The sequence below is a fragment of the Notechis scutatus genome, chromosome 11 (assembly GCF_049901735.1).
Source record: "Notechis scutatus isolate UNSWTSFEM ecotype Mainland chromosome 11, rNotScu1.2, whole genome shotgun sequence".
Lineage (NCBI taxonomy): Eukaryota > Metazoa > Chordata > Lepidosauria > Squamata > Elapidae > Notechis > Notechis scutatus.
Window position 1 is genome coordinate 5041005 of NC_142019.1, and position 58199 is coordinate 5099203.

Genomic DNA, 58199 nt, shown 5'->3' on the forward strand with positions numbered 1-58199 from the left:
GACTGGGGGAGGAATCTGTGGCGCTTCTCGCGATTTTCTCCACCGATGGAGAGGGGGGGAAAAGGAGCATTTTTGGTCGACCATGACGCAAACGCGAGCCCAGAAGACGTGTTTAACCGCGGCGGTCTCCTCTTCCATTATTACCTCTGCGAGCCTGGAGGAGAGGCGCGCGCAGCCGCGCTCGGCTAGCCGCCGGGGTGGGTGGTTGTGGGAAGACGCAGACAGACTCAGGTCGCACGTTGGCGTTCCGTGAGCGACGTCGCGCCTGCGCAGACACCTCCCGGGAGGCGCCGGGCGGATTGTGAGGCGAAAGAGAGAGAAGGGACGAGAGCGCCTGCGCGGGCCGGAGGAGGAGGAGGAGGAGGGCTGGCAATGGCGGCCGCGGGCGGCCTTGAGGCGGGTTTGGCAACCGCCGCGGGCAACGAAGGCCCGGCCGGCGTGGCGGGGGTGCCGGCGCCCGCGCCCCCGGTGATGGTGCAGCGCGAGCCGGCCTACAACTGGCAGGCCACGAAGCGGTCGCTGAGGGAGCGCTTCGCCTTCCTCTTCGCCAACGAGCTGCTGAGCGACGTGCGCTTCGTGGTGGGCAAAGGCGGCTCTCGGGCCGGCGGCGGAGGGGCGCCCGGGCCGGGACAGCAGCGCATCCCCGCGCACCGCTTCGTGCTGGCGGCGGGCAGCGCCGTCTTCGACGCCATGTTCAACGGCGGCATGGCCACCACCTCGGCCGAGATCGAGCTGCCCGACGTGGAGCCCGCCGCCTTCCTGGCCCTGCTCAGGTCCGAGGCGGAGGCCTGGGGGTGGGGTGGGCGCCTGCCTTCCACACGCCGGGGGGCGGGGGCGGGGGTGTTATCCCCAAGGGGTGGGGGTCTTTAGGGCATCACTGGGGGATAGAGAGGCAATTCCTGAGTTTGGGGGTGTCCAGGATCCAGTTTGGAGCTGCTGGTGAGGATAAAAAACCCAGCCCTGCTTTTTTTTGGGGGGCGTGGGGAGGAAGCAATGACAGGAAGGAGAGATTTGGGTCGGTGGGCTAAATATAAGATTTGATTTGGTGGTGATGATGGCATGCATGGTTTATATAAAGATATATGCTGGTCTAGGACTAGTGAAGATTCGATTTGGCTTTGTTGGGGGAGGGATAATGGCATGTTTTATTTAGAGATATATGCTGGTCTATGGCCTTAATAAAGAATTGATTTTTTTGGGGGGAAGGGAGAATAACGGCGTGGGTTATAACAAAGTACATGCTGATCTGTGACTACAAAGATTTCATTTGGCTTTGTTTGGGAGGGGGGATAATGGCATTGTTTTTATATAAAAGATATATGCTGGTCTATGTCCTTAATAAATATTTGATTTGGCTTTTTTGGGGGGGTGGGAATAATGGCATGGGTTATAACAAGATACATGCTGGTCTGTGACATAAAAGACTTGGTTTGGCTTGGGGGCCAATAATGGCATGCTTTATATAGAGATATATACTGGTCTATAGCTTTAATAAAGTTGCTAAGTGAGACATTTGTTTTTCCCCATTTTTCGACTTTCCTTGCCACATTTGCTAAGTGAATCATGGCAGTTAAATTAGTTACACAGGTTAAGTGAATTTGGTTTCCCGTTGACTTTGCTGGTCAGAAGTTCGCAAAAGTGGATTGTGTGACCCCAGGACAGTGCAATTGTCATAAATATGAGCCAATTGTCAAGCATCTGCATGTAGATCATGTGACCACGGGATGTTGCAATGGTCATAAGCGTGAAAAAATGTCATTTTTTCCCAGTGCTGTTGTAACCGAACAGTTACTAAGCGAACTGTTGTAAGTCAAGGTCTACCTGTGTGCTGGTCCTTAAATATTTGATTTGTTGGTAAGGAGAGTAATGGCATGGTTTATATAAAGGTATATGCTGGTCTAGGGTTAGTAAAGATTTGATTTGGCTTTTTTTGGCTAATAGTGCAGGAATGAATGACATGATTTAAATAGATATGCTTGTCTGTAGCTGTAATAAAGGTTTGCTTTTGCTTTTTTAGTTGTAGTGGGGGGGTGTGAATATTTAAATTGATTATGCTGGTCTATGACTTATAAAGATTTGATTTGGCTGTTTTATCTAAGGGGTAATGACATAGTTTACATAGAGAAATGTGCTGGTTTATGACCATAATAAATATTTGAAGGGTCCTTGGTACTCTCTGAGCTTGCTTGTTTTCTTGCAGATGTTTTTTAACAGTTTATATATTTTCCTTACATTTTCTTGCAGATGTTTCATTACCATAACAAGCAAGCTCAGAGAGCATCAAGGATAGCTCATGTCAAGCCTCAGCTACAAATATTCTTTATTAGTAATAAATATTTTACTTGGCTCTTTTGTCTGTTGTGGTGGGAAGGTAATGACATGAGTTGTAGAGAGAGATATGCTGGCCAATGGCTCTAATAAGCTAGAGATATGGAGACATAAAAACTGGTGAAGATGCTGGCCTAGAAACCAGGGACAGGGAGTTTTAATACTGCCTTAAGTATGGAAACTTCGTGGATGACTTTGGGATACTTAGTCTCCCTTAGCCCAACCCACGTCACAGGATTGTGGTGGTGGAGAAAATAGGAGGCAAGTGAACTAAGTTGTTTGCTGCTTTGAGTTATGTATAAAAATAATTTGTGGCCAGGAAAAGCAGTAATTTCAATAGAAGAGAATATATGTAACTAAGAATTGAATTGTGATGATCTTGGCATTCTCTGATTGGATGTCTGTTGCAGATGTTTTATTACCTAGCTAGGTAACATCATCAGTGCTGATTGCCTATATGGGATAATGAAACGTATGAAGCAGTCAATCAGAGAGCACCAAGGACTCAAAAGGGGTAATTGGATGAAATAATTAGAAACCACTGCTAAGCCATCCATAGTGGTGGTTAAATCAGGATGGCTGCATTAGCACAAAGAGATGAATCCTGGTTGTTAAGTCAGGATGGTACAGTGAATTTGGCCATCACCTTTCTATTTTTTAAAAAAAAACACCTTTGCTTATACTTTAAAAGGTATTTGCCATGATGATGTGGATTATGCCTATTGTCAAGATGAGTTCAAAAGGTCTTCTTAAAGGTATAATAAAAAAGATATTTCCATTGTGCAAAATGCTGTCATATTGCATATTGTGGAAACAAGGTTGTGTTCCTTGGGGAAATTGTGGGCTCCCAGAAAATAGGTTTGGCTGCTCATTCATTGCCGAATCGTGGATTATTGGAGATTTTGACATAGAGACTTGGAAGTGAGAGGTGCAAGTATTTGAACTTGATAAGGTAGATAAGGGAATTTTGAATTGGACTTCTAGGAATGCAGCATCTCTTGTTGTGTTAGGCCAGAGGCAATCTCTTATTTTTTGAGTTTGGAAGGTGATTGACTTTTTGCAGATATTAGTGGAAGGTTTGGTTATATGACTATTGTAAAATCAGCTTTAGGTCATCAAATGAAGAGTGTAAAGAAGCTACTAAGACAAAGTGGCATGAGTTTAAAATGTATCAAGTAGTTTTCTTAAATTTATCCTCTTTGATTTTTTTTTAGATTTTTATATTCAGATGAAGTTCAGATTGGTCCTGAAACTGTTATGACCACTCTCTATACTGCTAAGAAGTATGCTGTCCCTGCCCTGGAAGCTCATTGTGTAGAATTTCTCACTAAGCACCTTCGGGCAGATAATGCTTTTATGCTGCTTACTCAGGTAAATCCAACTGTTTTGTTGGAGTTGTTTGTTTCAAAACTTTTTTATTGAATTCAAGCCTCCAGGGCTAGACTTTAAAGGGGGCTTGGAGACTATCAAATATTTTCTGAAACAAAATTGAAAGAAGATTGCAACTTGTGTCCATTAGACTTGTATAGTGCAGAGTTGTCTTTAAATGTAGTTAAATATTATAGAATAAGTTACATTGTTGGTCTTTTATTTCTTACTATGCAATTCTTTCTTGTAGTAAGAACTAAATCTGAGAAAGTTTGGGAAAGGAACATTAAATTAAAGGTTCCTTAAAAGCAGCAAACTTTGCTTGAGTTTCCTTCAATTAAAATAACCATGACTTTTATTATTGAATGTTCAAATGTCACTTGCTGAGAGTGAGATAGGTGGTTTCTAAATTTGATAAGTAAAAAAGTAAATGTTAAAACTATTCCTGTTAGTTGTAAGCTAAAATTAACATAATTCTGGACAAATATTTTTGGACAGGCTCGTTTATTTGATGAACCCCAACTGGCCAGTCTCTGTCTTGACACAATAGACAAAAGTACAATGGATGCAATAAGTGCAGAAGGCTTTACGGATATTGATATAGGTAAGTAGCTCCTAAACATGAATGTGTTTACATTGCATTGGCAATCTGCGGCCATCCAGATGATGTTGGTGTTCAGTTCCCATCAGTCCTAATCACTGATTGGAATCGGAATCCCACAACATCCAAAGAGCACTAGATTCCCTGTTCCTTAAAAAAGCAGTTTTCATATATACCTCCCATTAATAAGAGATTTGCTATGGGTTTTTTTTTTGTTATGTTTTGTTTGCTCATTAGGCTTTGAAGCATTATCCTATGCTGATTTTAACAGCATAATTATTTGTCTTTTATGCTTAAAGATTCTGGATGAATTACTACTTTGGATGAATTTTTCATTAAGGTGTGAATAGAATTACGGCAGCATCAAACTATTTTGGTGCAGGGCGATTACTTTGATAGCTAGAAGTCATTTTATGCAACGGCAGTTCTTGATTCATTCTTCAGTACGCAGAAGTGGTTTACCATTAGAAGAATGATTCGTGTCTTGTTTCCATCAGGGAAGGGACATCTGTCCAAAACCAGCTTAGCTGGAATTGTGCCTGAAGGTCAGACTTGCATGTATCGCAATCTTATTTGATCTATGCAAAAGTGTGCAATAAACTCCAATCTTCTTCTTCAGACACATTGTGTGCAGTCCTGGAAAGAGATACCCTCAGTATTCGAGAGAGCCGGCTCTTTGGAGCCGTTGTGCGTTGGGCCGAAGCAGAATGTCAGAGGCAGCAGTTACCAGTCACCTCTGCAAATAAGCAGAAAGTACTTGGCAAAGCTCTCTCTTTAATCCGTTTTCCACTTATGACAATTGAAGAGTTTGCAGCAGGTAACTTTTCTGATTGGCTTTGTCGTTGTAAAAGTTACACCAAAGTTAAATAGAAAAACCTGTTAACGCTTCTATCTTATGACATAGGACCTATTTTATCTCTTTTTTGCCTCGGGCACTGTATTCACCAATGTGTTTAAAAAGCAAGGTGAAAGTGCACCATGTTTTCACTTCTTAAACTGTTCAGCAGCCTAGCAATTTTGTGATAACCCTGCAGTGAAATCCCAGATAGTTGCTTGCTTCAAAATAAGCATGGGACCTATATTCACAGATGAATATATTCAGGATCCTTTCAGTAGGATTTCACTTGGAGCATTTAGTGATGCCACATGGGAAATGTTGGCCACATGCTGAAAATAAACCAAATTATTTCACCTAAAATGTTACATTTATTTGAAATTTTTGCACCTCTAAGAACAAGGATTTGGGTATATGAGCATGTATGCTTATTTGATCATGTGAAGTTTTATAAAACCAACATTTTATTGTGCCTCTGTTAAACTTTGGGGCCGCATAAAACTCTGCTTTGCATTTTACATTCTAACTTGATATATATTTTTTTTTAAATCATACACATCTAAATTTCTATATTTGGGCCCATTTAATTTCCTTGATCGCCCACAGAATGGTGCTTGCTGTACATGTTGAAAAAGACTGCATCATACAATGCAGCTAGGCCGTTAAAAAAAAAAATCTTCTAATTCAGTTGCTGGTGGAAAGCTTGGCAATATGTACTTTTAATTAATGGACAATGGAAAAGAATTGTTGATTAATTGTTGCTTTTACCCTTGTGTATGAATTTTGTTAGGTTAGCTTTTTGAGGTTACCCAGCCTATTATTTAGGCAAGGCCCTGCTTTACATATATGTAAATATTCCTTACAGTTTTAGAAAACTTCAGAGCTTATGTTGACAGCCAGCGTAAACCACAAACTCTGTCTGAATACCAACTTCTTTTTTTCTTGTCAGATTTCTTAGAAAGATTGTATTCATGTTTTTTTCCTCTTGCAGGGTCAAATATTGCTGTTAATAGCTATAATCTAGGAGTGGAATAAATATATAAATAGACGTATCTCTATATAAGATTTTTTTCCCCCAGTTGTTTTTCTGGTACAGAATATGTTCAGCTCAGTTGCATTCCTTCCATTTTTTTCCCCCCAGGTCCTGCTCAGTCTGGCATTTTGTCAGATCGGGAAGTAGTCAATCTTTTCCTACATTTTACTGTCAACCCTAAACCCAGAGTTGACTATATTGACCGACCAAGATGCTGTCTTAGAGGGAAGGAGTGCAGCATAAACAGATTCCAACAAGTGGAGAGTCGGTGGGGTTACAGTGGAACAAGTGACCGGATCAGGTATGGGTCCCATTTTTTCCCCAGTAATAAGACAATCATAGTGGTTTGAGTTGAGATGTTTCCAAAACACCACACAACAAGAAATGTAGTGACTAGTTGGAAAGAAAATATATTAATTTTCTCCTCTTACCACTGATGAATCCTGTGGTGGCCCATTATAAATACACAATAATAAAAGCAATAAAATATCATTCGGTGTAACACTTAAAAGGCTACATGCCTATCAAACAGCAGAGGACCATTAAAATGAGGTGAGTGTGGAGACTGGTGAAGCTTTGAATTTAGCAGAAAAGCTTAGATGCATCCATGATGCATCAAAGAAGGAAGCATGTCAGAAAGGTTTTTTTTTTTTTTTGTTTTTTTTGCAGGGATCAAAAGTCTTAAGAATGAAGGGTAGACCAGTTTATCTAAAGAACTGGCATCAGATTAGTTTTTAGCTGCCATATGTTGAGCTGTGGAATAGAGGGATTTTCTTATGACTCATAATAAGATTGGCAAAACTTCCCCTGGAAAATCGTTATCTGGTTAAGTTGATAAATGGGTCCATACATTTGCAACTGAAATGAGCTATTGGCAAAAACATTTTAAAAAGCTTCTAGTTTGGTGAAATAGCAGATTCAGTTAATAGTCTGTTTCCCTCTCTCTCTTTTTAAGGTTCACAGTTAATAGAAGAATTTCAATTGTAGGATTTGGATTATATGGTTCTATTCATGGTCCCACAGATTATCAAGTTAATATACAGGTACAATTGTTTTTCAAGGTTATAATGAGTGACGTTTGTTGAACTGAATTCAGGGATATTCTACTATTGGGAAACACTGAGCTTGGTTGTTTGCTTGCAGACATTTCATTACCTAACTAGGTAGCATGATCAGTGCATTAATATTCTATCAATGTATCACTTAGGATGGCTCACGTTAGGTTAAGAGGAAACTGGGAAACAATATCTGTTTCAAATGTTGTTACACAATTATTTTAACAGGAGGTAAATATTTAAGTAATGGCAATATTAATTATTACTATTAACAAGTAGGTGAGCATTCTAAAGAGAAAAAAGTATTTTGTAAGCATGAAGGTATACAAATGCTTCATTATCAATTTTCTATCTCTGAATGAGCCAGTCAGCATTCAGTAATGGAAAGATCTGACTTTGAAACAAATTCATTTGGACCTTTGCTATGCTTTAATTAAAGAATTCATGAACAATGCTTTACAAGCTAATTGAATACATTTCATTTCATAGGTGATTTAAAGTACAACTGTCAATCTGGAAATGAACTTCTTTCAAAACCATAGCTTCTTTAAATATAAATAATCGGCTTGTAGGTGCTTTTCAGCCAAGGAATAAGGGTTGAATATTTTGGTGATAGTTTAGGTCTGTGATGGAAATAAAGTTATTTGCTTGAATTAATTAGAAATGCATTATGCCCATAATTATGGAGAAGTTAACAGGTTTTTAAACCTCTTCTTAGAAGCAATATGCCATTCTGTTTTAATTAAATCACACCTCACCTTCACCCGAGAACATGTCTCACAGGATGATGCAAATAACATGATACACATTTGAATTGTTTTAATCTATCACCAGTCTATAAAACAACATGCAAAGGATTGAATCAGCAGCTACCATTAAAAACAATCAGACAGCATGTCAGTGATCAGAATAAAGGGAAGTATTGTGTTCCTTTGTGTATATCGTGTCTCCTTGGTTGCTGTTTGGGAATGAAGATAGCTAGAGAATTTCTAAAATGATTAGTAAACATTATGAGCTGTGCCCAGAAATAGTAAATAACTGGCATAAAGGCAGGAGTGGGAGGTTAATATTCCTTCATTTTGAACTGTATATCTGCTTTTTTCTTTTGGCAACAGTACAAAACTGGTGTGCTATTGAGACCAGCCAAGGTGTTACCATAGCAAGAGCTGATATCGTTCTACCAATATTGGTTAGGAGCAGATGTCTCCACCAATTTATTCCTTGATGCTGGCTTAGCTCCCTGCCTTTATTAAATGTTGTTGGTAAAAGTGAAGTTTATATGTTACGAAGTATTATCTTCGAGTGATAATATTTACTTCCTAGGATGTTACTGGGAATCTACAAGGCCCCAGAGGCAGTTCAGGTGTGCCCATTGGTTCTCAAGAATTAGGGGCGCCTGCTTTGTAAGCAAGGACACATTAATCACACTTTCCAATTGAAGGTCTAATTTCACCACGATTTCTGAAAGTTTTGTTTGTTAGAGACTCAGGCTAACATTTGGGTGTGGAACTGGATAAGATAAACAGGCTTCAATAGTTCTGGCTATGCTCTGCTCAAGCTTAGAAAATATGTTCCTACAAGAATAAAAAAAAATTTCCATCACTTTTTTCCTACAGATAATTGAATATGAGAAAAACCAGACTCTAGGACAAAATGACACTGGATTTAGCTGCGATGGAACAGCCAGTACCTTCAGAGTTATGTTCAAAGAACCAATAGAGATTTTGCCAACCGTGTGTTACACTGCTTGTGCAACCTTAAAAGTAAGGCCCTTTTTGAAATTGTGGGAAATAGTAAGTATAAAGCAATGAACAAACGATGTGAAGACCAAGGTAGTCTTTGACTTACAACAGTTCATTTAATGACCGTTTGAAGTTACAATGGCACTGAAATGGCATTTGGGTCGTTGACCATTTTTCACACTTTTTTTTTTTTGAAACAAATTTTATTAGTTTTAAAGACAAACAAACCATCATTAGCCATTGAGTACATAAAACCTCTTTCCATTATAAATTTTTACAAGTCGGATAAAAGATTATTTTATAAAACATAATTCTATTTTACCCCATTTCCATATGGACATATAAATATCTTTTAGCAAATTTCTCATTATTTCTCTTTACTCTTATTCAATTTCATTATTATTATTATTATTTCCTATATTTATCCATTTTATAGTCATCATCTTCATTTCTCTCTGACTTGTTTACCGTTATTCCCATCCAACATTCCTCCAAGGTTTTATCAATTCTCAAACAAACATAAACACACAAAACACAAAAACATAAAACTTCTTTTTAGAAAGTAGCTTGGCCCCAGATTACCTCTCTTTATATGGACTTCAATTAAATTCATGTTCATCTTATATGCCATTACCTATCTTATTTACCATTCTATATCTTCTATATAGCTTCTCCCCGCTTTTCACTCTTCTTAATTCTATTTTATTTATTTCATTTTAATTTAAATAATTATACTTGTATCTTTTGCCCATTCTTCCCAAATTATCCATTTATCTCATTCCCTATAGTAAAAAAAAGGATTTCTCCTGGAATCACTAATCAAAGTATGATGCCTTTCTATCATCCCCCTAAATTAACATTTAAAATAATACCTAGTTCCCAATCTGATTCTGCTTAGTACATTCTACCTACTAACTTTGTAAAAAAAAGAAAAAATAGTAAATCCAAAATGATTAAATACATAATTAAATAATAAATCTAAATATTAAATCTTGTAACATTCCAATTATCTATTTCAAAAACAAATGCTACTGTAATAAATTTATAATAACATCAACACAATAGTCAATTAAACTCTGTAATTAAACTCAATGTTTTAAACATTCCCTTTAATATTTTGTTAAATTTTGAAGTCTATCATTACTAAACATTTCAATATTTTAATCTTTTATTAATTCTTATAACATTCTAATTTTCTATTTCTAATACAAATACTACAATACCATCTTATGTACCTTGCAGAATCTTCTTTTTAAAAAGATTATACATTACCCTTTATCCCTAAAAAAAATTCCCTTTTTCCCATCTTGTTTCATACCTTTGTGGCTTTTCCCCCCCTTTTCCCTTCCTTTCTTTTCCCACCTGGCCTTTTTACCCCCCCCCCCCCCTTCTAACCTCCGCCTTTTTAGCTTCCCCTCTCTGTTGTATTCTTTTTTTCTTTTGTTTTCTAACATTGTGTTGATTTTGCATCTTATTTTTCTCTTTCTTGGGTATTTTTTTAAGTCTTAAGTCCTTCATTTTCCTTCCTCTCTTTCTCCTTTCTTTCTTAATTAAACTTTTGGATTCATTAAAGATGGCATCTTCTTCTTCTGCTTCCTCCATCTGTTGTTGTGTTTGCTGACAAATAGCAAGCGCCATTTCTAAAAAATGAAAGGCTTCTTCCACAGCGTCCTTGCCTTCTTTCTTTATTTTTCCATATTCCTTTCTAAGTTCATCAACAGGTAAAGCCATTATAAACCTTTACTTTCTTCTCTTTTTTTCCCCCCTCTTCTTCTTAAAACAACCAAGATGTTTCAAAAGTTGAAACAATTCCCCAAAGTCCCAGAGTCATCAATCAGTCCAAACAAAGCACAAAGTTCTCACTTTCTCTTCCTGGGGTAATATCAGTAAAAAGAAAAAAAAGAAAAAGCCCAGTCTGTATTTTAAAGCCTTGCTACAATTAATTTAGTCTCAAAATCTTCAAGGCATCTCCTCCAACAAGATCTTAATATATATATATATTTTTGTCCTCTCCCTTCCCACTTATAACAAAGAGCCAAGTTTTTACCTTCTATAAAAAGACAGGTTTCTCAATGTCCATTTGTTAATTCCGTAGGGAAGGAGAGTAAACTTTCCCTTTCAGCACCTCAAATTCGCCGCTTGAAAATCTCCTCTGGGAACAAAGTATCGTTCAAAAAGTCATGGTTTTCAGGATGTTAGGTATATCTTAAAGTCCTGGTTCAGCCAAAAAAAACCTTTCTCTTCAAAACTTTCTCCCTCTTCCTCCTGCACAGTCTTACCCAGCTGCCGGCTTCTTCGTGGCGGCCATTACAGACCGCCGCTCCACCACCTTGAGAGAAGGGGGTTTTGCCAGCTGGGGAGGGGGTCTGCGACGGCCCCAAACCCCTCTCTGGATCCCCCCTATCTTCGGCTGCCTCTACGGGGCAGCCTTAGCCTCCAGACCCGTCGGGATCGGAGGCACCAAGACGGCTAGCGCTACAGGGATCGCACAGGATCGCGAATCCCTGCCGCCGCCGAAGCCTGGCAAACCAGAAGTCCGACCATTTTTCACACTTATGACTGTTGCGGCATCCCTGTGGTCACATGATCAAAATTCAGATTCTTGGCAGCTGACTCCTATATTATAACGGTTGCAGTGTCTTTTGTGACCTTCTGACAATGGGGAAGCCAGATTCATTTAACAACTATGTTCCTAACTTAACAACTGCAGTGATTCACTTAACAATGGTGGCCAGAAAGGTCATCAAATGGGGGCAAAGCTCACTTAACTGTCTCGCTTAGCAACAGAAATGTTGGGCTCAAATGTGGTCGTAAGTCAAGAATTCCCTGTATACTTCTAAAAATAATAATAATAATCTAGGAAATGCTTTTTTAAAACTAAGTTCTGTTTGCTATAGGATGTCTCCTGTAAAATCATAATGCTTTGCTTAGAATTTCTCATAGCCTAGGGTGCATTTCAAGTTTACTTATCCCAATTGTGAAGAGTGCTACAATAATGAATTTCTGCTTTTGTTTAGGGCCCTGATTCGCATTACGGCACGAAGGGTTTGAAGAAAGTGATCCATGAATCTCCAACTTCAAGCAAAACATGCTTTTTCTTTTTTAGCTCACCGGGTAACAACAATGGAACATCAATAGAAGACGGACAAATACCTGAAATTATATTTTATACGTAACTTCAGAAAACGGAGATGGAAAAATTGCTTTGAACACGAACAGAAGGGAAACATAAAATACTGTGAATTTTTGTAAATACATAATCTCAGATGTGTTATAAAACTGAAGTGTTGTACACGGAGGGTAGCAAGCACTAGTATTCTCTACCTACAACGCCAAACTTTCCTGAACTAAAATATACTTATCTGTACATAAGTACTTAAACGGTCATTTAAAATGTGCTAACCATAATCTGGAAGCTGGGAAAGAGCACTTTTTCCCCTGAAATACATTTGCGGCAGATTACATATCTGTGGATATTGTGATTGTGCTCCTGTACAGTGCAACACGTTAAACTGAGTTGTCATTCTTAAAACTAACCATGAATTAGAATTAAGGGTGATACAAATTTCATCCGTAATAGTATTGAATGCCTGTATATAAACTTAACTAGTTTTGTTGTGTATTGGAAAAGAAATGTTATCCAGAAGTCAGTTGTATGAAGCTATTCTTTAATTATAAAGTGAAGTGTGGATGAAATGAAGTATCTTTTTGAATACTTGCAGAGATCTTGAATATTTTCAGTTTGTAAGGAAACAGTTCTTAGTGCAGTAAATACGCAGTTTTTAAGGAAATTGGGCATTTTTCAAAGAACTATTAATCAAGTCCTGGTTTTCTCAAATGGTAAATTGTTGGAGGAGATGGGTGATAATGCAATTATACATGCCTACTCAGAAGAAAATCTCAAGACCTCTTTTGGGGTACTGGAGGATTATTTCCTGATGATTGGGATAATTATGGCTCAGATTTTGCTTTAAAACTACTTACCAGTTCATGCAGTCTTAAACCCTTAAGTCTCAGTTTCTGCTTATAAAGTTAACTTTGCTGAGGGTTTTCTGCTAGGATATTCTAGCTGGCATGTAAAGTTACTTGAAAATACTGGATATATTTGAAGAGGTGAAACTGAAAAGCACATTTGCTATAGATGATGCTTGGGAGTCAAAATTATTCAATTGCAAACCCTCAACCCTAATACTAATTATCAATTTGGATTCTTTTTTTTTTTTTAAACAAGTTTTATTAATTTCAAAAACAAACAAATCATCATCAACCATTACATATTTGAACCTTTTTCCATTATAAATTTTACAAGTCAAATAAAACCTTATCTTATACAATACAATTCTATTTTAAACCATTTCTAAATGAACATAAAAACATCTCTTGTCTATTTCTTTCTGACTTGATTATCGTCATTTTCTTTCTATACTTCTAAAAGGTTTCACCAATACTTCTCAAAAACATAAACAGACACAAACAAACATATAAAAAATCTTTTAGTAAAGTAACTTGGCCCCCGGTACCTCTCTTTATATGGGCTTTAATTATATTCATGCTCATCTTACAGATCATTACCTATTTTATTTACCATTCTGTATCTTCTATATATACTTCTCCACACATTTCACTCTTCATAATTCTATCTTATTCAATCCATCTTAATTTAAATCATTATATTTGTATCTTTTGCCCATCCTTTATTATCACTCTATCTCATTCCTTATACTGAAAAAAAAGAATTTCTCCTGAAATCTCTAATCAGAGTATGATGCTTTTCTATCCTCTCCCTAAATATTAGATTAACATTTAAAATGACACCTAATATCCAATCTGATTCTGCTTGGTACATTCTATCAATTAATTTTTACTTTTAATAACAATAAAAACAGAGTAATAAATCAGAAATGTTTAAATACATAGGATCCTCCTAAATACATAGTTAAATAATAAATCTAAATAGTAAATCTTATAACATTCTAATTGCCTTTCCCTTCAATATTTTATTACATTTTAAAAATCAATCATTATTAAACATTTCAACATTTTAACTTCTTATTAACTCTTAAACCATTCTAATTTTCTATTTCTAATACAAATATTACAATACCGTCTTATGTACCTTGCAAAATCTTTTTTAAGAAAATTTATACTTTACCCTTTATCCCTGAAAAAGATTCCTCTTTTCCCATCCAATTTTAAAACTTTGTGGCTTTTCTCCGCCTTTCCCCTTTCTTTCCTCCCCACCCGATCTTCCTACCCCCTTCTTCTTTTTTTTTTTTAAAACAAGTTTTATTAATTTTTAAAACACACAAATTATCATTATTCATTACATGTTTAAACCTTTTTCCCTTGTAAATTTAACAAGTCAGATAAATTATGATTCTGTTTTAAACCATTTCCATATAATATACCAAAACCTCTTATTCAATTTCTCTTACTTCTCTTTACTCTTATTCAATATCATTATTATTATTTCATCTGTTTCTTTCTGACTTAGTTACCATTATTCTCATTCTATATTTCTACAAGTTTTTACCAATTCTCCCCCAAAAAGACATATACACACAACACACAAAACAAAAAATATCTTTTGGAAAGTAACTGGACCCAGGTGTCTCTCTCTTCATGGACTTCAATTATATTCATGCTCATCTTACATATCATTACTTATTTTATTTACCATTCTAAGCCTTCTATATTAATCTCTACATATTTCACACTCTTAATTCTACCTTAATTAATCATCTTAGTTTAAATCATTATATTTGTATCTTTTGTCCATTTTTATAGGAACTACCTTCACCTTCAAGCACCTTCCTCTTCGGACAAAAGCACTGAATTTATGTCTTGGTAGCCAACTTCTCACCTCTGTCTTGGTAGGGCGGAGCCACCCTCGCCGGCGACAACCGAAGCTCCTACCCCCTTCTTCTAACCTCTGTCTTGCTGGCATCCCTTCTCTGTTGTATTCCCTTTTTCTCTTGTTTGCTATCATTATATTTATTTTGCATCATATTTTTCTCTTTCTTAAATGTTTTTTTAGATCTTAAGTCCTTCATTTTCCTCGCTTTCTTCCTTCCTTCTTCCTTAGGTAAATTTTGGGATTCATTAAAGATGGTGTCTTCATCTTCTTGTTGTAATTCCATCTGTCGCATTGTCTGTTCATAGTTAACCAGCGCCATTTCTAAAAATAGAAAAGCTTTTTCCATACCATCTTTACAGGCTGCTTTTGTTTGCTCATATTCATCCCTCAGTTCCTCAAGGGAGAAAGCCATTATAAATCTTTTCTTTTTTCCCTCTTTCTTCTTACTCCAACCAAAATATTCCAAAAGAAAAGTAAGACAATCCCAAAGTCCACAATCCTCAATCAAGCCAAGCCAAAATTCCCACTTTCTCTTCCAGGGGTAGTATCAGACAAAGGAAAAAAGAAAATCCAAATCTGTGTTTTGAAGCCTTATTAAAAAAAAAAATTTCTGTCTCCAAATCCTTAAGGCATCTCCTCCAACAAAATCCAGCCAAATAGATATATTTTTTGTCCTCTCCCTTCCGACTTATCCCATAAAGCTAGTTTTACCTGAAAAAAAAAACAGGTTTCTCAATATCCGTTTGTTAATTCCGTCGGGAGGGAGAGTAAACTTTCCTTTCAGCACCTCAGAATTGCCGCTTACTTTCTCTTATGGAAAGAATCATCCAAAAAGCCATCACTTCCAGGAATTAAATTAAATATATCTCAGAGTCCTGGATCAACCAAGAAGACTTTCACTTTTAAAAACTTTCTCCTCTTCCTCCAGCGCATACTTGCCCAGCTGCCGGCTTCTTTGTGGCGGCCATTACAGACCGCCGCTACGCCGTCTTGGTAAAGGGAGGTTCTGCCGGCCAGGGAGGGGGTCTGCAATACCCCCAAACCCTTTTCCGGATCCCCCCTACGTTCGCTGCCCCTGCAGGCCAGCCTTGCTCCGCACCCTTTCGGATCGGAGCCCCAAAAACGGCTAGCGCGGCAGGGATCGCGCAGCTTCGCGAATCCCTACCGCTCGCAAAGCCGACAAACCGGAAACTCCGCTAATTATCAATTTGGATTCTAACTATCCTATAGAAGCTTTTGGCTATGATTACAATGATCTTAATCCCGCCTGCAGTAATATAACTTTGGTTTCTGATTCTAGATCTGCTTACGTAGATCTGCTTACGTGGCAGGTCATAAATATTGAAATTGTAACTAGATTCAGAAGCACAAAAATACATGACTGAAGAAACAATAAAAAGAAGTTATAATCAAAATACACAGGCCCCAGGATACCTAGGGATGTATTGGAATTCTAGGTGCAGACTTAGTGAAATTCAAAGCACGTAAGGCAGCAATGGCCCTTTATACAGTGTGCATTAAATTAAATCTTCCATTGTCCAATGATGGGCATTGTGGTCTTAACACGAAGGACATTCTTGTGGAAGGCTACTTAAACACTCTGGATAGTTGAGTAGGCAAATCTTCAAACTCAGCTATTATTTAAGGACTCCCTCTGAATGTGAGAATTAATGGCTACAGGAATACATTTTCTCTTTTGGCAGGTTAGTGTAGCCTCACCCAACGCACTTGAGACTAAATCCTTTTTCAGTTTGTACAACACATTGAGCCATCAACTAATCCAGTGTTTGTCCTACTTGATAACTTTTTAAGATGTGTGAACTTCAACTTCCAAAATTCCCCAGCCAGGCGGAATTGAAGTTTACGCATCTTTTAAAACGTTTTCAAGTTTGAGAAAAATTGAACTAAGGCCAATGGGCACTGCCAATACATCATCCTAAACCAATCCCCCACCTCCAGCCTTTAATTCTAAGTTCACACTGCTGAACTAGCTCTGTGAATTTTCTGTTAGATTTTGAAATGACCCTATTAGACATGCGGTGTGAAGATGCCCAAACGCTGAAAATCTGGACCTGCTTTATAAATGTAATTTAGAACAATAGAATTAGAATTCTTTATTGGCCAAGTGTGTTTAGACCCACGAGGAATTTGTCTCCAGTGCATAAGCTCTCCGTGTACATACAATAGTGATCATTGTAGAATAACAACATTGTCACTTTAAATTTACATTAATCGGGATCCATGAAAATGAAATTCGTTGCACTCAGCTCTCAAAAGACTATTTAAATTTAATTAATTTACAAATTTAATTAATTTAATTCACCTAGTCGTAGGAATCTTTTTTTTTTAATGGCTAAACTTGGATACCCATCCGAGCTTGGTGCTCTTAAAAACCGCTCGCTTCCTCCGCAGCTTTTGCTAAAAGCTATCCCGCAGCCGAAAGCATTCGGGATGCGCCTCTACTCTTTTTTCTATCTCAAGAGCAGGGCCGACCGGAAAGAGCAGGCGGAAGTGACGCAACCCCCCCCCCCGCGATGCTGGGTTGGGCTTTTCCGGCTTTCTGTCGCTGTTCGGGGCCTCCGGTTTGGGCTGCCGCGGGACGGGGATATGCGATGCCCCGGAAGGTCAGGCCCAGAGTGGGGACGCCGCTGAAAAGGCTGCAGGCCTCGTACGGGCGCTTGAACTACAAGCCCCTTCGTCTCCTACCTTGCTTCCCCCTTGGAGGGATGATGGGAGTTGTAGTCTGGCAGTCCTGGAGACGCTGCTCTTCCGGGTTTGGAGTGACCCATAGCCAAGATGAGCGCAAAGGGGCAGAACCCGTCCCTTTGGGGAGGACGGTCCCTTGAGATAATTGAGGGCCCCAATGCAATGGGGGGAGGCAGCCTTTGCTCCTGCTCAGGGTTTGGTGGGGGGGTCTGCAGAGGCACCCCGTTTTCCATGGGAGCTTGAAAAAAATGACTTCGTGTTTCCTTTGCTCAATAGCAATAGCATTTAGACTTATATGCTGCTTTACAGCCCTCTCTGAGCGGTTACAGAGTCAGGATATTGACCCCCCCCCCCCAACAATCTGGGCCCTCCTTTTACCTACCTGGGAAGGCTGAGTCAACCTTGAGCCATTTAGGATCGAACTCCTGACAGTGGACAGAGTTAGATTGCAATATGACACTAAGTACTGTGCCACCAGGAAGGAGAATGAGAAAGGGAATAAAAGAGCGAGGGAAAAAGGAAGGAAGGAATAGCAATAGCACTTACATACAGCTTCACAGTGCTTTTACAACAGTCTCTAAGCAGTTTACAGAGTCAACCTATTCCCCCCAACAATCTGGGTCCTCATTTTACCCACCTCGAATGGATGGAACACTGAGTGCCCTCAAACAACGATTATTATATGTACAGTGACCATACACCCTTTATTATAAAGGGCAGCCCTTTATTGTCCTTTAGATATATTTAATTTAATGACTTTCTGGGTTTTGCTCTTGAATTTTCTTTTGTAAAGCCAAGCAGGGTTTTTTAAAAATCTTTGGGAACCTCTTTCAGATTTGCTTCTCTTTCAGGTTTGCCCAAATGCCCCCTTTCAAAAAAATAAGGTCACCATAGGTATGTGCCATCACATCATTTTCAACTCCAAGCCACCCCATATGTTGACTTTCTCCATGATCAAACAGCCGTGGCAGCAAATAAATGAGAGGGAGGGAGGGATGTTGGGTGAGAAAGATGGTTGTTTATTAATTAAACTTATATGCCCATCTCACTGTCAAGGACTCATTTTGTGTTTTGATTTAAGGGGAAAGCACAGACCAAGGACTTTGTAAAGCCTTCTGTTCTCCCAGTTCCAGTGACAACGGATAAAAATGGTTCTGTTGTTATCTCTGTTCATGCCAAACCAGGATCTAAACAAAATGCTGTAACAGGTAAGTTAGAGCATAAGTACATAACACAACATCAACAGGGTTTGGGGTAGGGGTCTTGCCCTGTGGCCCAGCAAGATTTCCTCAAAGAAATGATTTGAGAATGGGGATTGTCTGAATGAATCCAAACAGTTTGTAAGAGTATCAAGGCCTTTGCTTATTGCAATAAATAGCTACAGAAGAGTTTTTTTTCCCACTCTACTTTAGATAATAGAAACACTTGAAATGGTGATGTTGGTCTTTATGTATGGGAGGCATTTAAGAGCGTGGGTTAAGAGAAGCTTCAGCTAAACTACTCCACAGCTATGTCTATAAATATCTATGCTAATGTTGATGTTACATAGAGGTGAGAGATTCCAAAGAGGCATTTTAGGGCAGCAGTTTAACAGAAGTGATGGCTTACATCCTAAAATACTTGTTGCAGATCTGACCACTGATGCAGTTAGCGTGGCCATCGCAGCCCCTCCATCCGAAGGGGAGGCCAATGCAGAGCTCTGTCGCTACCTCTCTAAAGTCCTCGAAGTCAAGAAGAGTGATGTGGTGTTGGAGAAGGTACACTATTCAGCTTGGGTTCTTGAACCTTCCTCTGCACGTCAATGGGGAAAGAATCCATTTCAGAATCCTTAATCCCTGCTTGTGTTTTTGAAACAGGGGAGTAAATCTCGAGAAAAAATTGTGAAAATTTTGGCCCCGCTGACTCCAGAGGATGTTTTAGACAAGCTGAGGAAAGAGAGTTCCAGCTGAAGCTATGCCTAACCAAAGCCTTAACAAGTTGTTTCTCCAGGCGCAAAGAATGACTTCATTTAGGTGCATGAGAGCTCACAAGTACAAGTGGTGGAGAACCCAACAAGAAATGTGTACACGGCTATAGAGCTTAATTTAAGATGCAAAAAAGGGTTTGGTTATTTTAGCCTCATATTAACAAGGTGCAGAGTTATTTGAAAGAACCCCACTGGACCCTGAAGATAACCTTCCTCAGTCCATCTTGACATTCTTTTCAAGTAACTTAGTTTGTTTAACTGGTCAGGAAGGCAATAGTCATTTTCACTGCATCAAAGGTGATACAAGAAAGGCATCATGTAGCTGTGATAGATATCTCATCTATTTGAACCTTTGGTAAACAGGCTTGGTGGGTTATTGCTCACTTCTATAACCAGAGATCATTATGAGTTAATAAAAAAAATGCAGGGCACCATTTTCATGTTCAGATACTTTTGTCAGTAAAGTGCTTAGACAATACTTGAAAAATCTGTTTTGACTTTGTTAGGTACAGTGTGGTTTTTTCCCTACAGTTGCTCCTGTAGCAAAATCTGAGCTTTGTATTGTTGGATGCAGAAAATGTGTCTTCAGTTTTATATTTGCATTTGTTAAACCATTGGTCCCTTAATTTGTTTCCAACACAGGGAAGAAGCAATAATGTGCCTCCCCCTTGAATTAGAGAAAGGTTTTTAAGGCAGTCTGAATTCTGGTTTTGCAACAGCCTGCCCTTGTATCTCCCCCTCATTTCACAGGAGGAATGTTGACTTAAACATTTAGAAATAAAGAAGTTCCTGCAGATTTTACTCTGCTAGTCCAGCATGACAATATATAGGAAGGAGGGAGGGAGGGAGAGAGGGAGAGAGAGAGAGAGAGAGAGAGAGAGAGAGAGAGAGCAGTTCAAATCCCACCAGATTCAAGGTTGACACAGCCTTCCATCCTTCTGCTGTGGGTAAAATGGGGACCCAAATTGTTGGGGGCAATATGCTAACTCTGTAAACTGCTTAGAGGGCTGTAAATCAGTATAAAGTGGTATATAAGTCTAAATGCTATTGCTATGACATCACAGCACTGTTATCTTCCCACTAAAGTGGTACCTCTTTATCTACTCGCATTTGCATGCTTTCGAACTGCTAGGTTGGTAGGAGCTGGGGCGAAGACGGGAGGTCATCTCGGAACATGGAGCTCAGGTCTCGAAAAGGAGACATTTGGAGTCCTTTAAATCTCTCCTTCTCACCGTGTTATTGTTGTTTTTTGTCCCCATGCTTGACAAAATGCCTCGCTCCTTTTAAAATAAACCTGGCTGATATTTTGTCCATTGGATTTTATGGTTTTTATTTCAATTATTTTATTCCATTGATATCGCTGCCTGTCTGGCAAAGCGACTGTTGACCTGTGGTTGCAAGACTCCCGTTCATATCACTGGAAGCCCGTTGGTTTCATTGCCAGTTGTGGTATTAGGGGCAGGGAGAGAAATCATTCTGTTTTTAAACCCAGGGAATGTTCAATGTTGTTGTTTTGACTTAAACTCTGTTCGTTCCTCCTCGTTGTGCTTCTTCTCTTCTTCCTGTGTAATTTATCTTAAGGCCCTAGATTTGCATTTCAGTCCTTGGCAAATTAAAAGAAATTGTTCATTTCCCCCCTCCCACTCTTCCTCTCGGTCTTGCTTCTCCATTCTCAGGACGCACCCATGAGCCCTCCGTGCTCAGTGCCATAAATTCAAATCATTCCAAGGGATAAAAGCCTTTTCAGGAATGCAGCCATAATTTCCCCAGGCGCCAGCAGCAGCAGCAGCACAACAACAAAAAGCTTTGCCTTTGGTTCTTCCTTCCCCCTCATTAGTCTCACTTTGTGTCCATGAGCTCTGTCTTGTTCCGGTTTCTTGTTCTCATGGGTTCATGTTTCCCCCCACCCTCTACATAAGATGATGCATTGCTCAATCAACAGGCTGTTCTTCTAACCCAGGGGTGCCAAACTCAATTTCATTGAGGGCCGCATCAGGGTTGTGTTTGACCTTGGAGGGGCCAGGGGGCTTGGCCAGCTCGACGTCACTCGTGTTGGGGGTGCCTGTGGTGGCCCAAGTGCTCTGCCAGCGAAAACGGGTTCCCGAGCTCTGTTTTCAGCTGCGACGGCCTTCTGCAACCCCCTGCCAGCGAAAACGGAGCTTGGGAGGGCCTCCTGCTGGCGTCTCCCAAGCTCCATATTCACTGGCAAGGACACTGCAGGCCGGTCCTTTGCTGTTCCCAGGGCAGCCCTGCAGGCCAATGTAAGCACCTTGCAGGCTGGATCCGGGCCCCGGGCCTTGAGTTGGACACCCCTGATCTAGCGGTATACTCTTATTTAAGAGCAAGAGGCCTTCCAAATTAGGTTTGAAACCTAGGTAGGCTACAGTCTTGAAGGACCAGACTGGATCTAGCTAATTTCTGCTTCAACAGATTGCTCCATTTTAGCCCATTTACCTTGCTTCAGAAATTAGGTTACAACTCCCGCAAAGCTATTTCCAGTCTAAGGGCATCTAAAAGTCTGACTCCACTTTCTAACGAAGACATTATCCGAGGTGGAAAGCAGCCAGATGGCCTGGAAACAGCATTCAGCTTTCTGAAGGAAATCCTATCCGACCTGCACCCAGATGTTAAGGAAAAGGAAAAATACATTTTTTTTCCCAATCAAATATGGCTGTTGAGGATGGTTCCATGCCTATTGCTCATCGTCACTCTTTGAGAAGACGACAGAGGCTGGGTTTACAAAATATGTTAACCCATCAATCCATCAGAATAGAGCTGGAAGGGACCTTGGAGGTCTTCTAGTCCAACCCTATACAATTTGAGACAAGTGGCTGGCTGTCCAGTTTCTTCTTAAAACCCTCCAGTAATGGAGCACCCACAACTTTTGAAGGCAAGCCATACTACTGTTCAATTGTTCTCACTGTTAGGAAATTTCTCCTTAATTCCAGTTTGGGATATCAAATCAATCAGAATAGAGCTGGAAGGAACCTTGGAGGTCTTCTAGTCCAACCCCCTGCCCAAGAAGGAGATCCTATGTACCATTTCAGATAGATGGCTGTCCAGTCTTTTCTTAAAAGCCTCCCGTGATGAAGCTCCCACAACTTCTGAAGGCAAAACAGTTCCACTGGGTAATTGTCTCCTTAATTCCAGGTTGCTTCTCTCCTTGATCAGTTTCCAACCATTGTTTCTTCTCTTGCTTTTTCTGGTGCTTTGGAACCAATCAATTTTCTAGAACCACTTTAGGGGGCAGTAAGAATACAGGTAACCCTCAACCTATGACCATAATTGAGCCCAAAAGCTTAACGTGTGTGGTCTTGATTCTTCACACCTGATACAGATTGAGCAAGGAATCTAGCAAGAGCTTACAGAGCTTATTCTACTGTATAGTGCAGTGTTGGTGCGGTGTTGGGGGTTTTCAGTTCAATGTGTGGAGTGTGAAAGATGTGTGTTTGTGTTTATTTTCATGGCCATGATGTGCCCTGAAGAGGGTGTTTGATTTCGTTGTACGAGGTGCAATGAATAAAGTAAAGTAAACAGAGGAGCCACTGATGGCATTATCTGGCAGGATTGACAGCTGGATCTCTTTCCCAGGCAAAGGATTCCTCCTATTTTCCTTGAAGAACATATCATAACAGCCATCTGAAGGTGTCAGGGCCTGCTCGGAATGGGTGGCACAGCAAAGTCAGGATCACGGGGAACATTTCTTTTCCCCAGCCTGCTTGATCTTGCCTCCCGAATAGCAACACCTTTCCGCGCTAATCTTTGCAGATCATCGGTCTCCTTAGAGGCCTCTTGTCAGGCAGGGAGGGTAGATGCTTGGGCATCCTCATGAATGAAGACAGGAGGAGATATCTGATTCAATAAAAGTTGCCCGTGAGTCTCTGTGGGTAGATGTTGCAATAAGTACTGAATTACTCTTTCAACAGGATCCAACAGGTTGAGGAGGGAAGTGGGCTGAGGCTGAGCAGTAACTCAGCTTTCCAGATACTTAACCCCGTATTAAAGCATTTGGCTTATATTAAGAATACACACACACACACACACACACACACATATATATATTCAGCTTGTAAGATATTTTCCATCATTGTAGTTGTGCTTTTAAAGTTGTATATATGGCAGAATCTCATCTGCCATCATCAGGCTTCTGTAAAGCATATACAATATATATATATATATATATATATATAATACCCGTGAAAACTTAAGAATATATATATATATTTACCGAAGCTTAAGCTGCACTAAAGACCTCCATTAAAGTAACACAATGCTGCCATGCCAATCAAGATACAAAAAGAGCCAAAAACAGACAGAAGATATCAGAAACACCCATCAAGCAGAACACAGCAAACTCCGAGACCAATAAACACAGACCAAGACTCCCAACCAATCAGGATGAAGAAAAACCATTCTGGCACAGCAATAGGCTGCCCCAAATTTAAATCTGAAACCACTGTAAAAGTCTGACCACAGACGGACACAATACAGAAGCCTGATGATGGCAGATGAGATTCTGCTGAAACGTTGCTACAACTTTAAAGAACTACAATGACGTGGAAAATACCCAACCAAGCCGAACATATACATGTAAGTACCATTAAAACTTAAGATAAACATATATATATATATATATATATATATATATATATATATATATATATATATATATATATATATATATATATATATACATACACACACACACACACACACACACACACACACACATACATATATATATACACAACATATATATATATATATATATATATATATATATATATTTTGTATGTTATATCTCACCTTTACAAGGAGGTGAGAAGTCCAAATTCCAGCTGAATACACACAAGCAAGCAAAAGTAATTATAGAGTTAACGTTTGAGCGATGAAGTTCTTGGCATTCATCATCTTCACGCTGTCTGTCTTCAGCTCTGTGCTTCTCAGAGCTAACCAACACAGAATAATCCGAGAATCCTCAGAAAAGTCAAATTACGTTATATATATATATATATATATATATATATATATATATATCCTGTGGGGTGTGTCAGTCCCTCAGCTCAGTCTCTGATTATCCCTTTCTCCGTCATTGCAGTTCTCACACTTTGCCTGCACACTGCCTCGCATCAGAGCCAGCATTCATCTGCCATTCTCAGTCAGGACTCTGATAAAGCACTCCTCCTTTTCCTGGGATTAGCCCAGGTTTTCCCTCTCGGTTATCTGAACACCATACAATCAGGAGGAAGCATTACCAAAGAGGAAGGTCCTGGGGAGGAAGGCATATCCAATTCCTCCTCTTCCCCATTGTATGTCCTCTAACAATGCAGGCTCAAACCTCAGAGCCACAACATACATCCATCCATGTACATCCTTTACATACATACATACATACATACATACATACATATACACACACACACACACATATATACATATATTATACATTTATATTATATTATATTATATTATATTTATTATATTTATTATATTATATTATATTATATTACGCTATATTATATTATTATATTATATTATATTATATTATATTATATTATATTACATAGCTATACAATACAGATTATAATATTATATCCTCTGAATTAAGTCACACGTTGTATTATATTAATTAACTCTTAGATTATATTATATACCCATTATATTTATTCCATATATATATGTTTGTAGATTTTCTCAGGTACAAATATCTAGATCTAGGTCCCTTTCTCCTTCCTGTGCAGCTTAGTATCGACTTTTGCCTGAGGTCCCTGCCTCGCCATCCTCAGGCGTGCTTCCTCTGCTTGATTCTAGTATGGTATGTATGGTATTCAGCTTTGTTCGGGTATTTTCCCACATCATTATAGTTGTGCTTTTAAAGTTATAGCGACGTTTCGACAGAATCTCATCTGCCATCATCAAGCTTGTGTATTGTGTTCATCTGTGAGTCAGTCTTTCACAGCCATTTCTGTTTTAAATTTGGTGCTAGCCTACTGCTGTGCCAGAATGGTTTTTCCTTCATCCTAATTGGTTTGGGAGTCTTGGTCTGTGTTTATTGGTCTTGGAGTTTGCTGTGTTCTGCTGTGTTCTTCCTACAGGGCAGTGCCAGTATGTCACCTCTAATGAATCCTTTGAAGTTTTTTGAAGTTTGGCTCCGGAATCATGATTTAATTAGAGCGAATATTTTTAGGAAATAATCAAAATGTTTACAACAATATTAATTACATTGGTTTTATAGCAACAACAATAATAGTAATACTAATAATACTAATAGTAATAATAATACTAATAGTAGTAGTAATAGTAATAATACTACCGTGTTAAGGCCGGGTCTTATTTTTTTTTGAGCCCCGAAAAAATGGCTAGGCCGTCTTTTCGGGGGTGACTTAATTTCCCCCCCTTGCATCTTCGGGCAGGCGGGCAACGATGGCTTGGATGTTGACCTCGGCGTTGGTGGGGCACTTCATATTGGAGTCAATGCAGGCAGCACCATATCCGGGTGTGCAACAAAAGTACTTCCTAACGGCAAGCCCTCCCACCATTCCCCTCCCATTTCGCATGTTTTAATATAGGCCTTAATTTGGGGGGAGGGGCTTAATTTCATTTCATGCCTATAAAACATGCTGGGACTTCCTATTGTGGGAGGCCGTATTGTTGGAGAAACAGGGTAATAGTAGTAATAGTAATACTAATAGTACTACTACTAATAATAATAATAATAATAGTAAAATAATAATAATAAAAATAATACTAATAATACTAATAATACTAATAATAATAATAACAACAACAACAACAACAACAACAACAACAACAACTATCACGATTGTGGAGAGGAAAAAAGTGTGGATTGTCGACATTGCCATACCTGGTGACAGCAGAATCGATGAAAAACAACTTGAAAAAATCACCAGATATCAAGACTTGAGATTCGAACTGCAGAGACTCTGGCATAAACCAGTGCAGGTGGTTCCAGTGGTACTTGGCACACTGGGTGCTGTGCCCGAAGACCTAGGCAAGCACTTAAAAACAATTGGTGCTGACAAGATCACCATTGGTCAGCTGCAGAAGGCCACCTTACTGGGATCTGCTCGCATAATCCGCCAGTACATCATGCAATCCTAAATGCTTGGGAAGTGTTTGACTAGTGATTTGTGATACGAAACCCAGCATGGTTATCTCGTTTGCTGTGTTTGCTGTCATAATAATAATAATTGTTATCCATTTTAACAAACTCCCTTATATCATTAGTCCTTTTTTTCATCTACATATTTCTAACTTCTGTTTTTATTAGCTAGTCATTGATAAAATAAGTGCCATGTCAAAAAGTATACAGTTTCTTCCTTTTCTTTAATTGTAAGTGTTAGTGTGATTAAAAGAATATTAGAATGTGCAGACATGGATAGACTAACACTTACAATTAAGGCTGAGTCAACCTTGAGCTGGTCAGAATCGAACTGCTGGCAGTTGGCAGAATTAGCCTGCAATGCTGCATTCTAACCACTGCACCACCGTGGCTCCTTTAAGTGTGGAAAACGTTCGTAAGTCCCCTTTCTCAGTGCCATTTTAAACGAATGATTGTTAAGTCAAGGACTACTTGCATCACCCAAGTTATTAAATGATGATGTAACGTATGTCTTTCCAGGATAAAAAGTTCTTAAGCTCAATGAGAGACTGTGAAGTTGATGTCACTGCTTTGGCTTCCCTGCCGTGAGAGAAAGAGATCTGGAACAGCAAATAAGTAGATTTATCTACACCCTGAGAAGCAAAGAGATAAAAACCCTGCTGTGCTTAAATTAAACTGTACAAAACCTTCTACAGCTCTCGGTTCATTGAGCCCTTTTGCAATTACGGTTAGCACTTTTGAGAGAAATTTCACAGACTTTATGGCATCTCACTCTGTCTAGTTCACAACCCCTGGTCCATGGACAGGCAGCAAAACATTTTCCATGGCTTCCCTACTTTATAATACCACTTTATAATGCCTTGGAAAGGCCACTCTTGGAATACTACATCCAGTTTTGGTCGCCACGATGTAAAAAAGAGGTTGAGATTCTAGAAAGAGTGCAAATAAGAGCAACAAAGATGGTGAGGGGACTGGAGGCTAAAACATATGAAGAATGGTTGCAGGAACTGGATAGATCTAGTTTGATGAAAAGAAGGACTAAGGGTGACATGACGGCAGTGTTCCAATATTTGAGAGGCTGCCCCAAAGAAGAGGGAGTCAGGCTATTCTCCAAAGCACCTGAGGGCAGGACAAGAAGCAATGGGTGGAAACTAATGAAGGAGAGAACCAACCTAGAACTAAGGAGATATTTCCTGACAGTTAGAACAATTAACCAGTGGAACAATTTGCCTCCAAAAGTTGCAAATGCTCCAACACTGGAAGTTTTTAAGAAGAGATTGGACAACCATTTGTCTGAAGTGGTGTAGGGTTTCCTGCCTGAGCAGAGTGGGTTGGACTAGAAGATCTCCAAGGTCCCTTCCAACTCTTCTCTTCTCTTCTTTTCTCTTCTCTTCTCTTCTCTACTCTACTCTACTCTACTCCTCTCTTCTCTTCTCTTCTCTTCTTCTATTCTATTCTATTCTATTCTATTCTATTCTATTCTATTCTATCCAAATGATATTAAATACTTGTGTAAAGTAAATTATAATCTACTCTAGATTATAGAATCTAGGGCAGAAGAAGAGGGCATAGGTTACTCCGTCAAAGGAGGCCCTTTCTCCAGAATTCCACCCTTCTGTCATTCCCACCCACCCCCGCCCCTACATCTAGCACTATCTTACTTGATTCATCCAATGCTCTTGGTGTTTGCAAGCCCTAATCATGTTCCCCGATGTGTGGGGGAATTGTTATCTTCTGCAGTGAGGCAAAACTAACACCCTGTAATTACTGTGAGAAGCTGGCAGAGTCCCTTTGCTCTTCCAGCCAGGCAAGCCGAGGAGAGCGCGAAGGGGGAGGGAGAAGACAGGCTCTTGGCAAAGGCGGGTGCCAAGCGTTGGGAAACTTCCCGCGATTCCCATGGTGCTAAATTGCTCACTCCGGTTCGGAGAGAGCATGAAGCCTTTCGCTCTGGGAACACAATTCAGCCAGGGATACCTGAACCGCATCCGGGGTTGGTTTCTAGGCAGTGCCATGAAGTGGAATCATTCCTAATTACTGGAGCTTGTAACGGGCGTGGTCGCATCTGCCGGGCCTTTCTCAAGTAGAGTTTTGGAGCAGTGGTGGAATTCAAATTTTTTTTTACTAGCGGTTCTGTGGGCATGGCTTGGTGGGCGTGGCAGGGGAAGGATGCTGCAAAATCCCCATTCCCTCCCCACTCCACTAACCTGCTTTCCAGCTCCATTCTCCTGTGCAGGGCAACAAAAGTATTTCACGAGAAGAGTACTACACTCCTCTGCTCGCATCAAAATACCCTACATCACCAGGCTTGAGGTTTTGGGCTTGGACAACCTTGCACTATGCCCCCTACGGTTGGACTTAAGTGTAGCACACAAAATTATCTGCTACAATGTCCTACCGGTCAATGACTACTCCAGCTTCAACTGCAACAACACAAGAGCACCCAATAGATACAAACTCAATGTAAACTGCTCCAAACTTGATTGCAGAAAGTAGGACTTTAGCAACAGAGTGGTCAATGCCTGGAATGCACTACCTGACTCTGTTGTTACATTCTCTAACCGCCACTCCTTTAACCTGAAATTATCCACTATTGACCTCACCCCATTCCTAAGAGGTCTGTAAGAGGCGTGCATAAGTGCACAATCGTGCCTACTGTCCCTGTCCTATTGTCCCCATTTATTTGTACCTATTTTGCGTATTCTTACTCATGTTTATACTTATACCTATTATCTTGCAAGCAATTGACAAATCATATCAATAAATAATAAAAGAAGACCCAGCCGATCAACTGGGACTCAATGGGAGGCAGAGAATAGATGGGGGTGGAATCAGTCAGAGGCGGTATTTGCCGGTTCTCCGAACTACTCAAAATTTCTGCTACCGGTTCTCCAGAACTGGTCAGAACCTGCTGAATTCACCACCTCTGATCCCTGGGGTCACATGATCCCCTTTTGTGACCATCTGACAAGCAAAGTCAATGGGGGAATCCAGATTCACTTAACTGTGTTACTAACTTAGCAACTGCTGCGATTCAACTTAGTTGAATCAAAACAAGAAAGGTCATGAAATGGGTCAAACCTCACTGAACAACTGCCACGCTTAAGCAATGGAAATTTTGGACCCAATTGTGATCGCAAATCAATCCGTGTTCCCAGATGAGAGCTTAAGGAGTGAGGAAGCAATTTGGGAACCTATATAACAGATTGGCTATCCTGAGGTATGATTATTTAAATAGGGAACTTCATAGGAGGGATGCGGTGGCTCAGTGGCTAAGACGCTGAGCTTGTTGATCAGAAAGTTTGGCAGTTCGGCGTTTCGAATCCCTAGCGCCACATAACGGAGTGAGCTCCCATTACTTGTCCCAGCTTCTGCCAACCTAGCAGTTCGAAAGCATGTAAAAAATGAAAGTAAAAAAATAGGGACCACCTCAGTGGGAAGGTAACGGCCAGTGGTCGGATTCAAATTTTTTTTTACAACTGGTTCTCTGGGCGTGGCTTGGTGGGCGTGGCAGGGGAATTCCCATTCCCTTCCCACTCCTGGGGGAAAGTCCCACTAACCTGCTTTCCAGCTCCATTCTCCTGTGTAGGGCAACCAAAGAAGACCCAGCCAATCAGCTGGGACTCGGGAGGCAGAGACTAGATGGGGGCGGGGCCAGTTAGAGGGGGTATTTGCCGGTTCTCCGAACTACTCAAAATTTCCACTACCGGTTCTCCAGAACTGGTCAGAACCTGCTGAATACCAACTCTGGTAACAGCGTTCCGTGCACCTTCAGCATTTAATCATGCTGGCCACATGACCACGGAGACATCTTTGGACAGCGCTGGCTCTTTGGCTTTGTAACGGAGATGAGCACCACCCCCTAGAGCCAGAAATGACTAGCACGTAGGTGAGAAGGGAAACTTTACCTTTAGGAACTTCATAATGCAAGAAGAATAGTTGAAGGACAGTTTTGTGCCTGGTAATTTTGCTTTAGCAAGAGTTGAGTTCCACATTGGGGACTTGTAAGCAGAAAGTGGCTGAGATTTTCTCCATTTGGTCTGGAAAAAGCACCAGGGATTTCTCTGGAGAAGCGTGTTACATCAGATTGTTTACTAGAGATTTTTCTTTGGGAAAGGAGAGTTTATTTTAAGCATTTCTTCCCTTCCCCCTTCAAGAGTCGTCTTGTTAGCAACAAAAGAGCCACATTTGCATCATCAGAGCAAATCCCATGGATGAAGTAATGGAAAGGCAGACGGAAGGTGTAGAGTGGAGAGAAGGGTTTGGTGGCAGGGAACCAACAGAAGCCAAAGAGGTTCTTGGTTCAAACTTCAACGTGGCCAAAAACCTAACCAGGAAATTAGAGAACCTGAAAATGTTCCATTAGCCTTAGACTGTGCAAAGCTCTTAAAAGAAGAATTCACAAGGACGCACATAAAGGCCTCTTTCTGAATCATGAAAGCAACCACATTTTGGAAACATCTTGGGTGGAAACTCAAGAAATCAAGTAATCAAAAAGGGAACCAACTAGAACTAAGGAGAAATTTCCTGACAGAACAATTAATCAGTGGAATGACTTGCCTCCAAAAATCGTGGGTGCTCTAATATTGTAGGTTTTTAAGAAGAAATTGGACAATCACATGTCTGGAATGATATAGGGTTTCCTGCCTGAGGGGGGGGTTTGAACTAGATGATCTCCAAGATCCCTTGCAGCGCTATTATTCTATCACTATTGTTGTATGTACCCTGAGAGCTTATGCATCGGAGACAAATTTCTTGTGTGTCTAATCACACTTGGCCAATAAGGGCTTCTAATATTAATTAATCAGTGGAACGACTTGCCTCCAGAAACTCTGGATGCTCCAACACTGGAAGTTTTTAAGAAGAGATTGGACAACCATTTGTCTGAAGTGGTGCAGGGTTTCCTGGCTGAGCAGGGGGTTGGACTAGAAGACCTCCAAGGTCCCTTCCAACTCTGTTATTCTGTTAATTCTGTTATTCTTTTTCCAAGCATGTGTAGTTGCTTCAGAAGATGCTTCTGGATGTCTCCATTTCCAGGAGAAATTCCAACAGATTCCCCCCCCGCCCCCCCGTAGATTTACACAGCCACGCTCCAGATCTGTTTTAACATTTGTAATTGTCTTGGCTTCTGAGACTAAGAGCCTGGGGTTATGTACAGATGTACTGGCTGAGATGTTTTGGAGAATAAGGGGCTCTGCAGGTAAAAAGAAAAGGCTGTCCAATGGGAAAAAAACCCACAATATAATGAGGATGACGATGATTATCCCTGATATGTATACTAAGAAGAGTGATGCTGCGAAGCAGCTTCTTGTGACAAACGCAGGCAATCTGTGCTGTGTTTTCTTGCCAAGGGAAAATTGACTCCCGCCTTTTTATTTTAAGCTCTCATCCACTGTTTTGGCTTTGAAATAGGATTTCATTCTCTTCCCACCCTCCCTTTTATTTCCCTTATTGTTCGTGCTACTTCCTTGGTGTAAAGGAGAGACTCATTAAAAAAAAACCTGCTGGTCGTTCTGAGCAAAAGATTTTCATTTAAAAAAAAAAGCCCTCTCCAAAATCCCTTTTTTATATAAAATGATAAAATGTAGTTTTTTCATTAGGAATGTTGATTACATCAACAAAAACCAATACAATCTGAGCTTAGAGAAGAGGCTAGGAAAAAAGAAAAGGGATATAATAAAGAAAAAGAAAACAAATATTTGAAGAAGTGACTTCCCACCTTCTATATCACAAGTACAGGCAGTCCTCGACTTATGACCACAGTTGAGCCCAAGATTTATGTTGTTGTGAGAATTTGTTAAAGTGAGATTTACGACCTTTCTTGCCACCATTGTTAAGTGAATCCCTGCAGCTGATAAGTTAGTAACCCGGTTGTTAAATGAATCTGGCTTGTCCATGGACTTTGCTCGTCAGAAGGTCGCAAAAGGGGATCACATGACCCCAGGACACTGAAACCATCATAAGTATGGGTCAACTGCCAAGCATCTGAATTCTGATCCCATGATCACGGGGATGCTGCAAAAGGTCGTAACCATGAAAAACGTCCACAAGTCACTTTTTTCAGTGCCATTGTAACTTTGAATGGTCACTGAATGAAGTGTTGTAAGTCGAGGACTATCTGTATAAACAAATTTAGTAGCTCTGTACCCTTTGTCAGGTTACAGACAGATATCTCTTGATCCTATATCTCATCCTTTGTCTCTACGCAAACGCATAAAACATCCATTTTTCAACCCAGGTGTCAGCAAAAAAAAGTCCATAAAGCCGTGATGGCGAACCTATGGCAGGTGGCACGCAGAGGCATTTGTGCGGGCACGTGAGCCCCAGGCAAACGTACCTCACTGTGCATGTGTGCACCTCCCAGCTGATTTTCAGGCCTTTTCCGGCCTGCCAGAGTCTTGAGGGAAGCCTCTGCAGGCTTTGCAGGCTGAAAAATAGGCCCGTTTCATCACTTCCTGTATTTCGGGAAATACCAGAAGTGACGAAATGGGCCCATTTTTCCAGCCTGCAAAGAGGCTTTCCTCAAGACTCTGGCAGGCTGTAATAGGCCTCAAACAGCCCGAAAAATCACCTGGGAGGCGCAGTGCAGGTAAGGGGGTGGCGTGGAGGGGGGGGATTGTGCGTGCACAAGGAGTATGGGGTGGCTGCGCGCATTGCCTTCTGAGTGCTGGCATGCGAGCACTCATGCACAATTTTTGGCACAGGAGCCCAAAAAGGTTAGCCACCACTGCCATAAAGGATTGGCAGAACTTTGCAAAAAAAAATTCTTCTTTTAATCGTGATCAAATAAACCAACTTTATATTTGTTCCTTTTCCTTCTAAAAGTCTTAATCTTTTAACTCAATCAAATATTGTCACAGGGTTGAATTTCCCTTCGGTTCTTCTTTGTCTCCAAACATTTAACAAGCCTCTTGTAGTTTCAATAAGGAAACATTTTCCAGTCCCATTCTCCTGGTTTGTCATTTGTATTTCTCTTTTGATTTTTAAAGTTTCAGTTAGTTTCTTTTATACGTCCAATCGAGTATCTTTTTCCAAATCATTCTCTTGCCCTGTCATTTGTGGTACCTCTGAAATTCTTGATGTTATTCCCCCAGGCTGATTTCTTCTTGTTTGCTCCTAATTTAAGAATCGCTTCCCTGCTACAAATGGCAGCAACTACACATAGATGACCCCTTTATATTGCTATGCCCCAAAGGCGGATTGTGCTTTTATTACATAGCGCACCATTTTTCTCACTAGCTGCTCTTTCTGGAGGTTTTTATTAGGAAAAAAATCAACTTAACGTTGGCAGGTGATTGCATCAACAGATTTGGAGTTTTCCACCTGCATCTTCCTAAATTCTTCTTTTCTTAGATCTTTATAAATAGGAAGTCTGCTTCTTTGAAATTTTAAATTTCTTGCTGCAAAGCCCTTTTGGGGCGGGGGCACTTTTGGGAAATACAGGTAGTCCTCGGTTTATAAGAGTTCATATAGTGAGCGTTCAAAGTTACAACGGTACTGAAAAATGTGACTTATGACTGTTTTTCACAGTTATGATCTTTGCAGTATCCCCATGGTCACGTGATCAAAATTCAGAGACTGGATCCTATTTATAACGGTTGCTATGTCCCAAGGTCACGTGATACCCTTTTGCGACCTTCTGACAAGCAAAATCCACGGGGAAGCCAGATTCATTGAACAACCATGTTGTTCACTTATCCACTGTGTCAAAAAATGTTGTAAAATGGGGCAAAACTCACTTGTTTCACTTAACAAGAGAAATTTTGGGCTCAATTGTGATTGTAAGTCGAGGACTACCTGTAAAAAGAAAATAAGTTCTTTAAAGATTGAATTGGGATACAGTGGGTGAGACTCGGGGGTGGGATTCAACCGATAACTGGTTTGGTGAGCATAACGCTTTGCACAGCATGCGCAGTGTTTGAAAATCATCTCCTGCAATGAGCTGTGCCGTACAAAGCAGCTGAGGTTGAAAAAGCAGGAAATAAAGGACAGGTGAGAGCCCGGGCAGCTGGGCGGCTGGTCCAAACAAAAGAACAGAAGATCGTTGGAACGAACCGGTTCCCTCTCAGCTGATCTTTGAAGCTACCGGTTCGGCTAAACCAGGCTGAGCCAGTAGAATCCCACCTCTGGTGAGAGTAGAAGAGCAAACAATGGACAACCGACACACAACTTGGCAGCCTGACAATTTCAGGCTTTTCTTTCTTTGTTACAAGTGTCTAATCTTCGTTTACTTTATTCTCTGCACTGACATGCTGACGGTGGTTGTTGTTTTTTTAAACGGTTATTTAAAAGCCGCAGTTGTTTTACAACTCCCCCTACATGTTGTTCTGCCCACCCTTGCTGTAATTTTTCTTGCCTCGTGGCCTGTGCTTTTGAAGGTGACCTTCTCTTGCTCACCTATTCAGAAGGTAGAAGAGGTTTAACAACACTGTGTACATTGTGCTAATGAAATATTTATAAGCCGCCTTTCGGCAGCAAATCTATCCAAGGAGCGAAGCAAACAAAGGATACGGATAAAAATAAAACAGTGCATTAATTATTTATTCTAGTACCCATTTAAAATGCCAAATGTGCTAGGCCTCCTGTCCTTGTCCTTCCCTGGGGTCCTTCTCTGCTGGTTCCACGTCAGCTCAGCTGACAGAAGTAAATCATCCCGAATTTTCCTTCTTTTGATGGCTAAAATCTCAGAAATCGGAGGAAAAACCAGCAATTCAGGATCCAAACTGGGAGGAATGTTGCAAAAACCTTTGATTGTCTCTTTTTAGCTTTTGAGTGATGTCTGATAGCTTGTTGTTTTGTGTAATAGTTGATGGTGCAGGATACACAGCCATGGCAAGAGGATTACATATGATTTGATTTGATAATGTGCCATTAGTTTCTGGCCCACTTTGTTCCTTCTGGCTGTTCCAAAGATCCATTCGTCATTATTTAAACTCTGCTGCTGGTCATCTTCTATTCCAGGGGTGGGCAAACTTTTTTGGCTCGGGGGCCGCATTGACTTTTAAAATTTGACAAACGGGCCGGGTCAGGACAAGATACGATACATATACATCAGCAGGGCTGACCCTCCCTCTTGAACCAACATCTAATTGGGGGGAGCAGACCGGCCTTCAGTCTCTTGCGAGAAACTGCTGGCTAACCCTGCAAACCGCTTGCCGAGATGTGTGTGTGTGGGGGCTTTCGCCTGCCTTTCCCCCCGCTCCGGCCGCCAGTTGCTCCTTGGGGCGCAGCTCTTAAAAGCCTGCTCCCAGCACCCGAGCAACTTCCCAGCAACTTTCAGCTTCCTTTTAACTCGCGGGCGCTCACGACTGGCCCCGAGCTGCGCGGCGCAGGGGAAACCCGGAGCGCTGCCGGGTCGCCTCCTCCAAGCAGCCCGCCCACCCACCGGGCAGAACCCTTCCCGCTCCTCGGCAGGAAGACGCTCCCGCCTGCAAACTTTGCCTGTGCAAACTTTAAGCCTGGAAGCCCCGGAAATCCAAGCAACTTCCCAGCAACTTTCGGCTTCCTTTTGACTCGCAGGTACTCGCGCCTGGCCCTGAGCCGCGCGGCGGAGCGGAAGCCCGGAGCGCCGCCGGGTCGCCGCCTCCAAGCAGCCTGCCCACCCGCCGGGCGGAACCCTTCCTGCTCCTCGGCGGGAAGACGCTCCCGCCTGCAAACTTTGCCTGTGCAAAGTTTAAGCCTGAAGCCCTGGAAACCCGAGCAACTTTCCAGCAACTTTCGGCTTCCTTTTAACTCGCAGGCGCTCGCACCTGGCCCCGAGCGCGCGGCGGAGGGGAAGCCCGGAGCGCCGCTGGGTCGCCTCCTCCAAGCAGCCCGCCCGCCCGCCGGGTTTCCCCTCCGCCGCGCGGCTCAGGGCCAGGCGCGGCGCCCGCGAGTTAAAAGGAAGCCAAAAGTTGCTGGGAAGTTGCTCGGGTGCTGGAGCAGGCTTTTAAAGTGCCGCCCGAGCAGGACCGCCGAGCCGGAAGCGGGGCACCAAGGCAGGGCAAGGCTCCACCAGCAGCGGCCTAGCTTTAGGTGGCTCCAAGCAGCCCGCTCCAAGCAGCCCGCCCGCCCGCTGGGCGGAACCCTTCCCGCTCCTCAGCAGGAAGACGCTCCAGCCTGCAAACTTTGCCTTTGCAAAGTTTAAGCCTGGAAGCCCTGGAAAAAAAGGGGATCGGCGGGGACTCACCTTCGGAGAGGTCGCACTCAAGGTGATTTCGAACTCCCAGCCGAGGCCTTTGCAAAGTTCTTTTCTTTCCTACCCTGAGAGCGCTCCGCACTGTTTTGCAGCTTTGGGGGCCACGCAGCACAGGGCAATACGCCACGCCCAGCTTTTTTTTCAGGGGCAGGCCGGATTGGACAGACCAACGGGCCGGATGTGGCCCGCGGGCCGTAGTTTGCCCACCCCTGTTCTATTCTCTTTCCTCCTCTGTCTATCTCAGCATTAGAGCTTTCTCCAAAGAATTCAGTCTTTGTCTCTGTAGTGGGATAATTTGAGCCTGGTAATATATGCCTCAAGTGAGAACTGTGTTTTGATTTGATGGATGACCCATTGGTTTGTTTTCTTGGCAGTCCACGGTAGTCTCCGATATCTTCTCCATCAAAAACGGCCATATTCTTTCTATCCTAACCGAATAACAGAGTTGGACGTTACCTTAGAGTCCAACTCTGTTCAAGCAGAAAACCCGCTACCACTTCAGACAAATGGCTGTCCTGTTTCTTCTTAAAAGCCTCCAGTGATGGAACACCCACGAACTTCTGAAGGCAAACTCTTCCACTGGTTGATTATTCTCACTGCCAGGAAAATTCTGCTTAGCTCTAGGTTGCTTCTCTTCTTGATTATTTTCCATTCATTGTTTCTTTTCTTGCTTTCTGGTGCTTTGGAGAATAGCTTGACTCCCTCTTCTTTGTGGCAGCCCCTCAAATATTGGAACACTGCTATCATGTCCCCCCAGACTTCCTTTTTCACTGGACTAGACTATCCTGCATCCATATGTCGTAAAAATGGGAAGCAAGCAAACACACACACACACACACACACACACACAAACACACACACACACACACACACACAGAGGGGATGCAACTGAGAAGAGCAATCTTTGGGTTTCTTGCATCCATGCACACACTCACACATATGTTTGGAGCCCAACGTTCTGAGTTTACAAAATAAATTTTACTTTTCTTTTTTCATTGTTGTCAAAAGGAACTCTGCTCCTCTGGTCTCTGAAGGTCAGTGCTCAGAAAACCACTTTGATTGCCTTTAAAAATAGAACATGAGATAGAAATATTTTAATTGGATGTTTGAATAAGATGCTGTGTAGGTTCTACATGTTTTTGAAATAATGGAAAGAGGTTAGAGAGAGGAAATGAGTTTCTTGGTACCAGCTTCTTAAAAAACACACACACACACTACCCATTCAGGGTGGAAGTGCTTGGAATGAGTATCCTAATTTAGCACTCATTTGCATATAATTATATATAGCTGGTAAGGGCAATTCCAGGCATGTGGGAAGGACCAGTGCCTGCTCTCTCCTAAAGGTTTTAATTTGTCTCTTTGGGTTCTAAAGGGTAGAAAAATGAAGAAAACAGAACATCCTACTTTTCCTCGTGGTTAAAAGGCATTATTGCAGAAATAGATAGCCTTCAGCCTGGCTAATGGGAAGAAAACTACATCATTCGCTGGTCCAGTCACTGTGGCTCAGCCAAACCACTTTTAAGGTCATTGTGAGCACGAATTCGGACAACCCCAGCTGTCCGATAACTTGAAAGGAAGCCACTGCTCCATAATCTTTATTGCCTTTTAAAAACAATTTGCCTTGTGGAATGCCATTGTGATACCATGCTGGCTTCTGCGCCCTGTCTGACCAAAATTTAGGATTTCGGGAAAAGCTGTTTGTAAAAGACAGGTGGCAGGAGGCCATCTTGTTGTGGCCTGTCGGCCGCCGGCCCCTCCAGCAGCCAAATTAGAGGAAGAGGAGGTTTGGGAGTCAGGGTCAGGGCATCAGGGCAACCTGAGAGCTCTGAAGGGGAAGAGGGAATGGAGCTGGCAGAGAGAGAGAGAGACAGACAGAGAGAGAGAGAGAGAGAGAGAGAGAGAGGCAGAGCCTGGGCCGTCTATCAGCCCTCAGAGGGAGAGTCAACAACCCCCAAGTCTGGAGGTGGCTGATGAGGAAGAGGAGGAAGAGCTGGGTCCAGTGCAGATGTTCTGTTTTCGGCTGCGATGGCCTCTTGCAACCTTTTGCCAGCAAAAACGGAGCTTGGGAGAGGGTGCTGCCTGGCCCTCACGAGCTCTGTTTTCGCTGGCAGAGGCGCTGTGAACTGGTCCTTCATTGTTTTCAGGACGGCCTCGCAGGCCAGTTTTAAGTACCCGGTGGGCCAAATCTGGCGCATGCCACGGGCCTTGAGTTTGACACCCCTGATCTAAATGAGACAAGCTGAGATCTGTGGCAAGAGAAGATCACATGTTAAACAAAACCCACAGCTCCCAGCTTCTATATGCTCTTTTTAACAGCGCATGCATCTCATAAACATATCCTGACTTGTAACGAAAAGCTTTTTTAGTCATTCTTTTATAAAGGCAGGTTGTGTTTCCCATCTTCTCTTGTTTATACAGCAGCCTTTTTTTTTCTTCTTTACCCTTCTCTTGCTGTAACAGCAGTACATCGTGATATTTATATTCGGGGCCCGGCAAATCTGTTTGTGATGCATCCTGCTGAGGAACTTAATCAAATGGCATTAAAAGGCCCCGTTCTTCCTACACTAATGGAGCTTATCAGATTGGCTGTGAAACCGAAGGGTTTCTAGGCATCCCTTGATAATAAGGCAGGTAAGACTTAACCCTCTGCCAGCTTAAATCACGGTCTTGTATATCCGTCAGGCCCTTTTAGTTAGCCACTGAATTTGGATGTCGTACGAAAAGGCAATAACCGTTATTCTGTGGTGGATTATATTTTTATTTCAAGGCAGAACTGTGAAGGGGATTTTCTGCCTCGTATGCCAAACAGACTCGCGGTTCGTCCATTTTGCTTCATTAAATCAATCACTGGAGTACGACCATTGTAAGCCACCAAGCAGAATTTGCAAGATAACCCATTGGGGTTTAAACAACTCATCACTCCAACACCCCACCCACGTTGTGACTTAATGGGACAGACGAAGAACCAGTGTGTCTACAGATAACTTCTAGCATCTGAAACCAATGCCCGTCTCATTTAGAAACTAGGAGAGGGTGAGTTCTAGTCCTGCCTTAGGCATGAAAGCCAGCTGGGTGACTTTGGGCCTGTCCCTCTCTCTCTCAGCCCAATCCATCTCACAGGGATGCTGTTATAGGGAATAGAGGAGGAAGAAGCAGTGTTAGTGTCGGCCCTAGAGACATGCCAAATAAATCTGTACTTTGAGGAACATGCCTGCCTTGGAGTTTTGATTCTGTTGGAGATGTTACTTGGAACCCTGACAAGTAGGCTTCAAAAATTTTAGCAATGGGTTCTCTGCCTGGTTGCTAGGTGGGCGTGGCCATGGTGGGCGTGGCCTAGTCAGCCTCCTGCCCCATGGTGGGGGGGATTTGGCCTCCCCGGGCTCCGGAGGCTTTCCTTGAGTCTCTGGGAGGTTGAAAATGGCCTCTCTGGGCTCCGGAGACTTTCTGGAAGCTGGAAACAGGCCCATTTCCGGCCTTCCTGAACTTCTGGGAGGCCTGTTTTTCACCCTTCCCGAGCCTCCCTGAGTGCCCTGCACTTACCTGCATCCAAAATGGGCCACATGGGGACGCGTGGGATGGGCCGGGCCAGCCAGGAGTGGGATTTGGGAGTTCTCTAAACTGCACAGAATCTTAGCTTGGGGGCTCTCCCAAACCCCTGCGAACCCGCAGCAGCCCATCCCTGCACAGAATGCAATACAGGGAAACAAAATGTTCTTTGTTTGTGGCTTGATGTGAAACAATAGCCACAGCCTATTGCACGAGGTCATTGTGGTTTATTCAGTAACCACAGTACAGCAAACTACAGCTTAATGAGACGTTGAGCATCTTGTAAGCGTTAAGGTTTCAAGGATATGTTTGCGACCACTTATGGATTTTGCTCTTGGGGTGGGGGGAAAAATGAAGCTTTGATTTTGGGTTTTACGGATTAGATTGATTTGTTGTTATAGAAACAACTGGCTTATATTATTATGGAAAAGTACAAAGTTGAGGTTTGATGTTACTGCAAGAGAGGGAGTCAGAAGTCAATTTTTTTAAAAAAAAAATTCTCCTCCCCTCTAGTGTCCTATTATTTGCTTTTAATTTTCTTGTATTTTATTCTAAGAAAAGGTTATAAATTAAAAAAAAAAGCTTATGTTTGCAATACCATCGTGGCTCAGTGTGTCACACACAAGCTCAATCAGTAGGACGAGTTTATATTTGAATGTGTTAATGGAGTTTGGCAGTTTGTGTATTTCACCGATCCACAGTTTAGTTTAACTCTGAATTAGCATGTTGTATCAAGACAGGCTAACCCTTAAGGCAGGGGTCTCCAAACTTGGCAACTTTAAGACTTGTGGACTTCAGCTTCAATTCTGGGAGTTGAAGTCCACAAGTCTTAAAGTTGCCAAGTTTGGGGACCCCGCCTTAAGATGTGTAATCGATGCTGTACTAAAAAAAAATGTATGATGAAGTTGATCCATTAAACAAGACCCCAGAGATGGCAAAAACGCCCCCCTCCTTGCCATGGTGCAGGAGGCCGGCTAGGCTATGCTCACCATGGCCGCGCCCACCCAACAACTGGGCAGACAGCCCTTTGCTAAAAATTTTGAAGCCCACCCCTGGTTATACGTCAAATAAAAAAATAAATCCAGCCCTTCATTGTATATTATTCCATGTATGATAATCACCCACTTTGCCGAAATCCGAGCATAGATACAACGGGATGCCATTTAATTACAACAAATGTTGCTTTAATGCAGAAACAAAACAGGCCTTCAATGCAGCACGTTTTACAATCATCTCCCTGTTTATGTGACATTTTAGCTTAATCGCTTGCAAATTAAAACTGGAAGGGTAATCGCCCTGCACAGATAAACACAGGCATAATCCAAAGCATAAACAAAATAAAACCCACAAATGCAACCCGAATTTTTTTTCCCCCATCGTGACATATTACTGATATTCCTCAAAGTGTTCCTCATTGGTAACAACACTGCATGAGTCAGGAGAAAGATCAACTCCTCTCGGCCAAAATCAGATGCTCCTAACGGCCCCCAGTTTCCTTTTTAGCAAATTACAGACGTCAAGATGAAAAAAACAGCAGAGCAACAAACTCACAGCTTAGCTGCTCCCCTCCAACATCACCACCCCTTGTCTTTGGGGTTGAACCCACTGCATATAAATACACAAAATATTTCTACGTGATGTATGAAATGTTTGAAATACAATAAAATGAAGGTTCCTCTTTGGAACCCCTGCAGCGGCGTTCGGTTACACTGAAATGCCAAGGCCGGCTGGCGTGCTAGTAGCGGCCATATCGCGGCTCCTGGAAATAGGATCCGTAGCCGCGCTGCGGCCAGCCATGTTGAGGATAGGACGACTGCCCGTGTTGGTGCGGCTGATAGCTAGTGCCGTAGCCTTTCTCGTGCCACTGCTCAGACCTGTAGCCTCCCGGGTGGTCGTATCGGGGTCCCCTGTTTCGGAATTGCCGGCTGTCTCTGAATCTATGCAAAGGGAAACATGGCATGCTGAACACACAAGGTTCATTTTCAGAGTTACATCCCCGGCATTATCCCAGCACAGCACATCCATTTCGAAGAAGAAAAGTGTTAAGAGATAGAACTTGACTTACAAAACATTGAGCCCAGCGTTTATGTCGCTGTGTGAAACATTGGTTAGGTGGGTTGGGCCCCATTTTATGATCTTTCTTGGCACACCTGTTAAGTGAATCGCTGCAGTTTCCTTCTCTTTTTTTGCAATTTTTTTTTTACCATATAAGGAAAGAGCAACAATTTCATTGTCTATATAAGGGGTCCCCAAACTTAGCAACTTTAAGACTTGTGGACTTCAACTCCTAAAATTCTCCAGCCAGCATAGCTGGAGAATTCTAGGAATTGAAGTCCACACTGGACAATTCTAGGAGTTGAAGACCACAAGTCTTAAAATTGCCAAGTTTGGGGATCCTGGCCTACCAGATTAAACCAAGCTGGATTTGCATATTATTCCAGGTGTTGTACAAATTCACGAAAGCTACATTTCAGAGAATTGAAGAAAGAAGATAAATGGAAAATGATTTGTGAGTAGAATTCTGGGAGCTGAAGTCCACAAGTCTTAAAGTTGCCACGGTTGGAGACCTCTGATTTAGGAAACCTTTGAAGAGCTTAGAATTTGGACCGAGCCACTTCTTCCCCCATCCTTTTTTTCAAGTAATTTAACCTGGTGTCGCTCTGGGTAGCTCCACTATCGTTCTTATCTCTCCCGACTGGAATTGAGGGCGGGGTCTAGTCCTCACCATCTGTTGTGGTTAGCCAGCAGAATCGGACCATGGGGAAGAACGGGGACCAGTCCAGGAGTCTGGGGAGGACTCGGATGAGGGTCCTACGTTTGATGCAGAGATGGGGCCAGGACCATCTGGGAGTGGGGTGCTGACTCCGGAGCCTCTGGAGTCTGGCAGCAGTGAGGCAGAGGAACAAGGGGAGCCTGTTCCCAGTGCGTGTCTGCACAGAGCTGCCTGAAGGCAAGAGCAGTTAAGACAAAAGGGGCAACTCGGGAGTAAGGCTGGGAGGCGATTGCCCCGCCCATAAGGTATAAAGGAAGTGCAAAGGTAGAGAAACCTTTGCAGGAAGCAAAGTCGTTCACTCTGATCAGTCTGGACTCTGAAAGCTCCGTGTTTAATTTGTTCTCCATTTTGGTTTTGAAAGACTAATTGGGACTTTAGTCGTTGGCAGCACTTCAAGTCAGATAAGGTGCGTTCTTATCAGAATTCTTCCAAATAACTTTGGCAGACGTTCCTGGGACTATTTATAACTGGTTGAAACTCATTCCGGGCTGTGAATGATGATAATTCACAGCCATTGAACTAAAATAAAAGGGGTTTGGATTTTATGTGTGTTTGTTGGTGTCTCAGGAAGACTTGGTCAGAACACCACCCAGAGAAGACCTCAGTTAAAGAGGGAAGGAGACAGCAAAGAAAAAGTGGGGAATTAGCACAAGCCAGTGGTAGGACAAAATTTAACTTCTTTTTCCTGGTTCTGGTAAGGAGTCTGGAAGCTAAACCATACGATGAATGACTGAGGGAACTGGGTATGTTCCAGTCTAACAAAGAGAAGGACTAGGGGTGATATGATAGCAGTCTTCCAGAACCTGAAGGGTTATCACAAAGAAAAGGGAGTCAACTGATTGTGCAAAGCACCTAAGGGGTAGGGCAATGGATGATCATTAAAGAGAGATCCAACCTAGAACTAAGGAGAAATTTCCTGACAGAACAATTAATCAGTGGAACAACTAGTCTACAGAAGCTGTGAATTCTCCAACATTGGAAGTTCTCAAGAAGGGACGGGATGGTCATTTGTATGGAATGCTATAGGATCTCCTGCCCTGGGGAGAGGATTGGGCTAGAAGGCCTCCAAGGTCCCTGCCAAACCTCAGCCTTCCATCCTTCCAAGGTAGGTAAAATGAGGACTCAGATTGTTGAGAGCAACATGCTGACCCTGTAAACCTCTTAGAGAGGGCTGCGAAGCACTGTGAAGCGGTATATAAGTCTAAGTGCTATTGCTAAGTAAGAAGGAAGGAAAGAAGGAAGGAAGGAAGGAAGGAAGGAAGGAGGGAGGAGGGAGGGAGGAAGAAGGAAGGAAGGAAGGAAGGAAAGAAGGAAGGAAGGAAGGAAGGGAGGAAGGGAGGAAGGAAGGAAGGAAGGAAGGAAGGAAGGAAAGAAGGAAGGAAGGAAGGAGGAGGAGGGAGGAGGGAGGAAGGAAGGAAGGAAGGAAGGAAAAAGAAGGAAGGGGAGGAGGAGGAGGAAGGAAGGAAGGAAGGAAGGAGGAGGGAGGAGGAGGAAGGAAGGAAAGAAGGAAGGAAAGAAGGAAGGAAGGAAGGAAGGAAGGAAGGAAAGAAGGAAGGGAGGGAGGGAGGGAGGGAGAGGAGGGAGGAAGGAAGGAAGGAAGGAAGGAAGGAAGGAAGGAAGGAAAGAAGGAAGGAAGGGAGGGAGGGAGGGAGGAAGGAAGGAAGAAGGGAGGGAGGGAGGAGGGAGGAAGGAAGGAAAGAAGGAAGGAAAGAAGGAAGGAAGGAAGGAGGAAGGAAAAAGGAAGAAGAAGGAAGGAAGGAAGGAAGGAAGGAAGGAAGAAGGAAGGAAGGAAAGAAGGAAGGGAGAGGAGGGAGGAAGGAAGGAAGGAAGGAAGTTAGAGCCATGGTGATGCAGTAGCTACAAGCAGCATTGCAGGCTAACTCTGCCCACTGTTAGGAGTTCGATCCTGATTGGCTCAAGGTTGACTCAGCCTTCCATCCTTCTGAGATGGGTAAAATGAGGACCCAAATTGTTGTTCCAACCCTATTTTTCTACATTCTTGCCATCCGAGGCAGCCATCCGAGGCAGAAAAGGCAGCTAAATTCAAACAACCTCGGGAGGCGTTGCTGGGCAGGGCTGGTGCATTAACTCTGGCAGATCCCAACTTGTTAGGATCTTCTTCATACCTCGACTCTCTCTACAAGAAAAGCTAGTCTGGCTAACAGACAAAAATGGTATAAAACACCATCAGCTGCTGAAGGGCCACACCTTGTCCGCCCTTGTTGTAGAGAGACAAAGCCAAGAAACAAGTTGTTCTGAAGACTCCATGCCACTTCTTGGCTGGCATCATCTACCTTCTTCATATCACTCTAAACTATCTCCATTACATTCTGAAGCACAACAAAGCAGTTTTCCAAAAGAAAGCAATTCTTCCCTGTGAGAGAATTAGAAATATATCTCTTTTTTCTTTCTTTTTTTAAGAAAGGGAGGTGACAGAAAAGAGAGACAGTTTCTCTTTCGAGCTGACTAATTAAAACAATGGTTGGGAATTTGGAATCCAAACCATAAATCACATTAATTGCTTAGTTTTTCCTTTCGTCTGACTGCTTTAGACTTATATACCACTGTACAGTGCTTTTACAGACCTCTCTAAGTCTGTGCCGCGGCCCGGTACCGGCATCACAAAATCATCCGCGGCCCGGTACCGGCATGGCAAGGTGAGCCGATCGACCGGCCAGCCAGCTGTCCCCCGCTTCTCCCCGCCACCTTCAACTCCTCCTTTGTACCTGTGTCGATGGGCTTCACGACGGCTTCGGGACGGTCGCTCGGCTTGCCTTGCCATGCGTGCTGAAAGAATCCTCGCGCCTTAGTTTTGTTCGAAGCCGCCCCCCCCCTCGATGAAACTAAGGCGCGAGGATTCTTTCAGCACCCAAACGCCGCTCTCTACCCGGAAAAGCTTACCGGAAGCACTTTTTCATCAAAACAAGATGGCGGCGCCCAGCAAACCAGCGGCCCGGTAGAAATTGTTCCACGGACCGGTACTGGTCCGGGGACCGGTGGTTGGGGACCCCTACTCTACAGAGTCAGCCTATTGCCCCCAACAATCTGGATTTTATCGACCTCCGAAGGATGGAAGGCTGAGTCAACTTAAGCTGGCCAGGATCGAACTGCTGGCAGTGTGCAGAGTTAGCCTGCAGTACTAATCACAGGGAAGGAAGGAAGGAAAGGAAAGGAAAGGAGGGGAAGGGAAGGGAAGGGAAGGGAAGGGAAGGGAAGGGAAGGAAGGAAGGAAGGAAGGAAGGAATAGCACTTAAGAGTTATATACTGCTTCCCAGTGCTTCCCAGCCCTCTCTAAACAGTTTACGGAATCAGCCTCTTGCCCTCAACAACCTGGGTTCTCATTTTACCAACCTCGGAAGGATGGAAGGCTGAGTCAACCTTTAGCTGGCCAGGATTGAACCGCTGGCAGTGGGCAGAGCCATTCTAACCACTACGCCACCATGGCTCCTTTAACTTAGTGCCCTATTTCTGCTTCAGCTATTCTAAGATGTAAAACAAGGATCACTTGCCAAGGACATGTTGCCCTTTCTATGTTTCTCTCTCCCTGCTTGTCTTAAGGGTTATTTTTTTACCTCTTTTCCTAACACCTTGAGATTCAGTATGAGCATCACAGCATGCAGTCTAAAGCCCAGAATTTTCTCCTCTTTTGCAAATGCCAACCGCCAATTTTAAGTTCAAGCTAAGGTCAGAGGCAGAATCTGAAGCCAAGAGGAAAAGGATCAAATAATGTCTGTGAGACGTAAAATCTTAGGTGTCTGGGGGGAAAGAACAGAAAAGTGCATGTTCAGCAGTTGCCAAGAATCAGAAATAGTGAAGATCACTTTTGGTGACCATACCACAAAAAAAGAGGTGGAGACTTTGGAAAAAGTTCAGAGAAGAGCAAAGGCCTGGAGAACCAGAGGAAGAACGGCTGCAGGTCTTGGGCTAGTCTAAAGAAAAGAAGAATTAGGGGTGACAGGATAGCAGTATATTCCGGTATTTGAGGGGCTGCCACAAAGAAGAGGGGGTCAAATTATTCTCCAAAGCCCCAAAGGGCAGGACAAGAAACAATGGTTGGAAACTAATCAAAGAGAAAAGCAATCTGGAATTAAGGAGAAACTTCCTCACAAGGAGGACAATTAAGAGCTTTGCCTCCAGAAGTTATGGTTGAGGTTTTTAAGAAGAGACTGGACGGTCGTTTGTTTGAGATTGGATCGGCTCTCCTGCTTCAGCAGAGGGCGGGACTAGAAGTCCTCCAAGATCCCTTCCACCTCTATTCTATTCTAAAAAGATCAAATTCGATTATTTAAAAATGAGTATGGTGGTGTTCCTTTGACAACCAGAAAAAAAAAAATTCTGTTGCTCAGCACAATTCCTTTTTTTTTTGGGGTGGGGGTGGGGTGGGGTGTAAATAACCCTGCCAAGTTATTTGGCAGGTCAGAAACAGCCTGGAATTCTTGTCTCTGCCAAAAACATCCTACTTCACCACCGGTAAACTATTGGTGCCGTGTTTTCAAAAGTTTCAGTTCATTCCTCTTAGCCTGAGAAGCTGTTGTTTTGCATCGCTTGTGACACTGCAGGCCATGTCAGTTAAAGAAAGGTTCCAAGTCTTTCTTTTTTTTAAACAGCCAACTGGACTGATTTTTTTTAGGAAGAACAAGAAGAAGAAGACAATTCACTTCCAACCCAGGAAGCTTCATCAGTTCTAACAGGCAATGGGAGAGATGGAAGGATGGTTACCGACAGTTGTGATTAGTTGGGGGTTGGGGGTGGGTGGGTTGGAAGGATAAGTTCTGACAGGATGGTGGGAGGGGAAATGGAAAGATTGTGTTTCTTTGCAGTCATCTGGTTTTAGCAATAGCAATAGCACTTACATGCTGCTTCACAGTGCTTTCCAGCCCTCTCTAAGCAGTTTACAGAGTCACCATATTGCTCCCAAGAATCCGGGTCCTCATTCGACCCACCTCGGAAGGATGGAAGGTTGAGTCAACCTTGAGCCAATCAGGATCAGGAACTGCTGGCAGTGGGGAGAGTTAGTTTGCAGTACTGTATTGTAACCACTGCATCACCATGGCTCTTCCTTCTTTCCTTCACCTTCCTTCCTTCCTTCCTTCCTTCCTTCCTTCCTTCCTTCCTTCCTTCCTTCCTTCCTTCCTTCCTTCCTTCCTTCCTTCCTTCCTTCCTTCCTTCCTTCCCTTCCCACTTAGCAATAGCAGTTAGTCTTATATACCACTTCACAGTGCTTCACAGCCCTCTCTAAGCGGTTTAGAGAGTCAGCAGGTTGTCCCCAACAATCTGGGTCCTCATTTTACCCACCTCGGAAGGACGGAAGGCTGAGTCAACCTTGAGCCAATCAGGATCAGGAACTGTTGGCAGTGGGCAGAGTTAGCTTGCAATGCTGCATTGTAACCACTGCATCATCATGGCTCTTCCTTCCTTCCTTCCTTCCTTCCTTCCTTCCTTCCTTCCTTCCTTCCTTCCTTCCTTCCTTCCTTCCTTCCTTCCTTCCTTCCTTCCTTCCTTCCTTCCTTCTTTCCCACTTAGCAATAGCAGTTAGTCTTATATACCACTTCACAGTGCTCTACAGCCCTCTCTAAGCGGTTTACAGAGTCAGCCTCTTGCCCCCAACAATCTGGGCCCTCATTTTACCCACCTCAGAAGGATGGAAGGATGAGTCAACCTTGAGCCTGCTGAGATTCGAACTGCCAAATTGCAGGCAGCCGGCAGTCAGCAGAAGTAGCCTGCAGTACTGCATTCTGACCACTGTGGCTCAGTCTTTCACACTTTCTTGAGAGCCATTGAAAATGCTTGGGGTTTTTACCTGCGACCTCAGGGTTGCCTGAATCACAGGTGTGTAATCTTCTCAGAACAGCCAAAAGGACTGCATTGCAAACCGAAGGTCCCCAACTTTCAACAGTTCATGTAGTGACCATTGCAACATCACTGAAAAAAATGACTTGTCACCGTTTCTCACACAACCATCACAGCATCCCCATGTGATCCAAATTCAGACTGGCTCACATTTATGATGTTGGCCATGTCACGGGGTTCCCCCTTCACAAGCAAAGTCGATGGGGAACCCAGACTCATGTTATTAATTTAACAAGTGCAGTGATCCACTTCACAACGGTGGCAAGGAAGGTTGTAACATGCCCACCCCCAAGAAAAAAAAACTCACTTAACGAACGTTTCACTGAGCAACAAAAGTCTTGCCCTCAACTGTGGTCGTAAGCCGAGGACTACCTGTACAGTGTTCACATTTTTTCCCCATCCATACAATAAAAACTTTTTTTAAAAAAGAAAAAAAGCAACTGTAATACCGATCTCTGTAACGCCGGTTACCACCCGATCTGTTTCGCCAGTCTTCTAGTAAGGGAGGCGGATCAGCAGGGCGTTGAACATACTTCTGGTACTCCTCATCTTCGGAAGTGAATCGATGGGCAAACTTATTTTCGTACTTCTGGAGGATCTCCGACACAGAGGGTGCACTTGGTTCTCTGCAAGGTTAAAAAGGATCTCATGAAACGTCTGTAAAAGTGAATGAGTGAATGAGTGAATGAATGAATGAATGAATTCTTTATTGGCCAAGTGTGATTAGACACACAAGGAATTTGTCCTCAGTGCATATGCTCTCAGTGTACATAAAAAGAAAAGAAATTAAAGTTACTGGGACAAACTGGGTGTCAACTCATAAAATATTCTATGTGTTTTTTTAGAGTTGCCAACAAAAAGGGAGGGGGGAGGGGTTTGAAAGCAGTGCAGCAGCTAACTAGGGCAGACAAAACTTTTGCCAGACCAATACTCAAATACAGCTCATCTGTCTAGAATCCGCACTGTATATCGGACATTAATACAATTGAGCGAGTCCAGAAGTATTTCACGAGAAGAGTACTACACTCCTCTGCTCACAACAAAATACCCTACACTACCAGGCTTGAGATTTTGGGCTTGGACAACCTTGAACTATGCCCCCTACAGTTGTACTTAAGCGGAGTACACAAAATTATCTGCTACAATATCCTACCTGTCAATGACTACTTCAGCTTTTTTTAAAAAAAATAAACAAACTTTATTGATTACAAAACCAAAATATCAAACAAACACAACACACAGAAGAAGAAAGAAAAGAATTAGAAAAAAAGAAAATGATTAAAAAACAAACAATTCTATTATCGACAGTCTATGGTTCCTTGTTTGTTATCAATATTGGTGATACATTTACAAATACATCTTATTGCGAATATATAATTATGGTTTACATTTTACATTATTTACTAATATATTTTCTATTTTTGTTCTATCCAGTCATACCAGCATTCCCAGCTTCTATAATATTCTGATGTTTCTTTTTCCTTAAGTGCTAAGGTTAACTTGTCCATCTCTGCACAGGCTGTTATCTTCTGTATAACCATCTCCTCTGTTGGAATATCTGCTTGTTTCCAACACTGTGTAAAGGTTATTCTGGCTGCAGTAAGAATATGCAGTATTATATATTTGACATTTTTAGGAATTTGTCTATTAAATATCCCCAATAGGAAGAATTTTGGTTTTAATTCAATTTGCTCCACCGTTATTTCCTCTAATCATTTTTTTATTCTATGCCAGTATCTTTGGGCTTCAGTGCAGGACCACCACATATGAAAAAATGTTCCCTGTTTCTTTTTACATTTCCAGCAATTTGGATTCATGTTAGGAGACATTTTCGCTATTCTCAAGGGTGAGAGATGCCATCTATAAAACATTTTATAGGCATTTTCTTTATATGCTGCTGATCTTGTAATTTTATTATTCCTTGTCCAAACCTTTTCCCCTTCTAATAATGTAATGCTACGTCCTATGTTTCTGCTCCAAGCTATCATGTTGCCTTTGACTACTTCCTCTTCTAATTCCGTCTCTAGTAAATAATTATAAAATTTAGTTATATTTTTTGTATCTGGACCTAATAAAATTTTATCTATTTGTTGTGCTTTAGTATAAATTCCAAAAATTTTCTTGTCCTGGCTATATCTATTTTGAATTTGCAAGTAAGCCCACCGGTCTACTTGTAGCCCCTGTTCTTGGAGATCTTGCCATGATTTTAAAGTTCCTTGTGCATCAAGAAGGTCTTCGTATTTTATCATTTTATTAAGATCTAGATTATTTGGATGTATCATCGCCTCCATCGCTGAGATCCAAATTGGGATTTTTAAATAATGTTTTTTTTTATTTTGTTCCAATTAGCCAATAAGGAATCTCAAATTATATGTCTCTGGAAATACTTCTGCTTAATTTTCCCAATGTCCCATAAAAATGCATGCCATCCCCTCTGTAAATCATGGCCTTCTAAAAATAAGATCCTTTTATTTGACAGATTTACCCACTCTTTCAACCAGAGTAAGGAGGCTGCACTATAGTATAATTCCCAATTTGGGAGTGCCATACCTCCCCTGCTCTTCATATCTTGCATTGCCTTTAGGTTTATCCTCGGTTTTTTTCCCTTGCCAGATAAATTTGGTGATTATCTTGTTAAGTTCCACGAAGTAATTTTTATGTATTTTTATTTGTATTGTTTGGAATAAGTAAATAAATTTGGGCAGAATATTCATTTTTATAGTGGCAATCCTCCCTAATAAGGAGATTTGCAATTTAACCCAAATCTCTACATCTTTTTTAACTTGCTGTAATAGTTTATTATAATTATTTTCCATTAGAGTTTTGCATTGAGCCGTCAACCAAATTCCTAGGTATTTAACTTTTTTTTACTATTTGTAATCCCATTATCCTTTCCAATTTTAATTTTTGTTTTTCTGTTAAATTTTTAGTTATTAATTTCATTTTTTCCCTATTAATCCCCAAATTGATCTAACTCTTTCAGTAATTCTTGACCTGTTTCAATTGGTTCCTCTATGAAAAATACCATATCATCCGCAAATGACTGGAGTTTATATTCTTCTTTTTTAATTTTTAGTCCTTTTATTCCTGGATTCTGTCTAATTCGTGTAAGCAATGTTTCCAAAGATAATATGAAGAGCAGGGGAGATAATGGACATCCCTGCCTGACTCCTTTCTCTATTTTTATTGAGCGCGTGTACTTTCCATTAATTATAATATTCGCCTTTTGTGAATCATAAATTGTAGTCACGATGTTTTCAAATTTAGTGCCTAGATTCATATTGTAAATTTGTTGAATTAGGAATTGCCAATTTAAATTGTCAAAGGCCTTCTGTGCATCCAAGAATACAAGGGCTATTTGTTTCTCCGGGTGGGCTTCGTAGTATTCCAAAACATTTAATACTATCCTTAAATTATTTCTGATTTGTCTATTAGGAAGGAATCCGTTTTGATCTTTATGTATATATTCATTCAATATTTTTTTCAATCTATTTGCTATAATTGTAGTAAATATTTTGTAATCAGTATTTAACAGGGAAATTGGTCTATAGTTTTGTATATGTCGTGAATCTGAATCTTCTTTCAGAATCAACTATATCAATGTCTCCTTCCATCAATCCGGCATTCTTGCTGCTAGTAGGACCTCATTATATACTTCCACCATGAGAGGTCTTATTTGTTCTCCTATTTTTTTTATAAAGTTCCCCTGATATCCCGTCGGGTCCTGGGGTTTTATTGTTCTTTTGGTTTTCTATTGCTGCTTTTAACTCGGGCCACGTAATATCTCTAATTAACATTTCCTTCATCTCCTCCTTAATTATTTTATATTTAGTAATACCCAAATAGTTTCTTATCATATCCTCATTTACCTCCTTCTTTTTATAAAGATCTTCAAAAAATTTACATGCAATTTCTTTTTTCTGTTCTATAACTTGTTGGGCATCCCCTTTCTCATCTATTAATTGGTAGATCAATCTTTTTTGTTTTTCTTTTTTAAGTTTATAGGCCAACCACCTTCCTGGTTTATTGGCCTGTTCAAAAAATATCTGTCTGGCTGTATTTAACTTTGAGACCATTCCTTCTTGTTCGATTAAATTAAATTTATGTTTAGTTATTATCATCTGTTTTTTCAATTTGCAATCTTTTGGGGTGTTTTGCAGCTGAATTTCTAATTCTTTGATTCTTTGTTCTAATTTATTTTGTTGGGCATATTTTTCTTTATTTCTTTTAGCAGTGTATGATATCGTTATGCCTCTTATTACTGCCTTCATTGTATCCCAAATATTATTTTCTTTTAAAAAATAGTCTAATTCCTCGTCAAGTTTATTCATAAATTCTTTCTCTTTAATTAACTGTGTATTTAAGGTCCACCTTTTCTTGGTTTCTTCCTGCCTTTCCACACTATCTGAATCAGGCTGTGATCTGCCCATTCGTTTGGTAATTTTTTTATCTCTTTTAATTCATTTACTAATTCACCATTCATCCACACCATATCGATTCGTGTCCATGACTGGTGAGGGTTGGAGTAAAATATAAATCACTTTTTCTCAGGGTTTAATTTCCTCCACATGTCTATCAACATGTTAGCTTTTAATCATTTTCTTTTTTTCTATTTCTTTTTTCTTCTTCTTCTGTGTGTTGTGTTTGTTTGATATTTTGGTTTTGTAATCAATAAAGTTTGTTTTTTAAAAAAATGACTACTTCAGCTTCAACCGCAGTAACACACGGGCAAACAATAGATACAAACTCAAAGTAAACTGTTCCAAACTTGATTGCAGAAAGTACAACTTCAGCAACAGAGAGTGGTCGATGCATGGAATGCACTACCTGACTCTGCTGTTACATCCTCTAACCCCCAAAACTTTAACCTCAAACTATCCACTACTGACCTCACCCCATTCCTAAGAGGTCTGTAAGGGGCCTGCATAAGCACACAATCATGCCTACCATCCCTATCCAGTTGTCCCCATTTATTCGTATCTATTTCCCATATTCTTACTTATGTTTATTCTTATATCTATTATCTTGTAAGTGATTATCAAATCAAATCAATCAATCAATCAAATAAATAAATAAATCACACAGAATGAAAACTGTACAATCTCTGATCCATCAGGTTGAAATAAGCCAGCTCTATCAATCTTCCGAGTATTTTATCTGCTTTTCTTAAAGCCAATCTACAGTATGCAGTTTTGTTCTTGCTGCGGTAAACTAGGTTTGGCAATTAGTTACAGCATTTCAGTCTCCTTGAAAGCCTGATGGATTCAACGTAGAACTGGAACAGAAAAAAAAAAACCACACAATCTAAAATGCATTTCTGTGCTTCGAGTCACAGGGAGTCAGTTGACATGTTTGACATTTAATCTTCTGCAGCTTTCAACAATGTCAGAGGATTTCAGCAATTGTGGGCAGGCTATTTATACAACTGCTAAAGATTTTCCTAGAAAACAAGGTTACTATCCCAGTTTGTGACCAACCAGGTTGTAATCTCTAGGTTATTTCTAAAGCGTGTTCTGATCATTCAGCTGTTTTTAGCTTTTTGTGATCTTGTAAACTCATCCTCGCGATAAATTTCCAAGGTAAGCTAATATATTTCAAATACATTTTGGCTGAGGGATCCTTGGTGCTCTCTGAGCTTGCTTATTTTCTTGCAGACGTTTCATTACCCTAACTAAATAACATCATCAGTGCTAGTAAGGAGTCAGTTTTATAATCTGGTATCTTGCTTGTCTATGTGGGTGGGGGTGGACAGACAGACAAGACACCAGAATATAAACTGACAGCAAATTGCATTCCTTACTAGCACTGATGATATTACCTAGCTGGGTAATGAAATGTCTGCAAGAAAACAACCTCAGAGAGCACCAAGTACCCCTCATTTTAACCCTGAGCTACAAATATTCTCCTTTATTGCTACATTCTGGTTGGTATTCATGCAGATATATTTATCGCATGTTTGTTTATTCATGTTTTCATTTATATCTCACCTTTATTATTTTTACAAATAAGTCGGCAAACATATCCAACACATTTTCCTCCTATTTTCCCCAAAACAACAACCCTGTGAGGTGAGTTGGGCTGAGAAAGAGAAGTACTTGGTCCAATGTCACCCAGCTGGCTTTCACGTCTAAAGTGGGATTAGAACTCAGTCTCCTGCTTTCTAATCTGGTGCCTTAACCCACTAGACCTAATATTGCTTGTCTGGTTATGCCCATATATTGTATAAACTTAACTATCTTGATCTTAAACCATTAATCTGTTTGCAAAGCTATATTAGTTTATTCAAAAACCGCAGATAAATAAGCCATAGGGAATCCATAAACATCTACCAGCTGTTTACAATTTTATTAACATTACCATTTATATAAAGGTTTTTCAATTTTCCTTATGGAAATCCCGTGTTCTTAAAACTACAAGATTTGAAAAGCAGCTTACAATTAAAATATTTTTTTTTAAAAAAGTAGCTGAAATGTATAAACAGGGACAGGAAAGCAACAGCCATTGTGGTTAAACATATTGAAGGCACTATAAATAAATCAAGTTGTTATTATACCCATTATACAGGTCAGGATGTAGCAAATACTCTGTGGCAGTCAATTCAATTACTGGGAATTGTCTCTCTAATCTTAAACGTAATATTTGGTCTCTTGTCTTTACGCACTTGAGTAAACAGACTAACATGGCCAGATAAACTTTTATAAAATTCTCATCATATCACATCTGTAAACCATTAACATAGGTAACAGTACATAACCACATTCTTATCGGGGAAAATGTGGAAGGAATTTGCATTTTGATCTATAAAGCACAAAAACAAATATTTTTAATCCTGAAACATACAAGCACAGTCATTTAAAATAAATGTTCCTTAGCCACTGTGGAGCTAGCTATATTTAGGATTTATGGCTTGTTCTGCATTCTGTTATCTTGGTTTAGGATTTTGCCTTTATGGCACACACTGCATAATTGTGACTGCCCACAGTCATCCAACAAAATTTTGAGATAAAGAAAATGTTAACAGACAGACCTGTTCATCCAGTCTTCAATTATAGGAGGTGGATTGGCAGAACTCTGGAGGTATTTTTGGTATTCCTTATCCTCTGTAGTGTATCGATAAGCAAACATACTCTGATAATTCTGAACCACGTCATTAGTAGAAGCCATTCTGGAATTCCTGAAAAAATACATAAAGAATCCCACCATCTGTTATTTCCTGAAAACAAAACACCTGTGTAAATGTTAAATTTGATCATTGTCGACAATCTGGCCATACAAAACCAGTTCAACATAAGCAAGCTTCTCTTTTCTATATTAAGTGATAGCTGTCCTTTAAGTACTGTGAGCCCATAAAATATGCATTTACTCTGAAAGAGTAACTAATGGACATACTGGAACATACTATTTTGTTTCGAGAAAGAGCAAAACAAATAGTATTGTTTAACTATCCTTGTGTATCATCTTCAGACACATTGTTGCAAGGAGATATCAGGACAATCTTAAGAGGCATTGTAGAAGGTAAACGATCAGATTGTCACAGATGTCCAACAAAAAAAACCCTGAAAGTAACAGTCAACCCCAAGAAAAGCATTTGAATCAAAGCAGAGAAGAAATGGAACAGAATACTATGGCTCATAAGAAACGCAGCTTTTAAGCCAACACAACATCCTTCATTTTCCGCGTCGACTATAGCCATGGAGAAAATTCTTGAGGTCTGTTGCCTTGGGGATGAGTTTACCAGAAGCCCATTCATTTTTGAGTAAATCTGATCAGGACTAAAGTTCAGAAGGGCAGGGGAAATATTTACAGTTGCTCATAAGAGAGCAGGAAGTCCCCTCTCCTTGCAAATATCCAGCAAATATCTTCTCTTTTAAGAGGATGCATTGATCTATGCGTAGTGGTTAAGGCATCAGGCTGGAAACCCGAAGGATGTGAGTTGTACTCCTCCTGCTTTGGGGATCAAGACAGGTGGGTGACCCTGAGCCAGTCACTCCCATTCAGCCCTAGAAAGCAAGCAAGGGCAAACCAAAAAACCTTTGTTGTGAAAACGGCAGGGACTAATCAAAAGCAAACTCGAAGGAAGGCATGCACTCACCACCACATAAAACCTATGGAGTCTCTATTCATAAAAAAAAAAAGTTTCTGTTACAGGTGTAATTCTGGGAAAAGCCTTGATGGCCGCTAAACCTTAGGGATATTTCTTGTAATTTCTGCCATCAAGAACACACAGAATAATAAAGTTGGAAAGGGACCTTGGAGGTCTTCTAGTCTAACCCTCTGCTCAAGCAGGAGACCCTATAAAATTCCAGACAAATGAGGCACCTGGGCTCTTTAAGCAACCGCAAAAGGAAGAGAAGTGGCAGCAAGCGGTTGCCTTCTGTCTTTGCTTCCCCCCACCCCCTGCTGTAGATCCAAAATTACACAACGGGTATTTGTGTCATCATCACATAATTACACAACGAGTGGGGGGGAGGGGGTGGTAGGATCAGAGGGATGGGGGGGAAAAAGCCACCCTGATCTGATCTAGATCCCGCTCCACCCTGTCCTTTCCCCCTCCAAACGGTCCTGGGGGAGGAGAGGGGGGGGGCTGCAGAATCCTTGCAAGATCCAGAGGACTAGCTCCCTGATGCAAAAATCAAAACAATCCAGGAAAGGTGAGGGGAAAGGAGACTCCAGTGAATGGCCGGAAGGCTGTTTTTAAAAATCGCCCCCCTCCAGGCTTTAAAACAAGCAATTATTACTATTATTATTATTATTATCATCATCATCATCATTGCATCTCATTACCCACAAAGCGAGGCAAAGGGAAGAGATGCCCCACACCTTCAATCCAGTGCCAGGAGGCTCCTCCCTCCCTTCCGCCCGTTCCTTCCCGCACTTCCGGTTCCGCTTCGCCCCGCCTCCTAGAGGCCGGCCTCGAGGGGTGGGGGGGGCGGACCGGTAGGCGTGGCTTCGGCGCTGTATAAAAGGCAGCCTCGCCTCACAGGAGCGTTTCATTCGGGTGGATTGTGGTGGAACGTTGTTGTTGTTTTGCTTTTTAAATTGGAAGGGATTAAGTCTCAGTTCCAGCGAAGAGATGGAATTAGGTTCCCTCTATCAATTTATTTAGGCAGTTGAGAAGTATATTCCTCAGCCCCCTGAGCAAGTTAGCTTTGTAAAACTTACAGGAATTGCTTTCCTGGATTGTAGCGTTGGTGCCTGGAGTTTGTCGGACGCCTCTATTAAAATTAGAAAAAAGGATAGCA

General features: G+C 41.5%; 3 protein-coding genes across 6 annotated transcripts; 2 read left to right on the plus strand and 1 right to left on the minus strand.

Moving 5' to 3' along the window:
- The first annotated feature begins 345 nt into the window (after positions 1-345).
- On the plus strand, positions 346-12658 carry BTBD1 (BTB domain containing 1). Its single transcript, XM_026677059.2, has 8 exons — positions 346-773; positions 3543-3699; positions 4195-4300; positions 4917-5114; positions 6274-6466; positions 7121-7208; positions 8837-8983; positions 11980-12658. Exons 1-8 carry the CDS (start codon positions 373-375, stop codon positions 12136-12138), a joined length of 1449 nt encoding a protein of 482 aa, XP_026532844.1. The 5' UTR covers positions 346-372; the 3' UTR covers positions 12139-12658.
- Positions 12659-17294: 4636 nt separating this feature from the next.
- On the plus strand, positions 17295-27304 carry C11H15orf40 (chromosome 11 C15orf40 homolog). Of its 3 annotated transcripts, XR_015750782.1 has the most exons (5): positions 17295-17443; positions 18607-18733; positions 19155-19282; positions 19382-19537; positions 27134-27304. XR_015750782.1 is itself a non-coding variant. In XM_087972637.1 (4 exons), exons 1-4 carry the CDS (start codon positions 17354-17356, stop codon positions 27200-27202), a joined length of 414 nt encoding a protein of 137 aa, XP_087828763.1. In that variant the 5' UTR covers positions 17295-17353; the 3' UTR covers positions 27203-27304. The 3 variants fall into 3 exon arrangements, 2 of the variants coding, with proteins under 2 accessions (XP_087828763.1, XP_026532845.2); XM_087972637.1 differs by lacking the exon at positions 19382-19537; XM_026677060.2 differs by lacking the exon at positions 27134-27304 and having other exon boundaries at positions 19382-20804.
- A 14192-nt stretch (positions 27305-41496) lies between these two features.
- Positions 41497-57865, minus strand: RAMAC (RNA guanine-7 methyltransferase activating subunit). Of its 2 annotated transcripts, none has more exons than XM_087972635.1 (4): positions 57742-57865; positions 55985-56131; positions 49407-49583; positions 41497-42271 (listed from the first exon to the last, which is right to left on the minus strand). In XM_087972635.1, exons 2-4 carry the CDS (start codon positions 56119-56121, stop codon positions 42070-42072), a joined length of 516 nt encoding a protein of 171 aa, XP_087828761.1. In that variant the 5' UTR covers positions 56122-56131; positions 57742-57865; the 3' UTR covers positions 41497-42069. The 2 variants fall into 2 exon arrangements, with proteins under 2 accessions (XP_087828761.1, XP_087828762.1); XM_087972636.1 differs by having other exon boundaries at positions 57746-57844.
- Between the last annotated feature and the right edge of the window lie 334 nt (positions 57866-58199).

Excerpts from the sequence above, each read along its gene's own strand:
- BTBD1 (XM_026677059.2), top strand. The coding sequence starts at position 373 with ATGGCGGCCGCGGGCGGCCTTGAGGCGGGTTTGGCAACCGCCGCGGGC. Across the intron at positions 3,700-4,194 it reads CTTTTATGCTGCTTACTCAG|GCTCGTTTATTTGATGAACC; the intron begins GTAAATCCAACT and ends ATTTTTGGACAG. Across the intron at positions 6,467-7,120 it reads GGAACAAGTGACCGGATCAG|GTTCACAGTTAATAGAAGAA; the intron begins GTATGGGTCCCA and ends TCTCTTTTTAAG.
- C11H15orf40 (XM_026677060.2), top strand. The coding sequence starts at position 17,354 with ATGCTGGGTTGGGCTTTTCCGGCTTTCTGTCGCTGTTCGGGGCCTCCG. Across the intron at positions 17,444-18,606 it reads GATATGCGATGCCCCGGAAG|GGGAAAGCACAGACCAAGGA; the intron begins GTCAGGCCCAGA and ends TTTTGATTTAAG. Across the intron at positions 18,734-19,154 it reads TAAACAAAATGCTGTAACAG|ATCTGACCACTGATGCAGTT; the intron begins GTAAGTTAGAGC and ends TACTTGTTGCAG.
- RAMAC (XM_087972635.1), bottom strand. The coding sequence starts at position 56,121 with ATGGCTTCTACTAATGACGTGGTTCAGAATTATCAGAGTATGTTTGCT. Across the intron at positions 49,584-55,984 it reads ATTGAAGACTGGATGAACAG|AGAACCAAGTGCACCCTCTG; the intron begins GTCTGTCTGTTA and ends TTAACCTTGCAG. Across the intron at positions 42,272-49,406 it reads AACCGGCGTTACAGAGATCG|ATTCAGAGACAGCCGGCAAT; the intron begins GTATTACAGTTG and ends CCCTTTGCATAG.